Source organism: Vombatus ursinus, unplaced genomic scaffold, assembly GCF_900497805.2.
Source record: "Vombatus ursinus unplaced genomic scaffold, bare-nosed wombat genome assembly UNPS02014909.1, whole genome shotgun sequence".
Classification (NCBI taxonomy): Eukaryota; Metazoa; Chordata; class Mammalia; order Diprotodontia; family Vombatidae; genus Vombatus; species Vombatus ursinus.
In genome coordinates, this window is record NW_020954687.1 from 13466975 (window position 1) to 13539063 (window position 72089).

Genomic DNA, 72089 nt, shown 5'->3' on the forward strand with positions numbered 1-72089 from the left:
TATAGACACCCAGGTCAACTCACTTACATTCTACTATAGTTATTTTCAATTATTTTCTGTCATATTCAGGAAAATCCTTTAACTGATGTGAAATACAAAAGACATTTATTAAAACATTTAGGTAAAAAGATAATTCAAATTCCTCACCCTTTATCCATAAGGATCCTCTTTTCCTGAAGCTAATAATGTAAGGTCACCAGGCCCCAGAACATTTCTATTCACATTTTTGGTTAGGATTTATTTGAAGCCCTAGTGTATAGAGTTCAGAGGGGAGAGAAGATGCCCATTCTAAAAACCCCATATGGACCAAAGAAGCAGAATCATCTTTGAAGACTCCTCTTTTCCTCTATTATCTTTATATAATATGAGGAATTGGTATACCACAGTCTACTTTTCTACTACTAAGTGAGAGAATCTGGTACAAGTATATGAGATATGGATTAGATTTAAAAACAAAAAGAAAAATTATTGGAACAGTTTTTTCCTAGATTCTTCTATGAATTCAGTTCGCTAATTTAAAACAATAAGCATTTATGATACACCTCCTTCTTCCAAGCACTCTGCTAGGTCCTGAGAAATGGACAAAAATTATGAAAATCTCTGCCCTCAAGAAGCTTACTTTTTACTGGGAGACACAACATGTACACAGATAAATACAGAAGACTGTCTTGGGCTTTGGAGTGCAACAGTAACTGGGAAGAACAGGAAAGGCTACCTATAGGAGATGGCACCTGAGATGAATATTGAAGGGAGATAGAGCTACTAAGAGGCAGTGGAGAATATTTGAGTCATGAGGAACAGCCTACACCAAAGCACAAAAATGGAATTTGTCCTTACAGAATATCAGTGATTGAAGATCTAGGAATCTAAAACATGTTGTGATCTTAAATTAGGTCATAAATATGCATAATTTTCATTTTTTATCTATTACTTACAGAAATAAAATGAATATGATTCTTTGATTCTATTGACACAGTTTTAGGGAATTATGCACAGCTCTATGGATACTGTGATTGAGTTCTCCAGTACATTCTAGTTGAGTCACAATGAATGTGTGTTTGTGTGGAGTAGTGGAAGTAAATAAGGTGAGGTCAGTAAAAGATCATCAAGAAGGCAGAGAGTGTATTAAGAGATTTGGTGTTCCCAATAATTTTTAAAATATATCTTTATCTCCATAAAATACATATTTAAACATCCTTCCCTTCAATCCAGTACAAAAAATGTCAAGTGCTATGTACTAAATAGAAACAATGTGCATTTTAAAATTAAAATCAATCTTCATTTTAAACCACTTTCCTAATTAAGAAGTGCAGAGCCACTCAAGATCTATCACATGTACAGACTTACAAACCCTTCCAGACAGGCATAATACTTCATTTCATACATTGATGACCTCCTTAGATGTAAATGCTGATGTACAGTGACTTGCAGGGACAAGGGTATCTGATGTGATATAAATTTAAAGAAAAAATATTTGGAACACAGGTAGAATGCACAAGCATATTTGAAAATAATGGTAACTAATCAAAGAGGAATAAAATAGGAATATTTCAATGGTATTTAAAGTGGTTAACTCAAAAACACCTATGTTTTCATTTTATATGATTCTTTACCATAAATTGTTTGTTTCACAATTCAGAAACAAATGGCTTTATATTAAAAATAAATAGACAAAGAAACAGAACAAACAAATACAGAAGAGCAGCCAGATCTTCCTCTAGCCATTCTGCCTATCCCTGAAAGAAGATTGTATTGGACCAGACCAAGCCTCACCAGGTGTCTTCCATCTGCCCCAAATCCTTATCTTCCTCTCCACATTCCCGTTTCCCCCCACCCCCGCCCTCTGCCAGGAGTCTTCAATTTCCTGTCATATCTACAGTCTAAGGTGGGAGGAGGAGCAAGATCTTCTGACTCTTCATCTTCCATCTCCTATAACAAATATACCTTGATGAAAGGAGATATGGGGCCAGACTGGGGCCAGCTTCCATCTGGGCCAGCACAAAGTAGTTCTTATCTCCTGCTTCCAGTCTACTCACCCAGTAGAAAAGTAGAAAACCTGGCATAAAGAGAAGGAATCTACCATTTGGTAACCTTTCCCTTAACCTCAGATCTTCCATTTCCCACTGCACTTGTCTTTTTTTTTTCTTTTGCACTTGTCCTTTGAAGGGAGAAAAAAGTAGCAGGGAATCCTATTTCCTTTTCCTAGTGTGCAGCTTTTCTTCCATCTTCTGCAATGTCATTTCCTGACTAATCTCAAGCCTTCAGAGGAAAGAGAAATAGTGAAAGAGGCTTTCCACATGACCAGCTGACTCTGAGCCTTCCACCTCATACTATACTTGTCTGTAGCCTGAGTTCCAGTCTCCTTTGGGAAGAGGAGTGGTACCTCCCACTAGTTTATCTCCATTCTCAGAAGAGAGGAGGAGGTAGATCTTCCTCTGATTCTGCACTTTCCATCTCCTGCCACAAATCTCACCAAGGAACATCTGTAGCAGAATGAACAGTCGTGCACTTGGTCATACCCTGCACAACCCAGTGATTCTGAACTGTAAGCCATCATCCAAACTCCATTCCTTATCTTATACCATTTGATCCCTTATTTCCATTACCCAATCAAACACTACCCTCCCCTTCACACTGTGACCTCTGGAATACCTGTTCCATAGGCCACAAACCTCCCTTTATTCTAAATTTTTTCCTGTCTTGTTCCTTTCATCTTTTAGCTATGAGAGAAAACTGGCTTCCCCTCCCCCAATGACACAGATTTCACCGTTTCCAGTATTGGCTGTATCTTCATTCATTCCCCTGGGCTCGCTGATTGAAGTGGAGGAGTTAGAATACTCTTTGCTCCCCATTTCCACAGCCAGGTTCTCTCCTTACCTTCTTCACTCAAAAACTTCTCCTTTCATGCTATTCATCTCTATCACCCAATTAAAATCATAAGAACTGTTGTCTATAGACTTCCAGGTTACTCCCATTCCTTTCTTGATGAGTTTAGTATGTAGCTCACAGTTTTTATCTCCTACCCAAGTCTTACCTCCTCCCTCAAATACCCTCACCATTCAGTCCTCAAATTACTCACTTCCCATGAACTACTCCTCTACCTCACCGCAGCCACACACAAAGATGGTCATATTCTTGATCTTACAATCACCATTATCCATAAATGTACCACTTTCATGTTTAAAAAATGTGAAATGCCCTTGTCTGACCATAATTTATTGATTTTTCCTTCTCTATCTCTGCCTTCCTTTATCTCACCCTCCTCTTTATCAATGTCACAACCTCTAATCTCTCAGGCCCTCAATTATCTCCCATGCCAGCTACCTTGTACCATTCCCTCCTCTTTTCTTTGTCTTGACCTCTTGGTGAACCAATTAAACTCAATACTCTCCTCTTCTCTCGAGTCCCCAGCCTCCTTATCATTTCATTGAATGCATTCTGCCAAGATTCATCCTTGATTAATCACAGTATCTGCACCTTCACTTGTAGACATGTACTGATGACCAAAAATTGAGAAAATTATGCAAGCATTCTGACTGGGTCCACTAAAATTTTGTTATACAACCTCAGCTGGGCCCTCATTGATACTAGAAAATCCTACAATACTTCTTTAATCAACTTACAATCCCATTCTCCATAGTGTCTGTTCTAAACCTTTTCATACCTTCTTAAACCTATGATTCCCTCTCCCTCAACCTTCTCACCTAAGGACCTTACCTTAAAAATGAGGCCATTTCCAGTGATCTCCCTCTTCCTTATCTCATATTACCCATATGACTTCAACCACTCTCTCCTCCTTCACCCTTGTCTCACATGATGAGTTGGATCCCTCCCTACCAAGGCTAACCTCTACCTGCTCATGCAATCCCACTGCATCCCATACCCTCTAATAGATTGCTCCCATCTATCATCCCTACTCTTATCACTTATTTTCAAATCCTTCATGTCTATTGGCTGTTTCCTCACTGCCTTCAAACATGTTCGTGTCTCCTCCATCTTCAAAAAACTCCTCACTAGATCCTTCAATCCTCATTATTGTCCTATACCTGTTTTACATTTTGTGTATAAGTTCTTTGAAACAGTCATCTACAATAATTATTTATATATGCTTTCTCTCCTCTTACTCTCTGCTTAACCCATTAAAATCCAGTTTCCGATCTCATTATCCCACCAAAACTGCTTACTCCAAAATCATAAATGATCTCTTCATTAGTAAATCCAATACCTTTGTCCATCCTTATTCTTTTCCACCTCTCCTTCTCAGTAGCTTTTGATACTGTTGATCACTTTCTCCTCTTTGATGCTCTAGGTTTTTAGAACATCATTCTTTCCTGATTCTCCTCCTACCAATGTGACTACAATCTGACTACTATTTCTCAGTCTCTTTTGTTAGCTCTTCATCTAGATCATGCCCTCTAACCATAGGTTTCCCATATGGTTCTGTCCTGGGTCTTCTTCTCTTCTCGTTCTATACTACTTCACTCTATGATCTTATTAACTCACATGATATTAATTTCTAAACTAAGAATTCTTAAATCTATCTATCCTGTCTTATCATCTCAGCTGATCCCTAATCTTACATCTCTGTTTTTCAAACATCTCAAACTGGATGTCCAATAAACATCTCAAATACAACATGTCTAAAATCAAATTCATTATTTTCCCCCAACCCTGCCTCTTGTTTTCTCTGCAATTAAATTGTATCTCCTTATGCACAAGAACTACCACTTAACTCTTTCCACATGCTTAACATATAGCAGGCATTTAATAAATGTTTATTAATTGACTGAAATAAATGAGTAAGTAAATAAATAAATAATATCAAGCCTTAAAAAACACAATAGCAAAAATAAGTATCTACATTCATATAACTATGGCTAAGTTGGAAAAGATCTAAGGATGTCAGTTAGCTGGTTATTTCACCAGGTTTTATTAAGATGTTTAAGAGTTAAAATAATCTTATTTAAGGAAAAGAAATCTGGAATGATTAATGCATAATTAGATTTTATAAAAGTCAAGGGAGAGAACTTGTCATGAATATCAGTGACAATATCAAGGTCTCAAACTTAAAATCTAGTGAGATGACCAGTGATAATGATGATTGTACGTTAGAACAAAAGAAGCTAATATAAAACTTTCCCCATAAATTTTGGATGGGAGCATTTTGGAGAAAAGGAAATAAGCAAAAGCTTAAGTGATCAGTCATATTTTACAAGAGGTCCGAAATGTCAATTTACATATTGCTTTTTTTTAATTAAATATTTGTCTTCAAGATCTGCTCAGCTTCCTGAGCAAAGAATTCAAAGGACTATGCTATTTATAGGAATGAATGTCTTTAGTAGCTAAAAATGAAGGCTCAACAAGTGAAATCAAATCAAGAAAAAGATCCGTTGTTTGGAATGACCCTACCTCATTTGTAGGCTTTGGCACATTCAGTGAATCTATTTAATTTCCTCAGGAGAAAATGGATGCAATTGCAACAGGCTATCAAACCTGTTTTGATTCCGAGGTTGACAAAAAAATGACCTTGCAATCTCAAATCTTTACTCTGAAGTGGATTCCATGTAATAGCAATTTGAACAGACATTACTGCTGACAAATGTTAGAGCTACATGACAAACTTAAAAATATAAATAAAAAATAACCCTAATTTTTGGCAGCACTTCATCATATATTATATTATTTATTTCAATATCACATTTACTCCTCCTTTTATATTTTTACCAAATTCATACTTAATTATTAGTGATAGAAAAAAAAGTCTGAATGATTATAATTAATTAGTAGTGGTTCCACATAATCTATTCCTATCCCTCTTCATGTTTTCTAATGTTTTCTGAGAACACATTCAGAGGTTTGGTTTATATTGTTCACAATGATAATTTAAATCTACTCTTTTACAATAACTTTTTCCCCTTTCTTTACTGTAGGCCAATGGTTATTGCTAGGTAGACAACTTCTGAGTTTGCTAGTGTCCAGACTTCTGCCACTGATACAATGTAGGGAATTGTTTAAAACATATGTCTTAGACCCCTCCCTATTGTCCAGATAAGTTAAATGATGTTCCTTTGATCTCCTAAGGTAGTATTTGTCAGGAGAAGAGCTTAGACTTAGATCTTACTGACCCTAGGGTCAATGCTCTATCAGCTATACCACACCAACTCTTTAATTAACATGCCTTTCCTTTAGAATTGTCCTTTGGTTGTTGCATGTCTATCTCTCAATTAGGTCACAAACTATTTCAGAGCAGGAACCTGATCTTTTCTTCCCGACTCACTCATTGACTTGTGCGTTCAGGACTTCTTTACTGTGAGATGGTTGAATAAGCAAATTGAATAAATGACACATAATGTATTTTGGAGCAGTTGAGGTAGGTATGAATAATGTTGGACTTCAATATTAGGAAGACTTGTATTCAACTCCTGCTACTGACAGTTACTAGCTATACAGCCATGGAAAGTTGTTTATCATTTCTGTATTTTTTTTGTAATAGGACCCGTAATCCCTAGTTCACAAGGGTTGGTGGGAGACTCAAAGGACATATGCAAAAGTATGCAAAACACTTTGGAAAACTTAAACCTTTAAATATCCTGAACTATAATTTAGTTGGTATAGAGAACTCTTAGTGAGAAAGTTCTCTCTATCAATCTAGATTTGATATTAATCTGCAGCTAGAATGATGGAGATAATCTGTGGGCACTGGAATTTAAATGACTTGGCTAGGATCACTTAAGTAGTTATCCAAGGTAGAACTCAAACCCACAACTTTCCCTGATGGCAATGTCTGCACTCAATCCTTCTATCTACTAGGTTGCCTCTCCTGTTAGAAGTATTTCTCCAAACTTCTTAGCTTTAAATATCTTGGAGATTAGGTAGAAATGGATTCTTGGGATGAGTTGCTATCCTATTTTTCTTTTATATTTAATGTTTAGTGGTGCAAGTGGGCAAAATGATTGTTTTTGTTTAGTAATTAATTTTTTTTTAGGCAATTGGGGTTAAGTGACTTGCCCAGGGTCACACAGCTAGTAAGTGTCAAGTGTTTGGTCTGAGGCCAGATTTGAACTCAGGTCCTCCTGACTTCAGGGCCAGTGCTCTATCCACTGTGCCACCTAGTTGCCCTAGTAATTAAATTTTGATGATAGGTTTATCAACTGAAGACTCATCTTTGAGAAAACTCCAGTAGTAGAAAGGGATGGCATGTATTTCTCCCATATTGTTGTGATTTTTTTCTGTTAGGTCTTTATATTTTGAAACCTTTTCATTCCATGTAGTTTTAAAGGTTCGAAGTATGGTGATCTCTTTAAAAATATTATTCTTTAATTGTCATGAGTCAATATTGTTGCTGATGCATTTATTTGCTTAATTCCACTTAAATTTTATAAAACCCACAATCAGTCACCCCCTACTCAATAAATTTCAGTGACTCCCTATAAACTATTGGATGAATAAAAAAAAAGTACTTGGTTTGGACCTCAAAGTCATTCATAACCTACCTTCGTAGCCCCACCTCTCCATTCTTCTTATACCTTTCTGCTCACCATAAACTGACCTCTTTGCTGATTCACAAAAAAGCCACACCATCTCTTGGCTATGGGCATTTTCTCTGGCCATCCTCCATGACTGGAATGCTCTCCTTCCTCATCTCCACTTACTGTCTTCTCTGATTTCTCTGGTATCCTTCAAGTGTCAACTAAATTCTGACATTCTTCAGGAAGCCTTTCCTAACCCCTCTTAAATCTATTGCTTTCCTTCCGTTAATTATTTCTTGTTTATACCATATTTAGCTTGTTTTTATACATTTTGCTTGCTTGTTTTCTCTCCTAATAGATTGAGTTCCTTAAAGGCAGGAACTGTCTTTTGCCCCTTTTTATATCCTCAGAACTTAGCACACTGCCTGGTATATAGCAGGGATGTAATAAAATCTTATTGACTAAGTAATAAATTGCAAAATCAGCCATGTATATGACATAGAAAAGGAATATCTATTTGTGAAATCATATATTGTTGGAATATATTCATACCATTTATTTCAACCAATGCCTTAAAACAAAGGTACTTAACATGGGGTAAGTGATTTGTAAAATTGTATGGCAAAAATTATATGATTAAGTTCACTTACCTTTAGGTCAAATTTAGCATTTCTTCCAATTATTTAATTATTTATTTTCCTCATTAGCCATGTTCTAAAAAAAGCAAGAAAAAATATTTTGATCTACACTTTATGTCCATCATTTCTCTGTGTAAAGATGGATAGTATTTTTTTTATCATGACTCATTTAGAATTTTAGTGGGCCATTGTGTTGATTAGAGTTATTAAGATTTTCATGGTTACTTATCTTTACATCTAACCACCATATAAAGTTCTAGATTCCTAGAAGATATGTTCCTCTTAATAGTGATCCATTAACTTTTTCAAACTGCTGTTTTATTAATGGTGTATATTAAGTTTGAAGGTCAAATAAACTACCAATTTTTTTTAGCACTGTTTTCATAATACTTCACTTATCTCATACTTGTGAAGGTAAATTATTTATGTTCAATTACAAAACTTTTCTTTTATCCTTATTGAATGTTATTCTCTTATATCTAAATCAATTTTTTTTCCTTTTAGATCCTGATTTTGTCATCCAGTGTTTTACCTATCCCTTAGAAGCTTTTGTCAACTGCACATCTGATGAACATGCCATCTATGACTTTTCCAAGTTGTTGATTAAATGATAAAGAACATAAAGGCAAGCACACATCCATGCAGTACTCCATTAGAGACCTCCTTCCTCATTAGCATTGAACCATTAGCAGTTAGATTCAAAGAGTAATTGTTATTATTACATTCATATTTCTCCATATTCTCCACAAGAATAGTATGAGGCACTTATCAGTGGAGAAGAATAATGTGCAATAAGGCTAGAAATGTAGGTTGGGGCCAGAATGTGAAGGAATTTAAATGCTAAACAGACAAATGCAAACTTGTTTCTATATATAGGCAGTGATACAATCAGACCTGAGCTTTGCAAAAATTACTTTGGTAAATGAATGGGAGATAGAATGCAATGGGAAAACAATTGAAGCCCTAAAACCCAATGGAGGACCATTTCAGTATTTCAGAAGAGAAGATGGTGATATGACTTGCCATACTAAAGTAGTTAGTATGTGAGTGGAGAGAAGAGGTAATATGTGAAAGATGTTTTGCAGGTAGAAACAACAAGATTAGGTAGTTGATTAGATTTGTGGGATGAGGGAGAGTGAGTAGTCCAAGATGATATCAAGGTTGTGAATCTAGGTTTTTGAAGAATGATAGTACCCTAGACAGAAATAGGGAGTATAGAACTTGAGTAAGTTTGGAGTTAATGATAAGTTATATTATGGGCATGTTGCATCTCTAGTTCAAAATGTCCAATAAGCAGTTGGTTTTAGGTGACTGGAGCTTAGGAGAAAGATTAGAGCTAGATAGCTAGATAGATAGGAGTGATTAGCATCAAGAGGATAATTAACCCTATGGATTTGACAAGGTGTCAGTATAGACAATAGGAGAAAAAGAGGGCCACAACAGGGACTTTGAGTACATCTATGGCAAGGGGGAAAGATATGAATGCTGATGTAGCAAAAGGGATTGAGAGGTGGTGAGACAGATAGGATGTCATGAAATCCCAGAAAAGAGAAAAGATTTTCAACTTTGCCAATTAAGAGATCAATGGTAATACTGAAAAAGTGCCATTTTAGTTGACTGCTAAGATCAGAAGCCAGATTCCAAAGGGATGACAAGATAGTGAGAGGAAAGTAAATTGAAATAACTGTTACAGGCACACTTGAAAAGGCTACAAGCCAAGACTAAAGCAGAGGGAGAGTTAATGCATGTTTTTTGTTCACAGATGATTGTGCATTCAATGAAGCCTCTGAGTCATAGATGCAACCAGGAATGGGTTGATTCTCTGCTGCTTGTGCTAATTTTGGCCTACACCACCCAAAAAAGCAGAAATTCTCCACCAGCCAGAACCACACCATTCATATGTGGAACTATAGATACAGCAAATGGTGATATTTTAATGCTGTGGATAAGTTACTTACTTTGGTGGTATACTTTCCAAAAATGTACACATACATGTGGAAATTCACACATGCATTATCAGATCTAGTTTCAAGTTTGGGAGGCTCTAAAGGAAGGTGTGAAAAAGAAGACTTATTAGGCTGCTTACCAAACTGAAGGTCTACAGTCATTGTGCTGACTTCATTGTTGTATGCCTGGGAAACCTGGACAGTATAGCAGCACCTTGCCAGGAAACTAAATTATTTCCATTTGAATTGTTTGAGGAAGATTATGAAGATAACCTGGCAAGATAAGGTACTGGACAGTGAGGATCTTTCTTGAGCTGAACCGTCAAGCATTCAAACTCTAATGCAGAGAACACAACTGATGAACTGGCCATATTACTTTAATGCCAAATATATATTTACCTAAAAGACTATTTTACAAAGAACTCACACAAGACAAGCAGTCACATGGAAGGCAGAAGAGGAGATGCAAGGACATGCTCAAGGTCTCCCTGAAGAACTTTGGAATCAATAGTGAGACATGGGAAACACTGGCACAGGACCTCCTAGAATGGCATGCCAACATCATAAAAGGCACTATGCTATATGAACAAAACAGAATTGCTATAGCTCGAAAGAAATGTGAGACACTCAAATTTAGAGGCATCTCTAATGTTTGTATGGACTATTTGCCCAATCAAATACCATGTACCTCGACCCTTTCATCCTTAGGTCATTTTGGTCCTCTTCAAGCATAAATAACAATGACCAGACACAGTTAGGATAGTCACTAGCTCCAGCTCCTCTGGACAGTATCATGTCAGTAGAAAGCAAATGTTAGAATTGACATAGTAGTGGAATTTGGGAAGATCTGAATATGACAAGATAGGGGAACAAGAAATTCAAGAACAGCAAAAACTAAAGAGTTCAGAAGGGAGGAAAGTGAAACCAGAGCAGGCGTGATGCCCAGTAAATGCACTACATTGATGGAGTAGACATCTCTTAGAATAAATTGCTAAAGAACTGCTTAGAAAAACTCTCCTCCAATAACAAAAAACAGCAAAAATCATGTAATTATATCAATAGATACAGAAAAAGCCTTTGACAAAATACCAACCCATCCCTATTAAAAACACTAGAAAGCATAGGAAGCAATGGACCCTTTCTTTAAATGATTATTAGAATCTATCTAAAACCAAGAGCAAGTATTATTTGTAACAGGGATAAACTTGAAGTCTTACCAATAAGATCATGAGGGAAACAAGTATAGTAATTATTACCACTGTTTGCAATACTGCACTAGAAATGCTAGGTACAGCATTGAAGAAATTAAATTAGGCAATGAGAAAACAAAACTACTACTCCTTGCAGATGTTATGACAGAATACTTAGAGAACCAAGAAAATCAACTGGAAAAAAAAAAACTAGTTGAAGCATTAACAATCTCAACAAAGTCAAAAGATATAAAATAAAGCCACATGAATCACCAGTATTTCCACATACTAGCAACAAAATTCAGCAGGAAGAGATACAAAGAGAAATTATGTTTAAATGAATAACAGACAATATAAAATACCTGGAAATCTACCTGCCAAGACAAACAAAACAACTACACAGTTTTTCCATAGAAATAAAAACAGATCTAAACTGAAGAAGTATTAATTGGCATGGATAGGCTGAGCCAATATAATAAAAAATAAAAATTCCACCCAAGTTAATTTATTTACTCAGTGCCATACCAATTAAACTACCAAAGTATTATTTTATAGAGCTAGAAAAAGAGCACAAAATTCATCTGGAAATGCAAAAGGTAAAGAGTATCAAAAGTAATCAATGAAAACAAAAAGTGAAGGAATGTGGCTTAGCAGTACCAGATTTCAAATTGAAATGCAAAGTTGTAATCATGGAAACAATCTAGTACTGACTAAGAAATAGAGTGGTGGATCAGTGCCAAAGATTAGGTGCACAGGACACAGTAGGTAATGCCAGAGGCTATGATTATTTAGGGCCTTCCTTTTTGCTTCTTTCTCTGAAATTGCACTGATGTCCCATGGAATGAATGGTTTTATTTATTTATTTATCTATCTATTTATTTATTTATTTTACTTTTAATTTATGGAATAAACATGCATTTCCCTAAGATGGCTACCATTAGACACAAAGATATATATGTATACATATATATGTGTGTATATATGTACACATATGTATGTGTACATATATACATAGAGAATACATATAGAAATACAGTAAAATTATTCTTTACATACTTCCACTTACCAATTCTTTCTCTCAATGCAGATAGCTTCTTCCTTCATATGTCCTTTAGAGTTAATTTGGATACTTAGAATAGACAAAACAACTTATTTGTTCAAAGTTGTTTTTAAAATGATATTGCTATTACTATATGTTTTCTTGGTTCTGTTAATTTTGTTCATTATTTCATACAAGTTTTTCCATTTTTAATAAAATCATTGAGCTCATAATTTCTTTATAGCACAGTAATATACTCTCACAATCATATACCACTACTTAGTCAGTCATTCCCCTATTGATGATTCCTGCAATTTCCAGTTCTTTGCCATCACAAAAAGACCTGCTATAAACATTATAGAACATACAGTTTTTTTTTCTCTAATCATCTTGAGAAATAAAATTTGATGATATAGCCTGTATCTAAGTCCCCCAACAACCCCTGGGCAGGAAAAACATTCTTTCAGTCCAGACTAGGGAGAAGAGGGAAAAGAAAAGGTGATGATGGAATAGGGAGGAGTGTATTTGGCTGCTGCCCCCCCCCTTGCTGCCCATTTACTCTACCTGCCTGTTTCACAACCACTCACTTGGAGTTACTAAATAGAAAATAAAATAAGGAACTGCATGGCTCTATCTCTCCCTCATTTGCTATCCAAAAGGTATATAATATTGCCACCTCTTTTTGTAAATCTCCATCTCATCTCTTCCTCAAATGGCAACTGACATCCTAGACCTTGCAAAAATGAACATGGCTTCCAAGCAACAAAAGTTACTAGCCAGGGTAGAGAGAAACTTAAAAAAAATAATAATCTAGTGTTCAATAAGTCCAAAGATCCAAGCTATCTTGGCAAGAACCATTATCTGGTAAAAATTGCTAAAAAGAAAACTGTAAAGAAGTTTGGCAGAAACTAGGGATAGACCAAGAGCTCACACTGTATATGAAGATCAGGTCAAAATGAATAAATGATTTAGACATAAAGGGTGACATAAGCAAATGATGGGAACATGGCAAAATATACATGTCTGATCTATAGATAAGAGAAGATTTAATGACCAAACAAGAGATAGAAGAAATTGAGGGAAGCAAAATAGATAATTTTGATTACATGAAATTTTTTTTAAAAAAGTTTGCACAAACAAAACTAATGCAGCCAAAATTAGAAGGAAAACAGGAAACTGGGGAAGAATTACATCAAGTTTCTGTGATAAAGACTTTATTTCTCAAATATATAATGAACTGATCCAAGTTTATAAAAATAAGAGCCAATTTCAAGTTGATATGAACATAGTTTTCAGAGGAAATTATATGAACATAAAGGATATTTCCAGACACATGAAAACTCCTTTAAATCACTAATGATTAAAGAAATGCAAATAAAAAATTCCGAGATACCACCTCACACATATCAAATTGGCTAACATGGCAGCAAAGGAAAATGAGAAGTGCTGGAGGGATGTGGAAAAAAAATGGAACACTAATATACTGAGTTGTGAACTAGTTCAACCATTCTGGAGAGCAATCTCCTATAAAACTGTATACCCTTTGGCCCAGCAATACCACTACTAGGTCTGCATCCCAAAGAGTTTATATAAAAGGGAAAAGGACTTACATGTACAAAAATAGTTATATCAGTTCTTTTTGTGGTGGCAAAGAATTGGAAATTGAGGGGAAGCCTATCAATTGGGGAATAGCTGAACAAGTTGTCGTATATGAATGTAGTGGAATGTTATTGTTCTATAAGAAATGATGAGCAGGCAGATTTCAGAAAAACCTGGACTTACATGAACTGAAGCTCAGTGAAGTGAGCAGAAGCAGGAGAACATTGTACACAGCAACAGCAACATTATGGGATGATTAACTATGATAGATTTAGCTCTTCTTAGCAATACAATGATCCAAGACAATTTCAAATGACTAATGATGGAAAATACTAGCCACGTACAAAGAAGGAACTACGGAGTCAGAATGCAAATCAAAACATACTATTTTCACTTTGTTTTTTGCTTTTTTATTTTTTGTTTCTCATGATGTTTTGCCTTTCATTCTGATTCTTCTTTTACAGCATTACTAATGTGGAAATGCATTTGGTATGATTGTATATATCAGATTGCTTGCTATCTTGGGGAGTGGGAGGGAGGGAGAAGGGTTTGGAGCTCAAAATCTTAAAAAAATGAATATTGAAAACTGCATGTAATTGGAAAAAATAAAATGCTATGAAGTGTAAAAAAAGATGATTGTATATGAAACTGTAAACAAAAATATCCATTTTCTTTCCATTTTCCTTTTTTTTGGGGGGGTGGGGAGGGAGAGAGAATATCTAGCCCTTGAATAGCATTAGTCTACAGATCTCCTATGACAATTAATATAACTAATCACTAGAGAACTGAGATTAAATCATTTGCTTATAGTTAGCTAGTTATCTATTATAAGCAGGACATGAATTTAAAACTTTCTAACTCATTCACTGCCCCACCAACTTTGCTTCTGATTCTCTGGATTTACTATTATGACTCAGCTACTTTTCAATGATGCAATTGGCCTTATCATCTATGACTTTCTTACCCTGGAACAGCCCTATAGCCCTGTTCTCTCATTGCTAAGTTCCTGGGGCTCACATTTTGATGAGGAGGCCAAGACAGCTATCCAGGCTACTGTATTTCATTGTATTTCATCATCTCCACCACATAATCGTCACATCCTGGTTTTTTTTTTTTCAGTCCAAAAATTGGTTTATGACCTTTTATCTCATAATCATTGCATGGTATAATTCTGCTCATCATGTCACTTAAAAGGTAAACAGTGCAGCAATGTATTCACTAGTGGCATATGGATACACATTTATCTCTCCTGCATTGTGAGCCCTGAGCCTAGAATTCTCAGAGTACATGCATTGTCAATGTATCTTCAAAAGCCAACTTGTGTGGTTTCTTTAGAGTGCTGCAGTATTAACAGTATTGTCACGTAACCCAATGAAGAGCCGTAGGTGCAAGGCGAACTGGTAGGTAGATGAGGAAGCTGCTAGGAGTATGGTAAGATTTGCATCTTCCCAATTTTAATATATATTCACAAGTATTCCATGCATCCTAATCTTGCACCAATGACAGTCTAGTAATGTTTTTTTTAAGTAATAACAGCACTTTTTTTTTATAAAGCTTCACATAATGGTCACACCCCACTTTTTTTGCAAAAATAATTTGGCATAAAATCTGTGGCAATTATGCAGTGAAATATGGTATGCTTCAGACCTGCCAGACTTCATCACCATGGTCCATGCGGGTACCTCCTCACCACTGTGACTCAGTCTTTTCAAATCCTTTTTGCTTGTTTTCTCTCAAACAAAACATATTCCTTTGGGGCAGGGATTCTCTCTGTCTCTCTTTCTGTCTCTCTCTGTCTCTCTGTCTCTGTCTCTCTCTGTCTCTCTCCTATTGGTAGCCCCAAAGTTCAGCAAAGTAGGATTTTAGCACATAATAAGCATTTAATAAATGCCTGTTGCCATACTATAAAGTGGATTTTGATACAGATTAGAAAATTGTTAAAAGTAGGGGTATGAAGATATGAAATATTGGAAGTAATCATTAAAACAGAAGTGAAAACTGTAATTGAGAGGAGAATATCAATTTGGAATTACAACAACATCCTCATGACACAATTTATCCCCCAAATATAAATGAATATGCCACATAATGATGGGGGTTGGGTAGGATTTGTTAACTGTCTTTGTGTATTAAAAGAGGAATTAAATCATTCTGCTTGGCCTGAGAGCATGGAACTAGAAGGAAATATGGAAATCCTCAGGGCAGATTTAGGATTGATCTAGAGAAGATATATCTAATACATCTTAGACCTATCCAAAAGCAGAATGTATTGCCTCAGGAAGAAGTAGGTTTACCCTCTTCAGAGACCTTCAAACAATGCCTGGATGGCCACTACCTAGATGTGTCATTGTGAGGATAATTTTTCTGGTGTGATTTGGAGTAGACGATTTACAGTCCCTTCTAACTGAGATTCTATGATTCCATATTTCTGTTTTGTTCTATATTGTTTTTTCTTTACTTTTTCCTCAAGCATTTTGTTAGATGATTCTAAAATCTTGGGGGTTTATTTATTAGAGAAATGGGCTTCTCCACCGATGACAAGATAGTAACTGTAGAAACAAATACTGTGTTAGAATGAAGTACTTATTACACTGAATGTGTCACTGATTTGACACTAAGTAAAATAGAGAGTAAATGTCTAAAATTGTATACACCAAAAGCAAAAGTTATTTATTATTTCTTTTATTTTGTTTATTTATATTAGTGTGGTAGAAGAGGGGATAGAGAAGGAAAAGAGGATGCAGGAAAAGTTACAGAGGTGAAATTGAGTCAACCTTATAATTAATCGCCTATAAGAAATGAAATGTCAGCTAAGAAATTGAACAATATAGCTAATACTCCCACAGTAGTTTAAGGTTGACAAATCACTTCATGGTTGTGATTTCATTCATCCTCCCATCAGCCCTGGAAAGTAGGTGCTAGTATATCCCCATTTTAAAAATGTAGAAACTAAGGCAGAAGTTACATGACTAAGGGAAGTCCATACAGCTAGTAATCAATGAAATAATCTAGTAATTCAGGAAACTGTTACTCAAATACTAGATGTCTATTTATATAGATTCCTGAGATTTTTCTATAGCTCAACAACATTTGCCCAAAGCTGACAGTTCTTTAGAAGAGCAAACTCTGTTAGCTCTGTGTAAATACTTATGAAATCCTATTCACACCAGTGTCATTCCAGACAATTCTACAGGGTCCTTTGAACTTCCTGTTCAAGCGAATGTCATGTTTTTAGATCTATAAGTTGTCATGATTCCTTCCATCTCAGCAGCCCCTTGATAGGGCTTTCAATGTTACCTCTCAATCTGTGATGATTTTCCTGATCTTCCTCTAAATTTTAGAGCACCCAGTTGAGTGGCATAATGGACAGATCTATGGTCTTGGAGTCAGGAAGACCTACTTAAAACCCGCTTCACATATTTACTTGCTGTGTGACTCTGACCAAGTCACTTAACCTCTATCAATCTCAGCTTCTGCCTTGGCTCAAATGGGGGCAATGAAAGTACTTATCTCACTGGATTACTGAGGCTAAAATTCAATATTGCTATATGTAAAGCACTTTACCTATAAAGTACCTATACAAATTATACCTGAAGTGTGTTCTCCCCTCCTTTTCAATACAAATCCATTGACTTCTTAAAAAGCTGACTTAAAATAGGAACAACCACAGAAATGTCTAACAAATGCCTAGTGTGGGGTATAAACTGAAAGACATGTAAAATTTAGGCAACATTACATTTCTTTGCCCCAAGGAGCTTGCAATCTAGTTGGGAAATAAGATACCAACACAGAAATTCCTCGAGTGCTGTGGCTGCCTAACTTTTATCTTTATGTTGTTAGTAACTAGCACAGTATCTGGTACATTATATTGTTTGTTGACTGATCTATTGAAGTGTGTACTCCCTCAAATTGTAAAGAGAGCAACCCATACATGTCTATGGATACCAATGCCATATGCATCCTGCAGCAATCACATCCATTTTCTCTCACACATCCTCCATTTGGTGTTCACTCCAGATGATGGGGAACTTCTCTTAGACTTAAAATTTTCTGTGCTTCCTAATGAAGTACATGAGTTTGCACTTGCTAACCTTTCCTATTGATGCCACCAATTGAGAACAAAACCAGATGATCACTTTCCTAGAGTTATGCCTTTTCATAGAACCAAGCAAACAGAGTTGAATGGGGTCTCAGTAGCCACTAAATCTAGCCCATATCTGAAAAAGGAATCAGTTTCTCAAATTTCCTGAAAATGATAAACTTTTGGTCAAAGAAATCAAACAAATAGGAACATATTACCGTCTCCCTCTCTTCAGGGAGTCATTTCACTTTTAGATATCTCTATTTACTAAAAGAATTTCCTGACATCAAGCCAAACTTGACTCTTTATAATTCCCATCCATTTCTGCTATTTCGACTTCTGAGGATAAACAGAAAAATGTTAGTACTTCTTCCACATGACAGTCCTTCAAATAGCTGAAGACAGATGTCACACACCTTTCTAAGTCTTTTTATCTCTCAGATAAACACCTCCATTTTCTTCAACTGACTCTCATATGGCAGGATCTTGAAATCGTTCACTCTCCTGGTTGCTTTTCTCTACACACTCACCAACCTATCAATGTTCAATCAAAATGTGATCTGTTCAGTATGAAGTACAGTAGAACCACCTTCCTTATTCCAAGAAATTGTGAACCTCTTGATGTAGCCCCAAATCATGTGAGTTTTTTTGATTGCCTTATCACAATTTTGACTCATGTTGAGGTTGTGGCACTACTTCTACTGCTGCTGCTGCTGCTGCTGCTACAACAACAATTACTACTACTATTACACTTTCTCCAACCTGCATTTTTTGAAATAGACTTTTTGAGCAAAAATAAAAGACTTCACATTAATCCCTATTGAATTTTACATTATTATGTTTGGCCCAATGTTCTACTCTGCTAAATCTTGAAAACTGAAAGCTTTACCATTCTTCAAACCTAAGAATTTCTACCGTTTTCCCAGAATTTTTAAATATCACAAACTGTAAATACATCAACAATCACATCTACCAGTTCTTTTAATACTCAAAGATATATGTAGTTCATGTAGACCAAATAACTTGAACCCCTTCAAGGGCATCTAAGTATTATGTCCCCATGTCTTGATTTCTCTTGAGGAACATTTTTCTTTTTTATTTTTCTTTCTTTCTTTTTTTTTTTTTTGGCTAGGCAGTTGATGTTAAGTGACTTGCCTAGGGTCACACAGCTAGTGTCAAGTGTCTGAGGCCAGATTTGAACTCAGGTCCTCCTGATTCCAGGGCTGGTGCTTTAACCACTGTGCCACCTAGTTGCCCCAAGGATCATTTTTCTATGAGCCATTTTATTTTGTCTTCAGTACAATGGTTATTCATTTTGGCAGAGAAAAGAAGCAAATGAGAACTGAAATTTTGATCCCTCTTTCTCCCTGAGCCTCTTTAGTGATGTTACTTTTGTTCTATTGCCCTCTGCTTTACCACCAATTCATCTAGAGTTTTGTTTTGTTGTACCACTAAAGGGAATTCCAAAATATAAACCTGAAGAATACACACACACACACACACGCACACACACGTGTGTGTGTGTGTGTGTGTGTCCGTGTATACTTTCACGTTATTGAATATTCATAGCACATTTATTTTGTCCCAGAGTTGTTAGAGAATGGCTGTAGTGAAGTGAAAAGAACACACTGAGTTTAGAGTCAGAAGATTTGGTTCCATGTACTGTTTCTATTGATTACAACCTGTGTGCTACCTTGGAAAAGTTATTTAACCTCCCTCTACCTCAGTAGCCTCACGTGTAAAATGAGGAGGGTTGACTAAGTGATCTTTAAGGTCCTTTCCTATTCTAAATTGATGATCCTATGATATTTCACATCTAAGACACCAAGCAGCCTTTCCACTGCCACTCCAATTCATTTTTTTTAATTCTAGAGAGTCTTTCCAATCTTTGAGAAAATTATTATTCTTGACACAGGTTATTCCTTATTCTCCATCATACTGAAAGAGTATATTGACAGTGCAGCCACTGCATTCAGTATAATTTTTGTTTCTAAAATCATATGTTTAGAAGGACTTTGGAACTTATTTGGTCTATATCTCTTATTTTTATATGTGTGGTACCTAAGGCATTGAGGTTAAGTGAACTGTCTAAAATCACACCATAAATAGAAAACATAACTAAAATCCAGATTCTCAAATTCTGAATTCAGGGTTCTTTCTACTATAGCAAAGGTCATTTAAACATGGGTGGCATGTTTTAAGATGATTGTTAGATTCTGAGTAGACCTAGAAAACCTATGGCTTCTGTTTAAATTCAATTATTTTGTGATTCTATGAATAAAACTATTACTCAAGCCATGGTAATCAGGAATTATTGGAGGGTTAAGAATTGAAATGGGGGTATCTATGTGAAGGCTATTTTAATAGTCCAAATATGTGGTAATAATGACCTATATTAATGTGGTGGAAGAGGGAATAGAGAAGGAAGATAGGATGTAGGAAAAGTTGCAGAGGTGAAATTGTCAACCTTATAATTGATAGACTATAAGAAATGGAATGTCAGCTAAGAAACTAACTCTACAGCTAAAACTTCCACAGCATTTCAAGGTTGGAAAATCATTTCATAAGTGTGATTTCATCTATTTTTACATTAGCCCTGGAAAGTAGGTGCTATTGTATCATCATTTTACTGATGAAGAAATTTAGGCAGAAGTTACATGACTAATGGAAGTTCACACAGCTAGTAAATGTATAAGGCAGGACTTGACCTCAGGCCTTTTGACTCCAGGTTCAACACTTTATCCGCTGTACCTACTATCTGGCTATATCAAAGATAACCCCTAGGTTACAAACATTGGAACTTTCAAATACTGTTGCCACAGACCAAAATATTGAAGTGAGTCTTGAAGTCTCCCTATAGGAAGAGAAAAAAAAGTTTAGGTAAATAGGTGACAAGTTTTCCGTGGAAAAAGCAATATCCCAACCTATATCCCCATGCTAGTTGGGATAGTTTTTTTTTTCCCTTTAAAATTGTTGAAGCCATCCTCAATACTTGATTGATTAAGGGGGTTTTGAAAGTCTTAGGTTGTTGATATTGTTTACTGATTGACTATTTAACAGCTCTACAAAGCTCTAGGAGTGCTCAAGTGCTTGACTGGAGGGACCACTATGAGCAAATCAGGCAAGAGAGCTTTGTTTGGCTGAATTTTACTCAGTATGTTTGAAACATATTTTTGTTTAATATCCTTCCCTTGCTCCAACTGAGCAAATCTTTTAACTAACTGTTGAATGATGGATGAGTGTCACATTTCCCCTCATTATCATACCTAAACTACCAGGCCACTAGCCTGAGTCAGAAGTACTCCTGACACCTGATTTCTAATGTTTTGAAATTGAGGTTCTGATGGGAGAGCCAGGAGATGTCCTATAAATAATTGAAACATTGATCCTGAGCTCAAAAGAAGTCAGGAGGAAAAATAAAGATTTAAGACATGTTATCATAGAGGTATTAGTTGAACTTGAATGAGTAAATTATCAATGGAGAGGAATGAAATTTAGAATGATTAAGGAAAAAAAATAGAAAATGAGATCATGTTTTACCTTAATTTGAACAGTTATTTTTAGATAAATGTAACCCAAAAATTTGAAATTTGTGGTTATAGGTAAACAAAAATAGTATGCCAATAAATCTATGATGCATAAGTTTGTATGAAAATTGAACAAAACCCACAGAATGGGTACCTATGCTCTACTGAGCTAGAGGTCAGGGGAGAAGAAGGTCTGTCTTACCCTCTCCTTTCATCCCTGTGGCTCTTAGAATAGGGTTGAGCTTTTGGCATGTTTCGTTTACCCTTTTCAGTTCTAGGCCCAGGAGGTGAAGTCTCCAAACCATTGAGCTCAAGCCATAACAACCTTGGAGCCAGGATCTAAGGACTCACATTGCTGTCAGCCTAGGAGGGGAGCCCTGAGAAGCTAGGGTACTTGGATGCAAGCACAGAGTTTGCAAGCCTAGCCAGTTATTTTGGGAATTGGAACTTTGTGAAACTATGCTATATAGAAACTGAGTTCAGCTGTGAACCTAATCCAACTCCACCTTGCCACTAACCCTCGCCCCCCTTCCACCCCTCCCCCCCCAGAGATTGAGAGCAGTATAGGGAGAACTATGCCTCTAGATGTGTGTGGGAATATTTGTATATTTGTATGTGGGGGTAATTATGCCCTCTGGCATTAGGAGGATGCTTAATTCTCTCTGAAGTTAATATACTTTTGTAAAAGCTATTCTGATACTTAGATGGTCAAATGAAAATGGAGTACTAGAGAGCAGAGCCCCTTAAATTGAGAAAAAACATAATCAATGAGGGCTTGAGCCAATGGCAGATACTAGACACCCCAAGCCCTCTTAAGCATAGCGTAAGGCCCTTAGGGACAGGTGAAATGTAACGTACCTGACTCATAGGAAATGGGATTCAATAACCCACTGTTGCAATAAAATGATGAAAATTGAATTTCATCATATTGGAGCCAAGCATTACAATTTTATTGTAACACACTGAAATGTAGCTTCTGTGTTATAAAAATCTTTAGAAACAGAAACAAATATAACTTGTAAAATTTTTTTCTCTGAGCATAAGCTACATTTTAGGGGTTAATGAAAGAACAAGACGGTTATTTTGATTCAATAAAAGAAATGTAAAAGAAATTTCATGATCATGTTTGCCTACAGTGATATTTTGTGGAAGTTTATGTGTATAAGAGGAGATGGGTGGCAAAAGTTAAAGGCCAGTGTGAAGCTCAAAACACCTTGAGTCAACAATTCTTTGCAAGTCCTCAGCACATGCTGTGTTCCTCACCTTGATCTCCATGAGATTCCCTGGTTATTGGACCTTGGTTGAATTTATTGACATTGAACTGGCATAGCCACTCATTAATGACCACCTTTGGACTTTGTTTATGCCTCAGGATATGATGCTCCTGTCTCCTAGCTAGTTACCATAGAGCACTAAGACCTTGATTCCACCTTAATCCCTCCTGGATTTTAAGTACTTATCTTTTAACCAAAGAAGCATAAATTTATCTCTAGTATAAACTTAAGAAATAAACAACTTTCAGATCTCTGATGATTTTTTGTAATATAAGTTTGTTACATCTCTATTTTAATAGAGAAAAAATGGAAGGTATTAAAATAAATTATTTCCTGTATTTAAAGTACTTCATGACCAAAGCCAAAAAAGGTCAAATAATTAAATACAGAATTAATTGCATCCCTCTCCATCAAAATTCTAGGAACTCTGGAATTTGGCTATACTATTCCTAGTTTTCCTTTGGGGATCTCTTTCAGGAGGTGGTTGGTGGATTCCTTCAATTTCTATTTTGCCCTCTGGTTCTAAAATATCAGGGCAGTTTTCCTTGATAATTTCTCGAAAGATGATGTCTAGGTTCTTTTTTTTTTATCATGGCTTTCAGATACTCCAATAATTTTTAAATTCTCTCTCCTGGATCTATTTTCCAGGTCAGTTGTTTTCCCAATGAGATATTTCACATTGTTTGCTATTTTTTCATTCTTTTGAATTTGTTTTACAGTGTCTTGATTTCTCATAAAATCACTAGCTCCCAATTGCTCCATTATAAATTTTAAGAAAATATTTTCTTCAGTAAGCTTTTGGACTTCCTTTTCCATTTGGACAATTTTGCTTTTTAGGGTATTCTTCTCCTCATTGACTCTTTAGACCTCTTTTGCCATTTGGTTTAGGCTTTTTTTTTTTTGCTTAGGCAGTTGGGGTTAAGTGACTTGCTAGGCTATTTTTTAAGATGTTATTTTCTTAAGTATTTTTTGGGGGGTCTCCTTTTGCAAGCTGTTGACTTGTTTTTCATGATTTTCTTGCATCACTCTCAGTTTTTCCTCTGCTTCTCTTACTTGTTACTCAAAATCCTTTTTGAGCTCTTCTATGGCCTGGGAGCAATTCATATTTTTCTTGGAGGCTTTGGATTTAGGAGCTTTGACTTTGTTGTCTTCTTCTGGTTGTATGTTTTGATCTTCTTTGCCATCAAAGTAAGATTCTATGGTCTGACCCTTTTTGAGCTGCTTGCTCATGATCCCAGTCAATTACCTGAGTTATAAATTCTTTGTAAAGGTAGGAGTCTGCTTTCAGTGTGGAGAATGTACTGTCCCAAGCTTCAGGGGTTTTGTGCAGCTACTTTCAGAGATATTTCTAGGGACCTGTAAATTTTCAGCTCTTCCAAGGTGCTATGATCAAGGATGAGGTGTTTACTTGTTTCCTGGCCTGTGCTCTGGTCTATGAGTGACCAAAAGCACTCTTTTCTGTCTTGGAACTATAAGGAGGATTTCCTCTCTACCACCACTTACAACTAGCACCACACCAGCACTCCTCCTCACCCCAAGACCGCCATCCAGAACTGTAACCCAGATCCAAGCATGGGTGAAGCAAGGGATCAGCCAATGGATTTCCCCTCAGTGAGTGGCCCTGGAGCTCTGGAGTCAGCCACTGCCCTAGGGGCCAAGCTTGGGGATTGGGGCTGGAACCGCAGACACAGACTTTTCCCACTGGCCTTCTAAGTTATCTTTGGTGTTTGTGGGTTGAGAAGCCTGGAAACAGCCATAGCTGCCCATGATTCACTCCTCTGAGGGCTGCTCCTGGTTCACTGAGGCCTGCGTGCCCACACCGAACTACGATCCTCTCCCAGCCTGGGGTGATATACCTTTCTGATCAACCATCCAGGCTGTCTTGGGTTGGAGATTTGTTTTACTCTGTCTTTTTGTGGGTTTGGCTGCTTTAGAATTAGTTTAGAGCCATTTTTTATAGCTATTTGGAGGAGTTTGGGGGATAGCTCAAGCAAGTCATTGCTTTTACTCCACCATCTTGGCTCTGCCTCTAATTGTCATTAAAATTAAACTGCCCTCTTGTTGCCAAATATATTTTCCCCTGTTATTCATATTGGATTTTTAAACAAAGCAAGCTATGTTTTCACTCTACTTAATAACAAAGAAAACATTTACCAATGGTAGATATTTGTATGAACACACACACACACACACACACACACACACACACCAAAAGATTGGACCAGATCTGGATGTCATGGTTCTAAGGAATATATATTCATTATACCAATGCAGATTGGCACTTTCTATAAAATGATAGGGGTAGACAGTTGCCTGGAATGATAAAAGATTAAGTAATTTTTCCAAGGTAAAACAATCATATGTCAGAGGCAAAATTTAGATCTAAGGTCTTTCTGACTCTGAAATAGATAGATAGATAGATAGATAGATAGATAGATAGTCATATCTAATCTATTATCTCTATAGATGATCTATCAGATTATCTGATTATCCATCTACCTTTTCTCCTTGGTGGAAAATGAATATCCTTATGTAGGCATAAGATTTACATAAGCCATCATGAAGGATAAACAGAAACATTAAATTTACCTGAAATATTCAAAGGTACATGACTAGATTAAAAACAAAAAAGCAATGCAGTCTTTTTCTCTGATTCAAAGATTCCTCATATTTATCAATTCATCTTGTTTTATATTTTATATTGCTGTGACTGATGCAAATAAAATAAACTAATTCATTTGAGTTATCTGATTTGAGACATGCATGAACTTCCTCAACAGAGAATTTCGTATACTTCTCCAACTATTCTGATTTTTTCCTTCAAAAACCTTGAAATGATACCTTTCTCTCTTTTCTTTCTAAAGTTGGAAATAAATTAACAGTTTTCAGTAAAGGCCATTTTCACATTGCATTTTGGATGATGTGTCAGGACATAGACTTTTTGGAGCAACATTTGGGAAGGAAAGAAAGTCCAAGAGACAGTGGGATATGATAGCCCCAAAGAAAAGAATAAGTTCACCCTATTAAGAATGAAATGAAATATTCATGAAAGAATGGAACTGAATTATATGAAAAAGGACATATGTCAAGCTCTTCCCCTACTGCTTGATAGAGAAGAGGAGGTTAGTAAAGAAGTTATCTAATCAAAAGGAAAACTCCAGGCTGGATTCCAAGTTTTCATGGTTGACTGGTATAGCTGTAACCTGGACAAAACATTTCTTTATAAAAAGTTTCATCTCTGGTTTTCAGAGACCAAGTTAATTTTGTCTATAGTACATTAAAAATTCTCCTGAAAATTGATAGGAGGAAGAGTAAAGTAGGTGTCTTTTTCAACATTATAGCATCTTGCATTTTCAGACCAAGATAACTTGAAATGAGAAAAAAAAAAAAAAGACCGGGCTAACTTTCTCACCTGGTAATTTTGAAACAATGTTAGCTTATACTTAAGAAATATTATTTTCTTTCTTTTTTTGCTAAAAAATCACAGATGGTAAAAATGATACGAAGTAATTTAGTTAAGCATTTTAATTTATTTTCTAAGTACTTTTGTTAAGTAACACCCAAAACAATTTTATTAAAATTATTTGTTAAAATGTACTAAATTAAATTAAAGCTTATTTTTAAATGTGGACATATTGAAACAATCAGAATTGTATTTAAATTTCATCTTGACTTTTTTTTTCCTGTGGGATCTGGGCCTTTGATCCACTGCTTCTGAACCCATTTCTCTTGTCCTGCCTCATTTATTAAAGTATTAAAGTTATTTTGGAAATATGGTGTGGATAGGAAGAGCATTAAGCCTGTCTGTTCAGGAAAGGGAAATTATGAAAGTGAGGAAAACCACAATGAGTAGATTTGTACTGATTCTACGGGATATTAAAAAATAAATAAAACTATTAAAGCAGTTTTTCATTGTTGTAGCAATTAACTTGAATCTACTATACATTTGATTATTTTGTTCAGAAATATGTTACATTGAAAAAAAATGGCAGACTCAGTAGCTAGAGATGCTATCAATCTGAATGGTTTTTCAAACAAAGACAATGCTATATTTATGAGATCGTGTGTTTTGTCTTTGTTTTATCTCATGCTAGCTATGTGACCCAGGGTTAATCATTTCTCTGGCTCTCAGTTGCCCCATCTGGAAAAAAAAAACATGGCTTTTTTAAAAAAATATGTATATTAACTAACTCATATGTTGGTTGTAAGGCTCAAATAAAACAATGTATATGAAAATGCTACTAAAATATGATATGTAAACTATAATTGTTTTGTTATTTTCTTAAGGATGTTGTTACTTGGTACAATGTGTATGCATTTTGTAGTCTATAGGATGATAATCCAATCATATGTAGTTATTTGTTTGCCTGAATAACTACCTTAGATTCAGAGATGTTAAGTGACTACTTGTCCATCACCACACAATTAGTCAGAAGCAGGATTTGAACATGTGTTTCCCTGTCTCCAAGTCCAGCAATCTATCCAGCACAGCATTTCTATCCTCTTCAAATATTATTTCTAATATATTTCTTCATGTGATAGTTGAATGATTTCTTGAATATGGTACAAGATAAATATGTATCTGGTAAGTTATGAAAACAAAATAAATCTACCACCTGCTGCTTTTAATATACAGCATAGCAATACCCAGTATTTCAAAAATGAGTTTGAATTCCATACATCAATGAACTGATGAAAAGCTCCATAAATTAAAGGTAGATAATATTTACTAACATGTACTGTGTATTATATTGGCATACAGCAGTCTCCGGAGCCTTTTTAGGTAGGAGAGATATAATAATAAATCTAGACAACTCACCAGATTATAAAAGAGATTAAAGTTTATTTACAGAGGTAATTCAACAGGCCCATACTGCTATGAAATCTCATTCAGAAAACCTGTGTTCATGGAAAACACTAAGATATATGATTTTGCATTCAAATCTGTTACCTGTAGTCATGTCTACATTCTATACCAAAATTTTATTGTTATTGAATTAATCCTTAAAAAAATACAACCAAAAATGCAACAAAAACAAAAAGTCTTAAATTACATGACTTGATTTCAATCATTGTACATTTACTGACTACTATTTATATATACACATATGTCCATGTTTCAAATACTTACAGTAAATGAGAGTCAATAAGCATTTATGAAGTGCTTACTATGTGCCAGGCATTGGTAAGTACAGAGGATATAAATACAAATAAAAACAAAGACAGTTCCTACTCACTAGAAGCTTACAATCTAATGAGAAAACAATACACATGATTAAGTTGTAAAGGAGAGAGGAGGGAAGAATGAGGCATGATGAAGAAATCTAAAGAAATCTAAAAGCCGTGTAGCTGGTGGGAAATAGGGAGAAAGCTCTACTGAGCTCCCTCCTTCAATAGAGGCCCTGGAGCCAATGGCCCCCTGCCCTCTAATCAGAAGGTGAGGTATGAGTATTAGGTAGATTCAATCTTGCAGGATAATTATGAGTTTCCTGGATATATAGGATATATATAGTATATATATATATTATATGTGTGTGTTCACACACATATAATATATATATACATACACATATATACATATGAATGTGTTCATGTAGATATGTACGTGTATGAGAATACACATATAAACATGTGTGTAATGTGTATACATATATATAAAGGTATATATATGTCTGTGTGTACATATATGCACACACAAATACACAAGTGTTGGCTCCAAGTGTGTATTGATGGCAGAACTTGAATCCAACTATTCTTTCCTCAAGAACTTCCTATCAACTATGGCATGCTGACTCTGAATAACCCATAGTTTGATTAATTTTTTATCTCAATAATGGGAAGTGGAGAAAGTGGTATGTATTTGAGAGTTGTTTCAGTGAAGGCATCTAGCATAAATCTCTTCTGGTTTCCTCCTGAGCATTGGAGTTACTATCCTTAACTTCTGGAAAAAAAAGTTATTCACTACATGCTCTGCAGGTATTTCTGCCAATGTAAGTAGCCATGGTGCAGCTTCTGGTACAAGTTGATTTTGCCCTTCTTTGAAAACAGAAAGCTAGCATGTGGTACGTTGTAAAGTCCCCAATACTGAGAGTCTGAAGTTTTGCACCTGCTGCTTACTAGTCTTTGGATCTTTGCAAAATCTCTATCTCTTAGAGTTTCAGGTCCTTTTCCTATAAAATAAGACTTCTGGAGTGGCTCAGCCTAGAGAATTTGTGATCTTTAGTCTGGAGCAAATCAAAATCTAGATATGATTCATCTATACAACTTTGCCTGATAGAGATTCCTTGGAGTCATTTTGGCTTGCCAATGAAAAAAAGAATGTCAATCTTCAATGTTAGATGAGCTTAAATCAGTTTCCTTTTTAGTTTCAGATTCATTCTAGAAGGGAAGAATGGAGGGAGAAACAAAAAGACCTTTCTTCCAGGGACAGTGTGGCATAGCGGAAAGAGAACTGTATTTGGAATCAGAGGACTTGGGTTCAAATCCTACTGGTTGCTCTGTTGGTTGTTGTCCTTCATTCTTGAAGAAGATCAAGTTCTAAATCTTTGATCTCACAATCCCTTCCCCATTTTCCTGCTGATTCCTCTATTGTGAGCCAAAGACATTTTTCTGGAATAGATGGATAGAGTAGATACAGAATTTAAAAAGTCAGAACAAGCTTTGTGAAGATAACATTAAAGAGGATATTTTTAAATGGCTATGAGAATTAAGTGATGAGTTAAAGTAACTTCTGGATAACAGGGCAAAAGCAAGTGTAGGTCTTAATGGAAGCTAATGGCTGACTGTTGTAACTTTAGTTTAAAGTTTTCAGATCTTCATGGTAGAAATGGATTATTTTGTTGTGTATTTTATAATCTCAGGCTATTATACATTCAGGGAAGTCATAGCTAATGGATTTTTTATTTGTGGTCTGCCTGATATCCAAATAGGGTATTTACTTATCTCTTGCAAGGGTAAAGGGATTGAATGAAAATCATGCATCACAGAACTTCAGAGCTGGAAGTCAAATCAATTAGAGACCATTTTTAAAGATGAGGAAACAAAGGTCCAGAGAGATGAAGTGCCTTCCTCCAAATCACACACCTAATTAGCAATGGAGCCTGAACTTGGAGTCTGATGCCCAGACTCCTAGCTCAGTGCTCTTTTTATGAGAAAAGTAGCATGGCTTTAGAGATCGCAGAATTTCAGGGTGGGAAAATACCTCAGACAAGTGGTCACCCAGCTCTACTTGACAACCTCCACTGAAGAGGGATCTTCTTCCTCCCAAGACATTTGATTGCTATAATGGTTAAAAAATTTGCCTTGGTTTTATGCCTAAAACTAACTTTCTCTAATTACCACTTACTATTCATAGTCCTGTACCCACAGATCAAACAGAATAGTTCTAACCTCTCATATATTTCGGCTCTTTGAATATACGAAACAAAGCTGATGTGACTCTCCTAAATCCTTTCTCTCCCAGGCTAAACAACCTCAATTATTCCCACCAATAGTTGTATTTTGTGTTTTTTGTTCCTCTTGCCATCTGGTCCATCCTCCCCTGAATAGCTTAATTTACCATCATTCTTACTAAAATGTAATGCCCAGAAATGATGATGATGATGATGATTACTATTACTAACATTTATATAGTGCTTACTGTGTTCCAGGCCCTGGGCTAAGTACTTTATAATAATTGTCTCATTTGATCATCATAACTATTTTAGGTGAATGCTATAATTACTCCCATTTTACAGATCAGGAAACTGAGGAAAACAGGTGTTAAGTGACTTGCCCAGAGTCACATAGCTAATAAGTATCTGAGGTTGGATTTGAACTTAGGCCTTCCTGACTCAAGCCCAGCACTCGGTGCATTGCATGACTTTGCTGTCCAATACTCAATACTAGCAGACATGGTCTGACCATGTCAGTGAACAGAAGGAATGCCATCTTTCTCATTTTGGACATGTGGTCAATACTTGTTATTTCATCAATATGGGAAACTCCCAGGCTGGAAACTCCCTACCATTTGTAACTTAGTGACCTAAAGAGATATGGGGGGGGGCACTGAATAAGTGATTTGCCAATGATGATATCACTGCTTTGTATCAGAGACAGGACTTGAACCCAGACTTTATTTTTGTAGACTAGGATGTCATGCTTCTGTTAATATTTCATTAATTCTTTTGGCTGCCAGGTCACACTATTTATTCAGCTTAAGCAAGCTCTCAGCATTTTCCCCCTAATAGTAACTGTGGTCTTGCATCTCTATTAAATATCTGTAAAGCTTATTTTTTGAGGACAGAATTTCCATCTTATTGGATTTGACACAACATTTTAGCTTTTTGAGAACTTTTTAGATCTTCTGTCTTCCAACATGTTAGCTATTTTTTTTATCTTCTTATTTGCAGACTTGATGAACACGTTATCTCTGCCTTCAAGGGCCAGGTATCTGGTACTCTTCCCTAGAAACATCTCTCTATATGGACAGTGGTATATTCATGACTCAAGGTCAAGTGGGCCTACATTTGAATCTTGCCTCTGATGATTACTAGTTGTGTGACCCATGGGTAAATTATTGAATTTCTTTGAGCTTTGGTTTCATATTTGTGTGTGCGTGTGTGTGTGTGTGTGTTTGAGAGAGAGACAGAGAAAAAGAGACAGAGAGAAAGAAAGAAGAGAGAAAGTGAGAGAGAAAATAATAATCCCTGTCTTAATTATCATACAGAAAGGTTATAAGGCTCAAATGAGACTATATGAAACACTTTCCAAATGACAAAGTGATATAAAAATTCTATCTATTATTACCATCTTAATTTTATTGAGTTGAATAAATTGGCATCAAAAATTTGAATGATTTGTGTGATCCATTAGATTGTGAGCTCCTTGAGGACAGGGACAGTCTTTGCCTCCTTTTTGTATAAAACAGAGCAAAGTGCCTGGCCCATAACAGGAACTTAATAAATGTTTATTGATTAGTGGATTTGCTCAAAGCCATAGAGCTAGGGGGCAGCTTGATGGCAGCTAGATAGCATAGTGGATAGACCACCAGCCCTGGTGTCAGGAGGACCTGAGTTCAAATCCGGACTCAGATACTCACTAGTTGTGTTACCCTGGGCAAGTCACTCAACCACAATTGCCTCAAAAAAAAAAGCCATAGAGCTAGAGAGTCAGAGTAATTATGTCTTCCCGCTTCTTCATGTTCTCTATTTTTTCCTGTATGTATCTCATTTGTACATAATTATTTGCATGTATCTTTTTTCATTAGACTGTAAGCACTTTGAGAACAGGTACTGTCTTTTGCCATCTTTATATCCTCAGTGTACCTAGTAGGCACTTAATATATAATAATACCAGCTAGTAGTTATATAGATTTACAAAGCACTTTATAAATATTTTATCTGCACAGCATTGCTGGGAGATGGGTGCTATTATTATTGCCATTTTACAAATGAAAAAAAAACATTATGGCCCAGTGTTACACAGCTAGCAACTGTCTGAGGAGGGATTGAATTCAAATCTTTCCATTCCAACTACCTTATGTTTGTTGAATGACTGACAGGTCTAGAACATGAGTTAGTTAACTCCTAGTCCAATACTCTAGTCATTATGCTATACTGGAATATCATTGATTTATCATGACCAACCTGTCAAGATGCTGATCTAATCTAAAGGACAAGCTATTAACAATGAGAAACCAGAATCATCACCTATTGCTATATCCTATCATAAAATGAAAACAATAGGGTACATTGAAGTAATAGGGGGATGGTTCATGGAAAAAAGTACTTATTTTGATGTCAAGGCAGAGGTGATTTTCAAGGTCTACCTAATAAATGCAGATAGACAGCTGGTCATTTATGCATCCCCTTTGTAATGTAAAATAACTCAATACATCTGATGTTACAGCAAGATTTTAGCCCCAGAGGGCACTGCTGGGCTACTTTTAACAAGCTTCAAAATGACTACTACTACAGTCACTGATTGGGGTGCATTACCTAAAAATAAATCACAGCTAAACCCTTTCTAAAGATGTTGGATGTGGGGCATTAAAGTGATTTCTTACTGTACCTTTCTAAAAAGAAAATAATTTAGTGAGTTCAAGTTTTTATGGGTTGGGTTTATTCCTGTAATACTTATAACAGGCTTGGAAGTATATTTTGTAAATAATAATAATAGTGCTATAAAGGAAAGCTATCGAAACAGCAAAGACAAAAGAAATATTTCTTATTTCATTGAGCCTGGGCCTGACATCTCTACTGATAATTACATTGTTAATTTGAATGATTTACAGAAAAGACCAAAGTATATAGAGCTTGTCACTCATCAAGATTACAGTGAATTAGTGCCTCCAGAATTAGGACCAAAAAAAAGGAGAGAAGTGGTTGTACAGATAATTTAAGCCACATAAATTCTAGGAAGAGAGAAGAGAAAAAGCATTGAGTTTTATTTATTTGATCAATTCACCAGAAAACAGTTCAGCTTTACACTTTTCCTCTCAGAAATGGGAACATTATTATAGTTTCAACTCTTGTAGTTATTAGAGTGCACAAAGACAGTCATGAAGCTATTATTTCCTTTTAAATACTCCCTATAATGTGAGTAACTGCTGCTTTGTTAATGATGGTTCCTGGTTATCTTTTCATGAACCAAGACCATTTAAGAAAGAGGGAATCTACAAGGTCAATATTTCCAGTAAAGTTTTTTTTTTTAAAATACTCTCAAGTTCTCAAATGGATTTGTCATCTCCTTGATTCATGAATTCCCTCCAATGATGCAGACTGAAACTCATTGGACATGCATGTCTATATTATCTGACTATCCAAGTCTTCCCAATATTTACAATAGGGGATCCATCCAATGTGTCAGAGGGTTTCCTTGCTTTCTCTAGACAATGCAAAGATGCCAGTGGAACATTCTGGAATCCACCATGCCTCACTCTGGTCATGTGATCAGTTTATTTTCTCTTTCTGTCACACAATTCTTTGATTTTCTCTTTCTGTCACACAATTCTTCTTCCTGAGAGTTCCTCGTTGGAATTTACAGCAAGATTTAAAAACAGGAAAATATTAGATTCCTTAGAGTTAGCTAATTCCTCAAAATATTTATTATTAATAACTTGTCAATCAATTTTTTTTTACTAAATAGAAAATATGTTTAAAGTATTTTCTTAAAGTTAGGCATTTTTTATGGAATGTAATGTGATTCATTCTCTGTTTCTGGTACTTTTGAACTGAAGCACTTTGTTAGAAAATTGACCATATTATTTTATTCCAGACATTCAGGAGAAATGATGGGGGGGGCAGTGAGAGGTGGAGTCTGGTTGTAAACAGAGATATATATAGATATAGATATAGATATAGATATAGATATACACATATTTTAACATTGTTTTAAAAAATGAGTTCCAAATTCTCTCCCTCCCTCAAACCTTTCCCTTACCAATGAAAAGACAAGCAATATGATATCAATTATACATGTGAAATCATGAAAAACATATTTCCATACTATCCATGTCACAAAAGCAAGAAAAATACAGAAAGCAAGAGAAATTATACTTTAATTTGAACTTAGAGTTCATCATTTCTCTCTTGGGAGGTGGATAGCATTTTTTATCATGAGCCCATTAGAATTGCCTTGGACCATTATACTGTACAGAATACAATATGTACAGAGTAGCTAAGTGATTCACAGTTGATCATTATTACAATATTGTTGTTACTGTGTACGATGTTCTTCTGGTTCTGCTCACTTTACTTTATATCAATTCATATAGGTCTTCCCAGGTTTTTCTGAAACCACTCCCCATCTCATTTCTTAGAGCATAATAATATTCCATCAAAATCATATACAACTTGTTCAGCCATTCCCCAACTGATGAGTATCTCCTCAATTTCCAATTATTGGCCACCACAAAAATGGCTACTATAAATATTTTTTGAATATATAAATCCTTTTCCTTTTTCTTTGGTCTCTTTGGGATACAGACTTAGTAGTGGTATTACTAGGTAATAGGCATGTATAGTTTTATAGCCCTATGGGCCTAGTTCCAAATTGTTCTACAGAATACAGTACCAGTTCACAACTCCACCAGTGGTTTATTAATGGACCTCTTTTTCCTGCATCCCCTCCAGGATTTGTCATTTTTGATAGGTGTGAGGTGGTGCTTCAGAGTCATTTTTATTTGCATTTCTCTAATAAATGGTGATTTAGAGCATTTTATCTGACTATAGGTAGCTTTAATTTCTTCTGAAAAAATTACTTATCATTTCAGGAGAAACTTTTAATTAATTCCTGTATTAGATAGTTAAATTGAGTTTGTGATATAGTTTATGTTTATTAAATTCATTCTCTTCCTCCCATTGTACAAATTCAAATATTCATTGTGGCAAAATGGGTAATCTCAATCAGGCATTCTATGTCCTTTCTCCACTTCATTTATTCAGGAATTCACTCAGCTTACTGAGATTCAGTGGCACTGATCTCCTAGTTGTTTCTTACATACAATGCTCCAGTTCTTGTCAAAAGATTTCACTAGCTATACCCCCAAAACCCTAATTTCCCTTGGTTCTATGTATAGAACATTGTCCCTCCTTATCTCTGCATCAAGCTTCCTTGGTTTTCTTTGAGTTTCAGCTACACTTCCACTTTCTGCAAGAAGCCTTGCCCAATGTCTAATCCTAATGTCTTTATTCTGAGATTACTAGCAATTTCTCCTGCATATATTTTGTTTGTACTTAGTCATTTACATGTTGTTTCCCATAAGACTGTGAATTCCTTGACAGCAGGAAATATTTTTTTTCTTTGTATCTATAGAACTTTCTCTGTATCTACAGAACTTACTACAATGCCTGGAATATATATAGTATGAAGTGCTTAATAAAGCCTAGTTGAATTACTGATTGACTCACTGACATCATCCTCATAAAGATATTCTGCAAAAAAAAATAAAATAAAACAAAACAAATAAATAAATAAACATGTAAAATGAATAATGACCTATTTTTGAAAGGACAAATTAGGTATTTTATTGATAGCCAGGAGAACTATAAGAACTCATCTCCAGAGTGGCGCAATAAATTGTTTCAGCTAGTGGTCACTAGTCTATGTGACTCCTAATCTCATAATTTGATTGATTCAAAGCTGACCATGTCTTCAGATACAGATTAATTAAGGTCTCTGAAGGCTCTATAAGAAAACTCAGCTGAGGGGTAGAGCCAAGATGGCAGAGCAAAAGCAGTGACTTGCTTGAGCTCTCCCCCAAATCCCTCCAAATACTGTAAAAATGGCTCTAAACAAATTGCAGAGCAGCAGAACCCACAAAAAGACAGAATGAAACAAATTTCTAGCCCAAGACAACCTGGACAGTTGATCAGAAAGGTATGTTGTGCCAGGCTGGGAGAATAATGCAGTTCAGCTTGTGCATGAAGGCCTCAGAGAACCTGGAGCAGGTTTCAGAGGACTGAATCACAGGCAGCTATGGTGGTTTCCAGACTTCTCAACCCATGAACACCAAAGACAACTTAGAAGATCAGTAGGAAAAGTCTGTGTCTGCTGTGAGAGAAAAGGGCGGTGTAGTCCCAGCCCAAGTCCCTGAGCGTGGCCTCTGGGTGGCAGCTGCCTCCCAGCTTTGGCCCACAGAATAAGGGGGAATCAAGTGGCTGATCAGAGGAGCATTGCAGGGATCTCTCTCCTGGTGCAGGATTCTCTTGCTTCACCTATGCTTGGATCTGGGTCACAGTTCTGGGTGGCAGTCCTGCAGCGAAGAGCAGCACTGGCATGGTGGAGCTTGTGGTGGCTGAGGAGAGGAAATCCTCCTCACAGTTCCAAGACAGAAAAGAGTGCTTGTGGTCACTCATAGACCACAGCACAGGCCAGGAAAGGAGTAAGCACCAAACACCTCACCTTTGATCATAGCACCTTGGAAGAACTGAAAATTTTCAGGTCTCTAGAAGTATCTCTGAAATCAGTTGCACAAAACCCCTGAAGCTTGGGACAGTACATTCTCCACACTGGAAACAAACCCCTACATTAACAAAGAATTTATAACTCAAGTAACTGGCTGGGATCATGAGCAAGCAGCACAAAAAGAGTCAGACCATAGAATCTTACTTTGGTGACAAAGAATATCAAAACATATAACCAGAAGAAGACAACAAAGTCAAAGCTCCGACATCCAAAGCCTCCAAGAAAAATATGAATTGATCCCCAGTCATGGAAGAGCTCAAAAAAGAGTTTAAGAAGGAAGTAAGAGAAGTAGAGGAAAAACTGAGAGTGGTGCAAGAAAATCAAGTCAACAGCTTGCTAAAGGAGACACACACACACAAAAAAAAAATACTGAAGAAAATAACACCTTAAAAAGTAGCCTAACTCAAATGGCAAAAGAGGTCCAAAAAGTCAATGAGGAGAAGAATGCCTTAAAAAGCAAAATTGTCCAAATGGCAAAGGAAGTCCAAAAGCTTACTGAAGAAAATATTTCCTTAAAAATTAGAATGGAGCAATTGGAAGCTAGTGACTTTATGAGAAATCAAGACACTGTAAAACAAATTCAAAATAATGAAAAAATAGGGGGGCAGCTAGGTGGCACAGTGGATAGAGCATTGGCCCTGGATTCAGAAGGACCTGAGGTCAAATCCAGCCTCAGACACATAACACTTACTAGTTTTGTGACCCTGGGCAAGTTACTTAACCCCATTGCCTAGCTAAAAAAAAAAAAAAAAAAGAAAAAGACAAGAAAAAAAAAAGAAAAAATAGCAAACAATGTGAAATATCTCACTGGAAAAACAACTGACCTGAAAAATAGATCCAGGAGAGAGAATTTAAAAATTATTGGACTATCTGAAAGCCATGATCAAAAAAAGAGCCTAGACATCATCTTTCAAGAAATTATCAAGGAAAGCTGCCCTGATATTTTAGAACCAGAGGGCAAAATAGAAACAGAAAGAATCCACCAATCACCTCCTGAAAGAGATCCCCAAAGGAAAACTTCTAGGAAGAGTGTAGCCAAATTCCAGAGTTCCCAGGTCAAGGATAAAATAATTTGAGCAGTCAGAAAAAAACAATTCAAGTATTGTGAAAACACAATCAGGATATCACAAGATTTAGTAGATTCTACATTAAGGGACCGCAGAGCTTGAAATATAATATTCTGGAGGGCAAAGGAGATAGCATTACAACCAAGAATCACCTACCCAGCAAAACTGAGCATAATCCTTCAGGTGAATAAATGGACACTCAATAAAATAGAAGACTTTCAAGCATTCTTGATGAAAAGACCAGAACTGAATAGAAAATTTGACTTTCAAATACAAGACTCAAGAGAAACATGAAGAGGTAAACAGAAAAGAGAAATCATAAAAGACTTATTAAGGTTGAACTGTTTACATTCTGCTTGGAAAGATGATATTTGTAAGTCATGAGTCCTTTGTCAGTATTAGAGTGGTTAGAGGGGAAAAAATTATATGTATGGGGGGAGAGAGAGAGAGAGAGAGAGAGAGAGAGAGAGAGAGAGAGCACAACCTGAGTTGAAGATGAAAGGGTGATATCTGAAGAATAAAATTAAGGGGTGAGAGAGGATTATACAGAGAGAAGGAGAAAGGGAGAGGTAGAATGGGTAAATTATCTCACATAAAACAGACAAAAAAAGGCTTTTACAGTGAAGGGGAAATGAGGGAAGGCGAGAGCGAATGAGTGAATCTTATACTCATCAGATCTGGCTTAAGGAGAGAATAATATATACACTCAACTGAATATGGAAATCTATCTTACTCTACCGGAAAATAGGGAGGAAAGAGGACATGAGAGCAGGAGGATGATAGAGGGGGGAGGCAGACTCAGGGAGCTGGTAATCAGAAGCCAACACTTCTAAAGAAGTACAGGGTCAAAAGAGAGAATAGAATAAGTGGGGGGCAGGATAGGATGAAGGGGAATATACTTAGTTTTTCACAACATGACTACTATTGAAGTGTTTTGCATGACTACACATGTGTAACCTGTATCGGGTTGCTTGCCTTCTCAATGAGGGTGGGTGGGGAGGGAGGAAGACAGAAAATTTGGAACCCAAAGTTTTAAAAACAGAAGTTAAAAAAACAATTGTTTTCAAATGCAACTGGGAAATAAGATATACAGGAAATGGGTTACAGTAATCTATCCTGTCCTACAGGAAAATTGAAGGGAAAGGGGATAAGAGAAGGGGGAGAGAGATAGAAGGGAGGGCAGATTAGGAGAAGGGGTATTCAGAATGCATGTCATCTTTGGATTGGCAAAGAGATGAGGTGGGGAGAAAATTTGGAACTCAAAATCTTGTGGAAGTGAATGTTGAAAACTAAAAATAAATTAAAAAACATAATAACCTCAAAAAAAAAGAAAACTCAGCTGAAGATCATTGAATAGAGTGATATCATCAGTCCAAACAAGGCAAAAACACCTATCTTATGCACAAGTATATGTATCAGTATCAACACATGAGTGTCAATTCTTCTGTTAGAGTCTATAATAAATGTTTCTGAGATTTCATGATCTGTTTGTTAGCATTATTTTATATTAGAGACCGAAACAATAATTAATAGTCTGAGACAGTTTTTTTACAACATATCAGAGAGAAGGCATAAAATTGTTCTTTGATTCTTCATTCCATTCAAAAATATTGATTGAGTGAATGTTATATGAAAAGCATACTAACTTGCTTGCAGAGCTGGCTATCATTCTCATTCTCTCTGTCTCTCTCTCTCTGTCTCTGTATCTCTGTTTCTCTCTGTTTCTCTTTTTCTCTCTCCTTAAATTCAAAATAAAAATAGATTGATAGTCTGCATGAACATATGATGATATCTGATAACTTTTTAAACATTTTTCTAATTAATTTGAAACCTCTACTCTCCTTACATCTGCCTAACATTGTTTATTTGTTTGTTTTTTGTTGTTGCTGTCATCTAAACTATATAGGTATGTGTTCAGATTTACAATCTGATCTCTTTTAGAGACTTTTGATATGGATCTACATTTAATTATCAAATTAACTAGACCTATTTCAAAGAAAATTAATTTTAAACAATATATTTCATCTATTTCATATTTTGTATCCTACAAAATACCAGACACTATGCTGGACATTGAGGGAAGACAATTATGTTTATATTGTGCTGTAGATTTTACAGAATGCTTTTCTCTCTAAATAGTAGTAGCAGCAGCAGCAGCAGCAGCAGCAGCAGTAAGTAGTAGTAGGAGTAATAGTAGTACTAGTACTAATACTAATACTAGCAGTAATTATACATTATCATTAATATCCTGCTTCACAGATAATGAAATTAGGACTCAGAGAGATTAAAAGATATTTCCAGGGTCTTAGAAGTAATAAACAACAGACACAGGATTTTAAAATACAAATCTAATTCTCTGAAAATTTTCTCCATTAGAGAGTAAGCTCTAAAATGTCTTTATTTTAAGGTGTTAAGTGAACAAGGCAAGGCAATTAATACAATGAATTTATACACACAGCAGGGATAGAATGTAGAGAACAATGTAATAAGTTAATACAATATTCATGAACTAAGAGCCATGAGAACTCAAAGGAAAAATAATATTTATGTTTGGGTGATTCAGCAAAGACTGTAGAAGTGGTAGCATTCTAACTAGTGCTCAAAGGTTTATTTCATTTTTTTTGTGTTTACCATGGCAAGGTTCTAAATAAGTTTTAGGAAGGATAGAGAAGATTAAAAATGGTGGTAATGTGTAGAGAGGTTATTCCAGGTATAAGAACCGAGCAAACAAAAATAGGTAGTCAGGAAATGGGACATCTTCAGGAGACAATCTGGTTTGCCTGCCAAGCTCATGTAGGGGCATATTGTAAGATAAAGTTGTGGAGGTTACTTGGGCCTGATCACAGAGAGTCATCAATTCCAGGATAAGGATCTTAACATTTGTAGGTGTCATCAGTGAATGCTGTTGAGCTCTGAAATTACATGATCAGAATTAAGCATTGTGAAAAGTAATCTTTTACCGGATCATTTACTGAAATGGTGCATAGGAGGTAGGCTGACATTGATTAGAAAGATGATCCTTTTCATCTTTCATATTCTATGATTCTATATGAAAGATTTCATCTTTCATAGCTATGGGTAGAAGATAGCTTCTTGACCAAAAAGGTACACAATCAATTACAAAATGTAAAATATAAATTTTTAATTAAATAAAAATAAAAATATTTTGCACAATCAAAATAAATTCAACTGGGATAAAAAGGAAAGCAGTTGTTTTGGGGGTGGAATCTTTCCATTGTATATCTCTTATAATTTTACATCCAAGATATGTTGGTAATTAACAGAAATCAATAAGACCAAAAATCATCTACCAATAGACAAGTGGCCAAATTATATGCATAAACAGTCTTTTAAATGCAGAATTGCAAACTATTAAAACCTACAAGAAGGATTTCTCCAAATTAGTAATTAGAGAAATGTCAATCAAAATAGCCTAGATATTTCACTTCTCACCCAGAAAACTAGTAAAGATGTTAGAAGATGGAACTTGTCAATATTGGTGTTGTGGAAAGATAGGGACCCTAATACAATGTTGGTGGACTTGTGAATTAAAAAACTTTCTGGAAAACAATTTAAAATTATGTAAATAAAGTGGCTAAAGAGGTTACACATTTTGATCCTGAGATTCAAGTAATTTACAAAAAGAAAGCCTCCATATATACCAAAATTTTCATTCAATAGACATTGATTAAGTGCCTACTATATACCAGGCACTGTGCTAGATACTGAGGATACAAATAAGAAAAACAAAGGCAGTCCCTGTCCTTAAGGAGCTTACAATCTAATTTGTTATTCGGTCATTTTCAGTCCTATCTGACTCTTCATGATTCCATTCAAGGTTTTCTTGGATATTGGGGTGGTTTGACATTTCCTTATCCAGCTCATTTTGTAGATAAGGAAACTGAGGCAAATAGTTAAGTGACTGCCCAGGGTCACACAGCTAGTAAATGTCTGAGACCAGATTTGAACTCAGGAAGATAGGTTTTCCTGTTTTCAAACCTGGCAGTCTATCCACTATACCACCTAATTTGCCCTACAATCTAATAGGGAAGATGAAGCACAGAAAGAAGCTAAAAATGGAGATGGGAACAACAAGATGTGGGAAGTTAAAGTTCATATTCCTTGGAGTTCAAACTGAGAAGGGCTGCAGACAGAAAGTGGAGTTAGCTAGAAAGTCCTGGTCTGGGATGGACCTGAAAACAAATGGGGAAAGGAAAAGCTTTGGGAGCAATTATGTGCTATGCCCCCGGTCAGAGGAGTGATGAGGCTGAGAATATTTAGAAAACATTGATTATCCAAAGGTAAGTTAAGATCATAATGGCAAGATTTCAAGTGATCAGCTTATCTTGGTGGGGGGGGGAAGGGGCGCAAAATCTTTAAATGAAGCAGAGCTGCAGATGGTGAGTAGAAAGTTCACAAAATATTAACAGCACCATTTTTTGTGGTTGTGAAGAATGAAAAAACAAAGTACATGTCCATAATTTGGACAATGGCTAAACGAACTGTGGTACACGAATGTAATGGATTATTATAGTGTTGTAAGAAACACTGAGTATGATAATTATATAGAAGCATGTTAGGACTCACATGAGCCAAGAAAACAATATGTATTACAAATATGAAAATGCAGTCTGGAAGAATAACAACTAAAACAATAAGAAATGAGCATTGTGAAATTATAAAGATAAGCTTGACTCCTAAAAAAGAGAAATGAGAGGAAAACTTCACTGCTTCCTTTGCAGAACTTGGGGATTCATTTTTATGGAACATTTGCAAAGAATGTCTTCTTTTTTTCAATGTATTGACCAAGTGTGCTGATTTTTTTCATTTCCTTTTCTTTTTTTTTTTTTTCTATTTTAAGGGACAGCAATCTTGGAAGGTAAGTGGAGGGATACGAGGGGAAATCTAGATGATGCTGAAACAAAAGATACAAAAAGCATTTATTTTAAAGTTTTCACATTGCTAAGTAAAATAGTACTAGTGACAATTATGGAAACAAAGAATTGCAGGTTGAAATGGACAAGAAGAGATCATCTAGTCTCAGATCTATTTAGAGAAGAAAATTGATCTTTAATATTGCAAATGTCATATAGGCTCTAGTTGAAGACATCCTCCCCACTTCCTGTAGTGATGGCAACCTCACTATTTGTAAGATAGTCCATTGTATCTTTTGGTAGTTCTAATTGTTATCAAGGTTTCCTTTATGTTGAGTCAAAACCAGTCTTCCTGTAACTTCCACCCATCAGTCTTGTTCTGTCCTCTGAGGCCAAACAAAACAACAACTTTTCAGATATCTGAGGATACTTAACATGCCCTCCCCTTCCCATAAAAAAATAATAGACTAATTATTTCAGGTTCCTTAACCAATCTGCATGTGTGATAGCTGACTACCTATACCAAACATGTTTTAGATCATCAATATCACTATTAAAATATGGCACCCAAAACATCATCCAATATTCCAGATATGGCTTGAAGAGATATGTGATCCTAAGCTGGGGGGAGGAGAAAGAAAGGAGAATAAGGTATATCCTCCAAATTACTTGTGTTAGATTGGTTTTATTTTAACTTTTAGTAGTAATAATAATAAACAATAATAATAATGGTGATAAGTAGCATTTATATAGTACTTCAAATGTACCAATAACTATGCTAAGCACTTTACAAATATAATCTTATTTTATTCTCACAAGTCTGAGGCAGATACTATTATAATTCACATTTTACAGATGAGGAAACTGAGGCAAATAGTGATTTTTTTTTTGTGTGTAACTTGCTCAGGATCACATAGCTATTAAGTGTTTGTGGCCAGATTTGAACTTGGGTTTTCTGACTCATGCCCTCATACTCTATCCATGGCTATACCTACCTTCCTCACTAAAAATACATTAATTAATTTTAAAAAAATAAAGCATACTATTAAAGGGTTAGCTTGTGAGCATTTAGAAAAGGAAGCAGTAATTAACATGGGTTAATTAAGGAAAAGTCATGATAAACTACTTATTGTCTTTTTTGACATAACAATTAATAGATTAGAAGAATGGTATAGGTACAGTATATCATACCTGGATTTCAGGAAGACATTTAGTAAATTCTCTCATAATAGCTTTTCCTGTTGCTCCTAGCTACTAGTACTCACCTCATCTCCCCCCAGTTTTCCTTGCATTTATTTGTATCTATTTTGTCTGTATTTTTTCCATATATACTTTTATACATGAGCTTGTCTGCCTCCTTGACATGAAGTTTTGCATTATATTTTTGCCTTTATGTTCCTAAATCCTAGGACAGAGCCTGGCACATAAAAATACAGGTAGAAAATAGATCTCTATTTTTTGTGATATAGATAATTCTCTGGTGCACAAACTCATTTTGCACATTAGCACCTTCTTTGCAACTTAGATTAAAGTACTGAGATGTTAATTGACTTGCCCAAGGAAACACAGGCAGGATCTATTGGAAGTAAGACCTGAACCCAGGTGTTCCTAGTTTTGAAGCTAGCTTTCTATGAACTGTACTGCAGAAATGCTTATTAATTAATTTATTGATTTGGTACCATGAAGTTGAAAAGTACAGCCATCATGATTGGATGATAGTATAGGAATGGAAAGAAAATATCTTGTGGCTAAAATGATTGACCAAATATAATAAAATGAAAATTTAATTTTTCCTAAATTTGGGCTTAAAATCCTAAAATGCAAAATAGGAAGATATGCCTAGAAAATAGTTGGGGAAAGGGGGCTAGTAGCTGAAAGTTAAAAATAAGTCCTTATAATGTAGCAGGCAACAATTGTGTTGGGATTTAAAGCAAGTTTAATAGAAGAATCAACTAGCAAGAAAAGTAGGTAGAAAATAGGTAGATAGAGTGATGATCTTGATGTCAGAAGATAAATTTGAATTCTGCCTTAGACACTTAACTGGCTATGTGACCTTGGATAAATCTCTCAACCCTATTTGCCCCTGTTTCCTCATCTGTAAAATGGATAATAATAGCATCTACCTCTACAGGTTGTTGTGAGGATAACATGAGATTGTATATGACTCTGTAAACCTAAAAGGCTATATCAATACTATCTTTTATTGTTGTAATGATGATAATAATGACCAAAATGAGGAATTTGCTGTATGTATGTTTTGTCTTTTGCTACGATTATTTCTCACATGGGATATTTTGTACAGTTCTTAATACCTCATTTTAGAAAGGACCTTGACATGTTGAAGTGTATCTGCAAGAGAGTATTCAAGATAGTGGGAGAGCCTGAAACCATGCCAGTTGGAATGGGGGTTCCAGAGTTACAAAATATAATATTTTTATAATCTTATGCAATAAATTTATATCATGTTATTGTTCAGTCTTCATGACCCCATTTGGGGTTTCTTTTCAAAGATTCTGGAGTAGTTTGCCCTTTCCTTCTCCAACTCATATTATAGATGAGGAACTGAGACAAACAAGGTTAGATGATTTGCCCAGGCTTTGGATTTGAACTCAGGTCTTCCTAAGTTCAGACCTGGCAGTCTATCCATTGTACCACTCAACTGCCCAATTTTTACAATACTCTGCAATAATTCAGAACTTAAGTCAATGTAAGTTTTTTTTTCCTATGGTGTCTATCTGAAACTAGAAGCTTAACAGGACAGAACTGTTTGTGTATGTTAATAGAGGTAATCTTCTGTCCATGCAACAGAGAAGCCTTTCCAAGACTACTGGGCTAGTGAGAGATCACCACTTGGAAGTAAAGTTATAAAATACATTCCCTTGTTGGATAATGGTAAAGTGATACTTTCTCCTCCTGTATCCTATGAAAAAGAGGATGAAGCACATGTAAGCTACTTATACTAGTTTAGTTTCTTGTGTTACTTGGAATTTACAACAAAATTCAGGCATCCCACATTACCCTCACACAGTAATACATGAATTGAAGTCACCTAATAAGAATGAGGGGAACCAGTGTAAGGCTGGATATATGTGTGTGCTTAAGGGAAACAAAGCAAATGGCAACAGTGTGGAGGAAAGAGAAATGATAGGTAAAGGAAAAAGATTTTAGACAGCTACAAAAAAAAAAATTCCCTATCCATTGAATTATATTCAAGAAGAAACTGTTCAATTCCCTTCCCTGAGACCTTCTGGCCTTGTGACTCTGGGCCAGTCACTTATTCCAACAGTGTCCCCAGGCAGCTCTCTTGATTAAATTGTAGATACAAGGTTGATCTGTATTGGTAGAGAAAGTTTCCTCATTTAGAGTTCCTATAAAATAAAATCTAAAGTCAACATCCCACAAAAAGGAAAGGGGAGGGAAATTTAGAAACTAAGTTCTACTTATGGCCTAATGATGAGGGAATTCTAAAAGAAAGACTGTAAGGCATAGTGGATTAAATCCTGAACTAGATTTAATGGTAGGAAAACTCAGGCTCAAATCTTAGCTGTGATACTTCTAAGCTTTGTTACCACTGGCTATTCATATCTAACCTCTCTAAGCCTCAGTTTCTTCCTCTGTAAAATAGCTATAATACCTATTTTGCAGCATTGTTATGAGGATAAGAAAAAATATTTAAAGCACTACATACACACAAACACAATACATACATATATTTAAAAAAAAAAAACTTGCTCTAAGCCAGTAGTAACTCCCCTCCCCAAAAAAGCATTTAATGGTTTAATGGTTTTCATAGAATATCAGCTGAACTATTTCAAACCTTATGATGAAGTCAGAAGTCTAACAATATTTTTTAGTCCTATTCTATAACCTTTTACCCTCCTTTTAAAAATATTCAAATAAATTTTAATTTGTTGTCTGGGGTTGCGATTTATTAGTAAGAAGAAAACTTATATTCCCACAAAATTCTGAGGTTTCAATATTTAGGCCAGAATGACTTAGGTTTTACAATTTAATTTGGAACTTTCAAGGTATGAGTTACTTTACCACACATCACTGGAAAATTCTCTTCAAATCAACAAAACATCTCAGACCCTTGCAGGTTACAGTTAGAATATGCATTTATTTCATGCTTCTCAGTCTTTATTTTCTAGTCCCCAGGCTTCCAACATTTTTTGCCAGAAACTTCTAACTAGGATATGTTGATTTCAGTCTCCCTTGTAATCTTCCTTGTTGCTAGAGAATCTAGAGCAGAGGTTCCCAAACTTATTTGGCCTACCACCCACTTTTCAAAAAAATTTACACAGTACCCCCTTGGAAATCTCTTTTCTTTAACTCTTTAACAGTCTTTTTAAAATTTTCATCATTCTAAAAACATGCGTATATTTTTAAAATGATATATCTTAAATTTAATAATTTGTTGAAAATTTGTGGGGTTTTTCTTGAATTGAATTTTTAATGATTCAATATTGCATCATGTAACTGTATAGTATCATATAATAAACAAGTCATTACACACACATATTCATGCCAATGTAAGCTGGGCTTCCCTACAATGTGCAGCACACTTGCCTGACAACACTTGCTTGTTAAGATCTGTCAGCAGACTTGACCACTGATCAGTTATAATTTGTATTTTGTGTGTTTATTTGGAAAATAAAGTAATCACTATGGCTTTAATTCTGATACACAACAGATGAAACGTGAACAAATGGTTTTTCAAAATTTTCTTACCTTCTCTTCTTTCCATATGCTTCTACTGCCCCCTTATTTTTATTCAATGACTTATTTTTAGTATTTTAAAATTTTCAATGCCTTCCAATTATACCTGAAGCTACTACTAACCCCCTGGATCATTCCAGCACACCACACCAAGGAGTGATATCATCCACTTTGGGAACCTCAGAGAGAAATAGAAAATACCTAACCTGGAGGTGGGGATTTAGGAGGCTTTTTGTTAACCAATGCAGGTCGCTACCTGCTCAACATTTTTCTGAAAAGGGAAGTCTGATTTATAAGATTCTGCTTAAATGGTGTTTTTTTATTTACTAAATTCTCCTTCTTTAGAGTGTGGATATTACTAATTACATGTGTAATCATTCTTTTCATAGAAATATTTCATATTAAAAAGCTATGATAGTGTTTCTTGTAGTGTACAACTGACTCCTCTGGGTAAATTAGCTAATTGAGAAAGGTGAATTAGTTCTTTAAGACCACCAGGTACCACTTAATGTTCTGCAGCTATTAGTTTGTCAATGGTACCCAAGTGGTGTGAAGGAGTTAATGTGTCTCCTCAAAGAAACTTGCTTACTTCAAGTACTTACCCAAAGAAAGGAAGAAGTCTTCCCTTTTACTTCCATGCTTTCCTACTATGAATATATTCAATTCAACAATTCTAAAGACAAAAATAGCAAGTAATTATCTTAAATAGCTCTAAGACATCTAAGTATCTTTGCTTCAGTGAGAAATTCCATTTCCTCTATATCCAGCAAAGGACAAGATGTAGTTTAGATAAAGCCATAGACTGATTAAATAAGTAAATTCTAGGAATATACTTTATTGTACAAAGTCCTTAATCTCAGCAGAATACTTATAAAAACATTTTGAAATGCTATAATTTCTAAATGTCCAAAAGAACTATAATCCATCTTTTTAAAACTACTTTCAAAATACAAAGCGCTCTTAGCAAAGCATTCTCCAAAAATTGGCTTGTGAATAAAGGATAAAAAGACATAGATTGTCATCTATGCAAAACAATTAAAATATCTCATTGAGCTTCCCTCCATGTCAACCTACAAATTCCCCAAGATTCTCTCCCTCAATCTTAAGCTTATGCCTCAAGAATTCTTTAGAATATTGGCTGTTGTTTGTTTTTGTTTCGGGACAAATATTTGTTCAGGGACAAATACTAATAACTGACATTGATATAACACCTTAAGTTTTACACAGAACCATACTTTCCTTCATCTCTTATATCATCACAAACACCCTATGAAACAAGTATAATTGTTCTTATTTTATAGATAAAACTGAAGTTCTGACTGTTTAAGTGACATACTCACAATACTACAATTTAATTTGGCACTAGTGATTGTAAATCTTAGAATTCTAATCTGGGATAACTGCTGATCCCAAGTCCAGAGTGTTTTCCATCATATCACACTGCATCTCTATCATCCTACTCTTCATAGAACTGGATAGGACATTGCGGAGGAAATAACAAGTTCAGTACCCTTCAGCAGCACAAAACCTTCTTAAGTAGAGATGGCATGCAATAGGAGTAGCATCTGGAAGTCCCACCACATGTGGATCCTCAGAAAGCTACAGAGAATCTAAATTAGATTTTGTAGGTCAAAATCACATGTCTCAAACCCCTGCCTTCTAAATTTACAAAGCAAGATGGCACAGTAATTTAAAATAAATGGCATTTAATCATGGCATAACATGTTCCTCATAAAGATAGGCTGGTTTTATAAATGTTCATAAACTTGCTCTTTAATAATTTTATGAAAAACCTAAGTCAAGTCCACTGTCTTATCCTCTTTGGATGCCACCTTCTTTACTTTGTGAGGGAAAATGGAATCACTTGTCCTTTTCTAGTCCTGTAGGACCTCTTTCATTCCAAAAATTGTCAGTTTTGTCAAGATCATCAACAGTGGCACAGCAATCATTTTCCAGAAGTCAGTCAGTCAGTCAACATGCATTTATTAAGTGATTGTTATATGCTGGCAATGTGTGAGTGAAGGTACTTGGCAGAGGGGAATGGAGATGAGTCAGGAATGCAACCTGGTAAGGAATGAGGACAATAGAAATGAGCAGAGTAAAATGTTCTTATGCTAAGTAATTCTTCATGGCATTTTGCACATGGATACAAAATATGATGAGGCTTGTCAACATAATTGCCCACTTCAACATTTTCCTGTAGGCTCACTCACTCTTAAAAATGCCATTTCTCCTACATTCAAGATAGTATCTTCTTTTTTCATCTTTGTGTCACTTGATTAACATAACTTGCATATCAAAATATGTGCCTATAACAATACTAGATTATTACCTCTATTGTCCATACCACTAGAAAGATAACTGATTTTATGTTAGAATCTCTTAATGGTATTTCAGTCTACTGGGTTCTCTAAGACAGAAGAACATTGGGTGAAGGGGTGAAGAACAACCTCAAAATTAAACAAAAAATTCTACTAGGCTATAAGTTTTGAAAATACATTTTTAACCATTAAAGAAGAAAACCCAGAGGAATTTTTGTTTGTTTGTTTTAATGGAATCAGTACTTTCCCCTCATTTAATAGAATGAAAGAGATTTAGAGTTAGAAGGGACTTTAATGGAAATCTAGTCCAATTTCTACCCAAAGCAAGATGATGCCTATAAGATTTATTGAATTTAGCCTCTACTTCAAGATCTTCAAATATGGGTAACTCATTAATTTCTAAGGTAGCCCATTTCCATTCCAGAGGAGAATATAAAGAATGGCTTCTTAATACTGAGCTGAAATCCACCTACCTGTTACTCTAACCAGTTATTCTGACAAGTCCAAACACAATAAGTGTAATCCCTTTCAGAGAAATCAAGATATCAAGGTCACATACTAGAAGGCATCAATCATTTCTCCCTTAAATTTCCTGCATTCCAAGATATTAATTTTTAATTCATCCAAACCAATCCATATATAGCATAGTCTTCAGTCTTCTTACCATCCTAATCAGTTTCTTCATAATGCACCACAAGAGATGTGGTCTTTAATTTGGTCCAGTCCAAATTCTTAAAAGTCTGGGGATATGGTTATATGGTAATTCTGATAGTCACATATTAATTCATAATGTCTTGTCATCTTAAAACATTAAATATCTAAAAGAATTGTCCAGTTACTTAATAGATAATGAATTATCAGCTAGAATCAAATTTATTATACTCCTAAGTATATTATTGGTTTATTGGATAATTCTCAAAATGTCAATGCACCAGAAAGATGGGTAGGTAGGCTATTACACATTTTAGAATACTTATAAGAAAAATTAAAGTAAATTTTAATATCTAAAGAAAAAGTGAATGTGTAAATTTACTTGAAAATATCCATGGTAAACAGTATCCTGATCTAAAAACTAGACAAGGTTTGAAAACATCTGCTATTCCAAACTCAAAGGAAATTGCATCATTTTAACTGTAAAATACATTGATGTTTTCTACTTCTTTTTTCTGCTCTTTTATTCAAAACCTCACAATATACTATAATTGGATTTTAGACCCTGAAGCAGGATAGAGGTTGCTACGTTGTTTTTCTGTTATTTATAATGTGTTTTTATTGCAGTTAAGAAAGTAGAACCTGCAGGAGAACATAAGAGGAAAAAGATAAATATTTGTCCCAAGAGGGAGAGTTAAGTAATGGATTGGGAAGAAATATTTAAAATTCAAGTGATGTGAAGAGGCATTTATTAACTTAACGCTGAACAGACAAACCACTTGAAATCAAATGGGGGCCAACTGAGCCGTTAATTAACTTAAGACTGGACTTTGTTTGGAAAGAGGAAGTTTCTTCAGAAAGAAAGGGAGTTATATTGAGAATAAATTATTTCTTATCTAGGTGTACTATAAAAAGTAAATTAAAATTTGAATTCAATAAAAATCTTGAATAATTAATACACTACACAGAACTATTATACATATTTGTTACTTAATTCATGTTTCAATACTCCAAACAGCCATGATTTTAATGGCTAAGCTGAAGGATGAAATCATAATAGTGATTGACTGCTATCACATTAGTTTATGTTTATGAACAAAATGAATTTTAAAGAGACATTGTTGTCATAATAGTTACTTTTGGGGAGATGCATTTACTGAAGGATCTAAAGGAGCCCAGGAAAAACAGTAACATTAAGCTGATCCAGTACAATGTGATAGGATGATACAAGGTATGCCAATAACTGGAACAAGAGAGAGCTTTGTTTCACAATCCTCTGCTGGGGGGAAAAAAAGGACATACTAATACTTGTCAAATTCATGGAGAATTTTCTTCATACAGTAGAAATAGAAGAGCATCTTCTTACAGCTATTAAAGTCATCCAGATGTTGCTGTTTGTAGATAACATTGTCCTGATTTCAGTAAGCCCCAGACTCCTATTGGACTTCTACCCATTAGATATATGGGTCAGTCCAAAGAAATTGGCTAAACTATTGATATAGCAGGGATAAAGTGATAGAAATTTAAAAATTCTAAAATTTGTTAATATAGGTAATGCAGACTTTGTAAGTAACTCTCAAATTGTCAGAGCAAAATTTCTTCTCAGATATCTCATAGGACATTTCTTTTTTTTTTCTTTTTTTCTATTTTTGGTGGATATTACCTCCTTAGCTTACCTTTTGTTTTGGCTTAATTTCATGTGCATGCAAACCAGAAAGAATTATAGAATGTCTAGCCCTAAATTAAATAGTTATGAAGAACCAGTGTCTTTATCCTGGACATAAGGGTTGTAAAGATATAACTTAAGCTGAGCCTTGGAGCACTCTGCCTGGCTTTTTGTTTTGTTTTTGCTAGTCAGTGGGGTTAAGCAACTTGCCCAGGATCACACAGCTAGTAAGTGTTATGTGTCTGAGGCTGGATTTGAACTCAGGTCCTCCTGACTCTAGGGCCCGGTGCTCTATCCACTGCACCATTTAGCTGCCCCTCTGTCTGGCTCTTGTTAGCTGGACATGGTGACTTTTACTAAAGAGGTGGCAGTTTTTTCCAGCACAGTTCTCCACAGAATTCTCTTGCTCTTCTGTTCTCATAAGCCATCAAGAGATGGCTTAGCTATCAGTCTCAGGCCTAGAGAGAGTAGTCTGATGACACTGGATGCATCCTGGCTACATATATTTCCTACATACGAATATGTTGTTGTTTGTACGTCATTCTCTCTTTTTTTTTACTTTCTTTTTTATTAATTTATTTTAATTTATCAACAATCACTTCCATAAGTTTTTAGGTTTTAAATTTTTCTCCCCTTCCCTTCCTACCTCCCTCCCCAAGATGGCATGCAATCTAATATAGGCTATACATATACATTACTATTAAACATATTTTCATATTAGTGATGTTGTAAGTAAGAACTAGAACTACTAGGAGGAACCACCAGAAAGAGGAAACAAAATACAACAGAAGAAAAAAAATGCAAACAGTATGCTTCAATCTGCATTCACACTCCATAGTTCTTTCTTTGGATGTGGATAGCATTTTCCAACATGAGACTTTTGGAGATGTCTTAGATCCTTGTATTGCTGAGAAGGGTTAAGTCTATCAGAGTCAGTCATCACTCAACGTGGCTGTTACTGTGTACAACATTCTCCTGGTTCTGCTCACTTCACTCAGCATCAAACCATACAAGTCTTTCCAGGTTTATCTGAAGTCTGCCCATTCATCATTTCTTGTAGCACAATATTATTCCATTACATTCATATATCACATTCACAGTTATGATTACTATCTGTGTCTTTCTCTCCATCCTTCCCTCCCATTTATTCTTTTATTTCTCCTTTCTCCTTTTCCCTCTTCACTAATGTTTTGTTTTTGACTACCACCTCCCTCAGTCCCACCTCCCTTCTATTAGCCCTCTCCCTTTTCTTTCACCTTTTCCCTCCTACTGCCTGTAGGTCACGTTAGATTTCTATACCTAACTGAATATGTTATTCCTTTCTTGAGCCAAATCTGATGACAGTAAGGTTCAAACAATGCTCATCTCCCTCTCTTCTTTCCCTCTGCTGTATTAGGTTTTTGTGCCTCTTCCTGTGATGTAATTTATCCTTGTCTGCCTCCTCCTTTCCTTTTCTCTCAGTACATTTTCTTAGTCAGATCAGATTAATTCACTTACTTGGATCCATTTAACCCACTTGATTAGATTTTTTTTCATCATTACATTAAAGTCAATTTATACCCACCCCCTTTATGTATACCCTTTTAACAAGGTATAATAACAATACAGTTTTCAAGAGTTATAAGTGTTACCTTCCCTTGTAGGGGTGTAAACATTTGCCCTTATTAATAACATGTTGTTTTTTTCTGTCCTGTTTACCTTTTTATGTCTCTCTTGAGTCTTATATTTGAAGATCAAATTTTCTGTTGAGCTCTGGTCTTTTTATCAGGAAGGTATGGAAGTCCCCTATTTCATAGAATATCCATCTCCTCCCCTGAAAGATCATGCTTATTTTCACTGGGTAGTTGATCCTTGGTTGTAATCCAAGCTCCTTTGCCTTACATAATTTCATATTCCATGCCCTATGGTCTTTTAATGTAGAAGCTGCAAGGTCCTGTGTAATACTGACTGTGTTCCATGATATTTAAATTGTTTTTTTATGGCTGCTTGCAGTATTTTCTCTTTGACCTGGTAATTTTGGAATTTGGCTATTTTATTCCTTGGTGTTTTCAATTTGGTATCTCTTTCAGGAGGTGATTGGTGGATTCTTTCTATGGATATTTTACCCTCTGGTTCTAGGACCTCAGGGCAGTTTTCCTTTATGATTTCCTGAAAGATACTGTCCAGGCTCTTTTTTTTCATTGTGATTTTCAGGTAGACCAATAATTTTTAAATTGTCTCTCCTAGATCTATTTTCCAGGTCAGTTGTTTTACCAATGAGGTATTTTACATTTTCATCTATTTTTTCATTCTTTTGTTTTTGTTTGACTGATCCTTACTCTCTCATAGAGTCATTAGCTTCCATTTGTTCAATTCTAATTTTTAACAAATTGTTTTCTTCTATTAGATTTTGTACCTCCTTCCCCATTTGGCCAATTTTATTTTTTAGGAACTTGCTTTCTTCAGTGTACTTTTTTCCAGTTGGTCAATTGTATTTTTAAGGACTTGTTTTCTACAGTTCATTTTTGTCCTTCCTTTTCCAAGCTATATGTTTCTGGCAGCTTACCTGGTGTTGGGCTGGAATCAGCAACACTGGAACTCCAGGGGTAGGATTGGGTAGTGAACAATTCATTAAAAATTAGAATTGGGCAATTGGAAGCTAAGACTCTATGAGACATCAAGAACCAGTCAAATAAAATCAAAAGAATAAAAAAAATAGAAAAAAATTTAAATTCTTCATTGGAAAAACAACTGACCTGGAAAATAGATCCAGGAGAGATAATTCAAGAATTATTGGTCTACCTGAAAGCCATGATGAAAAAAAAAAGAGCCTAGACATCTTTCAGGAGATCATCAAGGAAAACTGCCCCGAGGCCTTAGAACTAGTGGGTAAAATAGTCATTGAAAGAATCCCCCAATCACCTCCTGAAAAAGATTCCAAATTAAAAATGCCAAGGCATATTGGAGTCAAATTCCAGAATTATAAGGAGAAAATCCTGTAAGCAGCCAGTAAGAAAGAATTCAAGTATCATGGAACCACAGTCAGGATTAGGCAGGACCTTGCAGCTTCCACATTAGAAGATTAGGGCTTGGAATATGATATTCCATAAGCAAAGGAGCTTGGATTACAACCAAGAATCAACTATCCAGCAAAATTGAGCATAATCTTTCAGGGGAGGAGTTAGACATTCAATGAAATAGGGAACTTCCATACTTTTCTGATGAAAAGACCAGGGCTCAAGGGAAAGTTTGATCTTCAAATACAAGACTGAAGAGAGGCATAAAAAGGAAAAGGAAAACAAAAACAAAAACATATTATTCAGGAAGAGCAAACTGTTTACATCACTACATGAGAAGATGATACTTATAACTCTTGAAAACTATCTTTATTATGACATTTAGAAGGGATATACATGAACAAGAAGGGGTAGGATTAAGTTGACTTTGATGTGATGATAAAAAAGGGGGAAGAAGAAAAGAGTAAATTGCATCACAGTAAGAGGCACAAAGACATATTACAGTAGAAGGAAAGAAGAGAGGGAGGTGAGTACCTCATCAGATGTGGCTTAAGGAGGGAATAAAATACTCAGTTAGGTACAGACATTTAACTTGCCATATAGGCAGTAGGAGGGGAAAGGGGGAAGGAAAAGGAAGGTGTCATAGAAGGGAGGGAAGTAGTAAGGGAAAAGGGAAAAAAGGGAGTGTGCTGATAGAAGGGAGGGCAGATTGAGGGAGGTGGTGGCCAAAAGCAAAACTCTAGTGAGGAGGGAAAAGGAGAAAAGGAGAAAGAAAAGCATAAAAGGAGGAGGGGGGAATAGGATGGAGAGAAATACACATATAGTAATCATAACTGTGAATGTGAATAGAATGATCTTGCCCATAAAACAGAAATGGATAGCAAAATGGATTAAAAATCATAATCCTACAATATGTTATTTACAAGAAACACATTTCAAACAGAGGAATATACACAGGATAAAGGTAAAAGGCTGGAGTAGAATATCTTATGCTTCAGCTGAAGTAAAAAAAAAATTGGGGGTAGCAATCCTGATCTCAGACAAAGACAAAACAAAAATAGATTTTATTAAAAGATAAGGAAGGAAATGACATCCTGCTAAAAGTCAACATAGACAATGAAGTAAAATCATTACTAAACATATATGCACCATGTGTCATAGCATCCAAATTCTTAGAAGAGGAGTTCATGAAGTTACAGAAAGAAACTATACTAGTGGGGGAACCTCAACCTCCCCCTCTCTGAACTAGATAAATCTAACTACAAAATTAACAAGAAAGAAGTTAAGGAGGTGAATAGAATTTTAAGAAAGTTAAATATGGTAAACCTCTGGAGAAAATTGAATGGGGATAGTTAGGAATATGTTTTTTTTTCTCAGCAGTACATGGCACTTACACAAAATTAACCATGTACTAGGGCATTAAAAGCTCACAATCTAATGCAGAAAGGCAGAAATATTAAAGACATCCTCTTCAGATCATGACGCAATAAAAATATATGCAAAGGGTCATGGAAAGATAGACTGAAAATTAATTGGAAGCTAAATGATCTAATCCTAAAGAATGAATGGGTCAAACAACAAATCATAGAAACAATCCATAACTTCATTCAAGAGAATGACAATAATGAGACAACATACCAAAATTTATGGGATGCAGCTAAAGCAGTTCTTAGGGGAAGTTTTATATCACTAAATGCTTACATGAATAAAATAGAGAAAGAGGAGATCAATGAATTGGGCATGCAACTAAAAAAAAACACTAGAAAAAAACAAATTAAAAATCCCCAATTAAATACCAAATTAGAAATACTGAAAACCAAAGGAGAGATTGATATAATTGAAATTAGGGAAACTATTGAACTAGCAAATAAAACTAAGAGCTGGTTTTATGAAAAAAAAACCAATAAAATAGATAAACCTTTGGTTAATTTAATAAAAAAAAGAAAGAAGAAAACCAAATTACCAGTACCAAAAATGAAAAGGGTAAAATGACCACCAGTGAAGAGGAAATCAAAACAATAATTAGGAACTGTTTTGCCCAAATGTATGCTAATAAATTTGTCAATCTTAGTGAAATGGAAGAGTATTTACAAAAATATAAATTTCCCAGATTAGCAGAAGAGGAAGTAAAATACTTAAATAACCCCATCTCAGAAAAAAGAAATTGAACAAGTCATCAATGAACTCCCTAGGAAAAAAAATCTACAGGGCCGGATGGATTTACAAGCAAATTTTATCAAACATTTAAAGAAAAATTAATTCTAATACTATATAAACTATTTGGTAAAATAGGTGAAGGAGTCTTAACCAAATTCTTTTTGTGATACAAATATGGTGCTGATACCTAAACTGGGAAGAGTCAAAACAGAGAAAGAAAATTACAGACCAATTTCCCTAATCAATATAGATACAAAAATTTTAAATAAAATATTAGCAAATAGATTACAGCAAATTATCATGAGAATAATGCACTACAACCAGGTAGGATTTATACCAGGAATGAAAGGCTGGTTCAATATTGAGAAAACTCTTGGTGTAATTGATCATATCAACAACAAAAATAACAGAATTCACATGACTTTCTCAAGAGATGCAGAAGAAGCTTTTGATAAAATACAACACACCTTCCTATTAAAAACACTACAGAGCATAGGAATAAATGGAGTATTCTTTAAAAAGGTAAGTAGCATCTATCTGAAACCTTCAGCAAGCATTATATGTAATGGGGATAAGCTTGAAGCACTTCCAATAAGATCAAGGGTGAAACAAGGATGTCCATTATCACCATTGTTATTCATTATAGTACTAGAAACATTAGCTTTAGCAATAAGAGAAGGCAGAGAGGGAGGGGGAGAAAATCTAAAACCAAAAATCTTATGGAAGTGATTGTTGAAAACTAAATATAAATAAATAAATTTAAAAAAGAAAAATATGAATTGGTCTGAGGTCACGAAAGAGCTCAGAAAGGATTTTGAAAATCAAATAAAAGAGGTGGAGGAAAAATCAGAAGGAGAAATTAAAGTGATAAAAGAAAATCATGAAAAACAAGTCAATGACTTGCTAAAGGAGACACAAATAAAAGTACAGGAGATAACACCTTGAAAAACAGCCTAGGTCAAATATTAAAAGAGGTCCAAAAACCCAATGAGGAGAAGAATGCCTTAAAAAGTAGAATTAGCCAATTGGAAAAGCAGGTCCAAAAGCTCACTGAAGAAAATAATTCCTTAAAAATTAGAATTGAGTAAATGGAAGCTAATCACTTTATAAGAAATCAAGAAACAATAAAACAAAACCAAAAGAATGAAAAAATAGAAGATAATATGAAATATCTCATTGGAAACACAACTAACTTGGAAAATAGATCCAGGAGAGATAATTAAAAATTGTTGTACTACCTGAAAACCACAATAAAAAAGTTCCTATATATCATCTTTCAAGAAATTATCAAGGAAAACTGCCCTGATATTCTAACACCAGAGATAAAATAGAAATTGAAAGAATCCACCAATCACCTCCTGAAAGAGATCCCAAAATAAAAACTCCCAGGAATATTATATCCAAATTCCAGAGCTCCCAGGTTAAGGAAAAATATGGGCAGTAGCCAGAAAGAAACAATTCAAGTATCATGGGGTCACAGTCAGGAAAACACAAGATTTAGCAGCTTGTACATTAAATGATTGGATTGCTTGGAATATGATATTCCAGAAGGCAAGGAAGATAGGATTACAATGAAGAATCACCTGCCCAGCAAAACTGAGTATAATCCTTCAGGGGAGAAAATGGAAATTCAATGAAATAGAGGACTTTCAAGTATTCTTGATGAAAAGAACAGAACTGAATACAAAAATTTGACTTTTAGGTGCAAGACTCAAGAGAAGCATAAAAAAGTAAAGCAGAAAGGGAAATCATAAGATTAAAATCTTAAAATTAATAAGGTTAAACTGTTTACATTTCTACATGGGAATACGATACTTGTAACTCATAAGAACTTTCTCATTATTAGGACAGATATGAGTATATATAGAAGGCACAATGTGAGTTGATTATGAAGAGATAATATCTAAAAAATAAAATTAAGGGGTGAGAAATGTACAAGGAGAAAGGGAAAGGGAGAGGTAGAATTGGATAAATTATCTCACACAGAAGAGGCAAGAAATTTTTTTTTAGGAGAGAGGAAGAGCAGAGAGATAAGGGGGAGTTTAACAAATTGGCTCAAAGAGGGAATAGCATAGACACTTGATTGGGTATAGAAATATATCTTACCCTACAGGAAAGTAGGAGGGGAAAGTGATAAGAAAAGGGGAGGGAGCTGATAGAAAGGAAGGCAGGTTGGGGGAGGGGTAGTCAGAAGCAAAATACTTTTCGAGGAGAGAGAAAATAAGATAAATGGGGGATAGGATGGAGAGAAATATAATTAGAAATAGTAACTGAAAAAATGTTGAAGCAAGTTTCTCTGATCAAGGTCTCATTTCTCAAACATAAAGAGAATTGAGTCAAATTTTTAAAAGTAAGAGCCAAAGAGGGCAGCTAGGTGGTGCAGTGAATAGAGCACCACCCTGGATTCAGGAGGACCTGAGTTCAAATCCGGCCTCAGACATGTGGCACTTAATAGCTGTGTGACCCTGGGTAAGTCACTTAACCCTCATTGCCCAACCAAAAAACAAAACAAAACAAAACAAAAGTAAGAGCCATTTCCCAATTTATAAATTATTAAAAGATAGGAATAGTTTTCAGATAAAGTTAACAAAGCTATCTATTGACATATGAAAAATATGTTCCAAACTCACTACTGACTGAAGAAATGCAAATTAAAACAATTCTGAGGTGTTACCTTATACCTATTAGATTGGTTAATAGGACAGAAAAAGAAAATGGAAAGTGTTGGAAGGGATGTATGAAAAATGAGACATTAATACATCATTGATGGAGTTGTGAAGTGAGGCAAGCATTGGGTAGAGCAGTTTGGAACTAAGCACAAAGGGCTATAAAAACTGGGCATACCGTATCCTTGACCTACTAATGCCACTACTAGGTCAGTATTCCAAAAGAGATTAAAGAACTAAAAAGGAAACAGACCTATATGTACTAAAACATTTATAGCAGCTCTTTTCTGGGGGCAAAGAATTAGAAATTGAGGGAATGTCCATTAATTGGGGAATGGATGAAAACATTGTGATTTGTGATTATAATGGAATACTATTGTACCACAAGAAATGATGAGCAGGATGTTCTTAGAAAAACCTGTAAAGACTTACATGAACTGATGCGAAGTGAAATGTACTGTGTACAAAGTAATAGCAATATTGTAAGATGATAGATCAGCTGTGAATGACTTAGCTATTCTGAGCAATAAAATGATCCAAGACCACCCTGAAGGACTTATAATGACAAATGCTATCCATCCCCAAAGAAAGAACCAATGGTGTCTGAATACAGATTGAAACATACTTATTTTTAATTTTATTTTTTCTTGAGGAATTTTTTTTGGTCTATATTTTCTTTCACAACATGACTAACATGCAAATGTTTTGCCTGACTACACATGTATAATCTATGTTGAATTGCTTGCATTCTCAATGGAGCTGAATGGGGGAGATAATTTGAAACTCAAAGTTTTAAAAATAAATGTTAAAAGTTATTTTTACATGTAACTGGGGAAAATAAAATACCAAATATTTTTTAAAGAGGACTGTGATGAGGTGTCTGTTCTTTCTAAGTGTTAGCCAATAAACTCTAGTTCATCAACTCAAATGGCAGAAAAGATTTCTTGTCATGCAGGGGCTCAGGAGTTAGTTTTCCAAGGAATATTCCCAAGAGATTCCAAATACATTCAAAAATATTATAATAATAACTCTAAAGCATTAGGCACCATTAAGTAGCTGCTGCCTACACTGTCATAATGTTCTTGCCTTGTAGTCCTTATGGGTAATATTATGTATAACTGTGAATTAATTGCAAATTGTGATTGAATACTATCATTCAGCTGCTTACAAAAATGTGTATAATTGCATGAGAGGAGAAATAAAGAAGTTGAAAAAGGCCTTTAATCACTTTGTATAAAAGCAAAATGCATCACCTAATTGAGATCCTTTTAGACAGCAGCCAGCCTGCTTAAATTCCCTTTTGCCCTTCCTGTCTTTTATAATTATATTGGCTACTCACATTCATAAAGTATTTTAACTTTTATAACACACTTCCCTCATTATAATCAAATAAAGAATACACTTCATGTAATATAAGAATAATAGTTAATTATTTCTGATTTCCAGATGAGAAAACTAAGGCTCAGGGAAGCCATATGACTTGTCCACAGTCACACAACAAGTAAGGAGAGAAGTGAGAATGACTAAATCATAGTGTTTGTTAGTTTGAAATGAAATCCCAAGTTTCACTGGTCAAGTTTTACCTCCTTTTATAGTGCTGCAAAAGGGAGATATGTAACCTACAGTGTGAAAAAATGTTTTTTTCACACCCCACAGAAACAGTCTGAAAGTAGTTTGTGATTATTTACAAAGACATAACAAGATAGCTCCATACCTTATTGAGAAGCTTGAGCATTTGAATGTGTGCAGCCAAGCCTATGTGTTTTTTATGCACATAGATTCTCTAAAGAAAATCACTCTCACCAAATATTAATGTTTTGTAGCTATAATATAATTGGACTATTATAATATAATGATTTAAATGAAATACCTGTCTTGTGGCATGAGATTTCCCTTATTAGTTTATATTGTAGACCAAAGATGTGTGTGTAGGAGGTGGTATATATACATGTTGTTGTTGTTGTTATTTTTTAATTGAGGCATATCATTTGAGAGGCAAGGTACAGGAGCTGGACAGACTTGAAGTCAGGAAGATTAGTTCAAATTCTGTCTCCCATACTATCAGTGTCCCTGAGCAAGTCATTTAACCTTTCTTGGTCTTAGTTTCCTTATCTGTAAACTAAAGATAATAATAGTACCTATCTCAGGGCTGTTGTGAGGATTAAACATGAACAAACACACACATACACACATACACACACACACACACATATATATATATACACACATAAATACACACGTGTGTTAAACATATAAAACGCACATGTTTGTATATATTTTAACTAATTAGCTGTGTCACCTTGAACAAAATGTTAGCTTTGAGTGTTAGCTTCCTTCTTTGAAAAACAAAAGTGTTGAACTATTTAATCTATAAAGTCTGTTCCAACTGTAAATCTTGTGACCCTATGACTTCTTCCTTCAATTGCTATTCAAAATTTAATAATAAAAATTCACATCACCTCTAAAGTGCTTTCTTCCTGACAAACAAATGAAGCAAGTACTGCAACCAACAAAGGAAAAAAAGAACAGAGTGGTCAAATGACTTAACGAAGGTCACTTAGCTAGCAAATAACAGAGCTGGTAAGGAATCTAGGAGAGCAATGAATTAGAGATCATGAAGATGGGGCAGAGTATGGAAACTTTGCTACTACTGACAAAGCCACCACTATCATTCTTTCAGTCACCCAAGTCCAAAACTTTGATTTCATCCTTAGCTCCTCACTTTCAACAATACATACCTAGCTAGCTGTCAATGTTTCAACCTTTGCAATATCCCTTGCATATCCCATTTGTGTAGCTACCTGACAAGGGTATGATGATTCAGGTCTAGATTGCTTGTCTAGATTACTTCAATAGCTTCCTTTTGGTCTCCTTGCCTTGAGACTCTTTCCATTTTAATTTATCCTCCACATAACTACTAAAGTGAATGTCTCCCTCTAATAAATCAAATCCAATGGCTCCTTTTACTTACTTACTCTTAAAATGACAGTACTAACTAAATTAAGGTATTTATTCAGTGCCATAAATTAAAATATTAGATAGTTATTTTATAAAGTTAGAAAAAAAAAGAAAGAGGAAATTCATGTGGTCAAACATCTCATGGAAGCTAATGAAAAAAGTGAAATGAGGAGGCCTAGAAGGATCAGGTTGCAGATTATATTACAAAGCAGTAATCATCAAAACAATTTGGTACTAGTTAAACAAGAGAAAGGTTGATCCGTGGGAAATATTATTATAAAACATAGTGAAATAAACAAATCCAGGAGGCTAATGTTTGATAAACACACAGATTTCAGATCCTGAAGTGATGTCTACTAAACACACACACACACACAAAGAAAACCTCTTTGATTTATACAATTTATATTTCAGTGTTTAATAGAGGATTTTAATTTGTTTTTTTTTAATTTACATACCTAATTCATTGATCCACTCTTTTTTTGATCAATAAAAGTATTTAATTATTTTTATTTTCCTAAATATTTCCCCATTAAATGTAAAAAAAATTAACAATTATTTTCTTAAAACTGTGAGTTCCAAATTCTCACTCTCCCTCCTCCCTCTTCCGTCTCTTTGAGGAAGCAAACAATTTGATATTGATTATACAAGTGAAGTCATGCAAAATATTTCCCTATTAGCCATGTTGCAAAAGAAGATACAAACAAAATTTAAACATAAAGAAAATTTTTTAAAAGTACGTTTCAATCTGTATAGAGCTCATCAGTTGTCTCTCTGGAGGTAAATCCTTTCTGGAAGGTCCTTTGGAATTGTTTTGATCAGAAGAACTGTATTTCACAGTTAATTATCCTTACAATATTGTTATAACTTAGTACAAAGTTTTCCTGGTTCTGCTCACTTCATTTTGCATGATTTAATATGTCTTCTCAGTTTTTTTCTGAAATGAAACTACCCCTTATTTCTTACACCACAATAGTATTCAGTTAGAATCACATACCACAACTTGTTCATCCATTTCCGAATTGATAGGTATCTCCTCAATTTCTAATTCTTTGCCACCACAAAAATAGCTGCTACAAATGTTTTTGTACATTTTTCCCCTTTTCTTTGAGCTCTTTGGGATTCAGACCTGGTAATGATATGGGAGGCATCAGGTATGTATATTTTTATAGCCTTTTGGGTGTAGTTCCAAATTATTCTCCAAAATGGTTGGACTAATTCAAAACTCCACCAATAGTGTCCCAATTTTTCCACATCTCCTCCAGTATTTGTCATTTTCTTCTTTTCTGTCATGTTAACCAATCTGAAAGGTGTGAAGTGGTATTTCAGAATTTTTTTTATCTGCATTTCTCCAATCATTAGTAATTTAGAGCATTTATTCATGTGACTATTGATACCTTCACTTTCTTCTCACATATCCTTATACCATTTATGAGCTTGGGAATGGCTCTTATTTTCATAAATTAGGTTAAGTTCCCTATATATTTGAGAAATGAGGCCTTTATAAGAGAAATTTACTGCAAACTTTCCCCCAGTTTCCTGCTTTCCTTCTAATTTTGACTGCATTATTTTTGTTGTGCAAAAGCTTTATTAATTTTACATAATCAAAATTATCTATTTTACTTCCTGTAATGGTCTCTAATTCTTGTTATAGTTTTGCTGTCTTTTTTGGCTTGTAAATTATTTAGCTTTTTTTAGGTCTTTAAATATCATACCATTTCACACATATATGATTAGTATCAATATTTATTAATTTTCTACAGTGCTTTTCAGTAAAATGTAGTATCCCTATTTATTTTTAATTAATTCCATTTTTGCTATTTTCTTCTTTGAGATCATGATTGCTATTCTTGATGTTCTTATTTCAGCTAAAGTATAATACAATTTCTTTCAACTTGTTATTTTAACTGTGAAAATTTTGGGTTGCAATTGTGTGTCTTTTAATAAACAGGATATTGTTGAATTCTGCTTTCTAATCCATTCTGATAATCTCTTTCATTTTAGGGATGAATTTTTTCCCTTTCACAATCACAGTTATTTTTGTTAATTATTTCCCTGAATCAGTTCTATTTATTTATACATTTTCCTCTCTTTCTTTCCTATATTCTATTTAAGAATGTGTTTTTGTGAAGACTAATTCCTACCTTAATCTATCCTTTCTACTGATCTCCCCTTCTCCTTTCTCTGTTATTTTCCTCTTGTTTCTCTTTTGAATGTAATGTATTGCTGTACCCAAATGTATGTATGTCACATTTCTTATTCTGAGCAGTTCAGATGAGGATGATATTCAAATGTTGCCCCTATCTTCCAACCCTTCCTCCTTGCTTGTTCTGATTTCTATTTAAACAACTCAAATGTGTGACATGATTTTCCTTACTCTTTTTCTCCCTTCCTGCCATAATATATTCTACTACTCCTCACTTTTCATTCTTCTTTTATGTTCATGAAAGCATAACACAATGAGTTGTCACTAATTAAACCTCCTCTGTAACCTCTGATCATGAGAAGGTTCTGAGACTGTAACTCTATCACCTCTCCACATCAAGAAGGAAAAAAAGTTTATCCTTTGTAGGTTTCTCATGATGGCTTATTCATGTTTACCTTCTTATGCTTCTCATGACTTGTATTTCTTATTTTTTCCTCATCTCTGGTCTTTCCATCAGGTGTTCTTGGGATCCTGTATTTCATAAAAGTTCATTTTTCCCCTCTGGTATTATACTTAGTATTATTGTGAATTATTCTTGCTTGTAAGCCTGGATATTTTCTTTCTGTAATATTATATTCCAAATTCTTTGTCCATTTACAGTTGTAGATTTTAAATCTTGTGTGATTCTAGCTGTATTTACTCAGTATTTGTTTTTTTTTTTTTTTAACTTGATGATTTGGATTTTGGCTTTAATATTCCTAGGAATTTTTATTTGGAATGTCTTTTTGGAGAAGACTGATGAATTATTTCTACTTCTTTTTTTTTTGTTTTTTTGTTCTTTTTTTAGGCTATTGGGGTCAAGTGACTTGCCCAGGGTCACACAGCTAGTAAGTGTCAAGTGTTTGGTCTGAGGCCAGATTTGAACTCAGGTCCTCCTGACTTCAGGACCAGTGCTCTATCCACTGCGCCACCTAGCTGCCCCCTCTACTTCTGTTTTGCGCTCTGGTTCTAACATATCTGGGAAGTTTTATTTTATGATTTCTTGAAACAAGCTATTTAGAACTTTTTGACCTTGGGTGCCAAGTGCCCAGTGACTCCTAAATGTCTCCTTTATTTATTTTCCTTGTGATTTGTTTTTGCAATAAGATGCTTACATCTTTAAATTTCCTATTACGGACCTGTTGTGATACATTTTCTAGATCTTTGTGGAGGAATTATTGTGGGAAGCTTGGTTGCACTTTCTCCTGCTATTCCACCATTTTGGCTCTGCCTCTTTACCCCTTACATTAAGTCTCAATTTTCTCAACTTTAAAATGAAGAAGTTGTAGTAGACAATCTTTAAGATGTCATCCTATTCTCCTCCTATAACAAATAACCATAAAAATGGCATGCATATTCCAATCTTAAAAGAAAAACAAGTGGATTGAATATATGGGTCATAACATTCTATATTCTCAAGTAATAAAAAATAAACTTTTCATTTTCATGAATCCACATTTGAATGAGTAAAACATTTTCAGTATCTTCTGGAGAGAGACTATGTCTTATATATCATTTGTAGGCTCATAAACTCTAGTTCATGAAGACACTTATTGCTCAGTAAAAGTGATTGATTGATGGATTGATTCATTGATAAAATATTATAATTTATAAACCAGCAATTTTGCAGAGAAAGCTGCAATGATAGGAATGAGACCAAGATTCAGGTCCTGGTTCTGTCACTTTTCAGCCATTCAGAAACCAGCATTTCATCTTCTTGGGCCTCATTTTTCACACGTAAAAAATAAAGAGGTTGGACTTTGTGATGTTCTGATCACAATAATATATAATTTTGATTAAATGTGTCCATTGGTAACATACTGGTAGGAGGAAATATTATAAATGTGATTATAAATTAAACATTTTTATCCAGGGCAAGGGTCAAAGGCCACAGACAGAATGTCTGTCACAAAAATGCATAAGGTAAGTACAAGGTGAAGTTAAAATAAACTGGTGATAAACTACAGTCATCCACAGGAAATTTATCATTTTTTAGCAGTCTCCTTGCCCAGGCTGATAAATGGCATTGTTTTTACATTGAAGGCCCTTTTCACCATGATAAACTCTTTGAAAGAAACCCAATTCCATGATAAAGAGATTTGGGCAGAAATGAGGAGCAGTTGCCTAGTTAGAGTGGTGAGCTACAGGGTTTGATGAATGAAAAGCAGTTCAGTTGTGGCAGGGTGCCAGAGAGTGGAGGCATAAATGCACTTGGCTGAAACAGAGTGTAGCTAATCTGACATCCTGAAAACATTGTGTATTCTAATGTAGTATGCAGACCTCAGGAAACCTTTACAAAGCTGTGGATTTGTTTGTTTATTTGTTTGTTTGTTTTTTTTGTTTTTTTGTTTTTCCTTGTAAGGGCATTTACTCTTACACCAATGTCATCTTGGACAGTCACCTTAAAGAACTCATCAACAGAGGATAGAGTTAATAAAAGGGTGGGGGGGGAAGAGAATCACAACCTCAATATTCTCTCCCATTTAAAAGCCAGAACTAGCCCATATATTTGGTGAATCAAGGCAATCACCCCAGCCACTGTGATTTGTCATCTGATTTAGGACAAATGAACCTTTTTTTTTTGTTTGTTTGTTTCTCAGTAGAAGCAGCCCATTACGAAGTTAGCAGACTCAACTATATCCATGGAATCAACTCAGAATGGCATCCTGGTTGTCCTTTGTAAGGCAAAATGGGTGATATTGCTTTGTCTTTTTTCCCACCCATCAAGATCTCTGTTGCCTTTGTGTGGCTATTTTCTCTTTCAAAACTGCCCTGACATTTTTTCTCTTGCATAAAAATGTTTGATTTGCAATGGACCTATATGAGAAAGTGTTCACAGACTTTCTAAGGTTGGTTGTTAGTGTAAAATGGGAGCATTTCCATTTCTTTTACAGTTAAGATAGGCTGGGGGGGATGGGAGTGTTTTTCATCATTTTATGCCAGTGAGACAATCACACCAAAGAGGAAGATAACTTGGAACTAGAAAACTTTTCGAAACATAAAGCTAATATTTCACCATATTCTATACCACCCTTTGAGCTACAGGACTATCTTCAATATATGTAAGGCAGGTAATCCAACCGTGAAGTAATAGCTTTCAAAAGTACCACACTCAAACCCCTTTTTTCCAAACTGACAAATTATCTGTGTTCATTAGCATACCACTTCCCTGGAATGTTGAAATTGTTTGTTTCACAATAAAATGTACATTAATGAAAGCTATTACTTCAAAGCATGAAATGGTATTTTTAAGATAAATGGTTTGTCAACAAATCATTTATTACACATAGATATGAGTTTCTAAAACTAGAAGATTAGAAATGTGTTTCTTATTAAAGTGTGGTACTATTTTCATTTTTCAAACTTAATAGTTATGCATAATTAGAACAAATGAGTTAATAACTCAGCACAATGGTAATGGAAAGGAAAGAAACAACAAACAGGTATATAAACACCAAATATGTGAGCCTTAATAAAGAAGTAATTTTACCCAAACTGAAATGTTCTCATTTCCCAATTCTATAAAGCCCTGTTTAAGCTGTCATCTTCCCTAAAGCAAATTTTCATGGCTAGCAAAATCATGTAAATTATAATTGTAATATCCCTTTACTATGACTTTTATAAAAATGCTTTAACTAATTTAACTAAGTCATCCAAATGACTGTGAGCTAGCTCAGTATTTAAATTATTGTTGTGCTTATTTTTATCAGCATGGAAATATAACTAGAGCTGTTGAATGACTTGGAAAAAAAAATAATATAACAAAACAAGGAGTCCAATCCAAGATTTCCAGGTTGCATTCACATCAAATGTCTCACAAACAGATTAGAACACATGGGAATGTAATGCATAAACTAGAAGCCTGAGGAATTGATGGGATGATGTAGTGGTCTGGCTATTGGGACAAGCATGGAATTGGCAAGCTCAGTGTCATAAATTGTGTTGTTAGTGATTCTATACACACTACATAATGAAACATTATTTAAAAAGTTGTATATAGAAAAATTCACTTGTTAATATGACAATTCTGATTTGCACTGAAGAGTTATCCTCAGAGCATGACTATTTTTATACATTTAGGGCCCTTGGGTTATCCCTGAAAGTGGGGGGGGGGCTAGAGAGGATCTACTTAATACCATAGCTCAAGAGTCTCCATTGGTATGTTTCTACTTAATGATTATCAGCAACATCAGTTAGTTGATAAGAATTAATCAGCTTTTAGAAATGGGCGTTTACTACACTAGAACACTTGGTCCAAAGTATTTCTTGCAAAAGGGCAGCTAGGTGGCACAGTGAATAGAATGCTGCATCTGGAGTCAGGAAAATTCGTCTTTATGAGTTAAAATCTGGCCTTAGACACTTAGTAGCTAGGAGACCCTGGACAAGTCACTTAACCTTGTTGCCTCAGTTTTGTCATTTGTAAAATAAGCCAGAGAAAGAAATAGCAAACTATTCCAGTATCTTTGCCAAGAAAACCCCAAAATGGGGTCACAGAAAATTGGAAATGGCTGAAATGATTAAACTACAAAGGTCCCCAAGGGGAAAAAAGGACACACTCTAACACAAGTTCATACAGAGGCTTGGGAAATGTGGCTTATGCTTAGAGAGGACCTGTGGCAGGTCCTGGGTGCTGGAATTCTCTTCTTCCCTTTTGTAGGGTATTCATTAATTTCCCCTTAGGAATGGCACAGTCTTTGTTTGTTGTCCTCCTTTGTGAAGCCTTGAATCTGCCTTTCCTTCTTTTGTTTTTATACCAAGTCTATTTTCTTCTCCCAAAGCAGACACTATGCCAGTTACTGATGTCCCAGGAATGCTCCTAGAACACCAATGAAAAAACTCAAATCCTCCAACCAAGTTGGGGGGAAAACTCAGGACAAGGCTGAATCATTCTTCTTCATTCTCTATGTGATTCCTTATCAGAGACTTGGATAAGATATTCTCCCCTGACTCACCATTTACTCCAAGTATTCTGAGTTATATGCCATGATTTATTCAGTAGTTTTTCAGTTCATGGGTACCTCCTTAGTTTCTAATGCTTTGATCATATGAAAGGAATTGCTATGCATATTTTATATCTATATCTATATACAGATATGTGTGTACTTATATCTATATGTATACACAAATATTTTCTTTTTCTTCTTTCTTTGTTCTTGTTGATGTATAGGACTAGTAATAGCATTACTAAGTCAAATGATATTCACAGTTTGTTACCATTTAGGCATAATTCCAAAATACTTTCCAGATCCATCACTGGTTAAAGGAACCAATTCATAGCTACACTAAAAGTGTGCATGTTTTCCAATAGCCCTTCTCAGAGTTGATTTATTTTGCAGTTCTTTTAATTATTAGTGATTTTAGACCATTTTTGTATGGTTATATGAATTTTGATTTCTGCCCTTGAGAACTACCTGTTCATGTATTTTGATTATCAATTGTGAAATGGCTTCTTTATTATAAATTTGAATCAACTCCTTGGAATTTAGAATTTTATCTTAGAAACTTGATGCAAAGACTTTTCTTCTATTTAGATGTTTCTCTCCATTGTGTTTTTCCATTAACATCTTTCCCAGCTCTCCCAGCCATGAGTGACACCCTTGGTAAACAACCAAACAAATCTTTCGATATTGCTCCAATAAATCAAAGATATTCATAGTCTCAGCATGACAAGAATATGAGTATGACAAGTCAGAGATCTATAGCCATCCAACCATTATTTTTAGTCTATTAGACCCATCTAGAAATTAGATGACCACTCTCTAGGTTCTTTCTTCTGCATGAATGTTTCTGATCCAGTGTATTTCTATATATTATTACTCTAAACCTTCAAAATTTACCTCCTCTGCTTGTCCAGAGTTAACAGAGTCAGACTTCATATAACTCCTTAGAGTGAGAGGTTTTTTTTTTAAATCATTAGTCACTTAGAATCAGTATTCTAGTGTCTTCATTTCAAAAGCAAATTAAGTCAAACTTACTTTTTTATTTCAAAACAGTACTGTTAATTGTATAACTCTGACGTGCTCTTCATACATGTCTTTAACGTATTAATGTTCAAAATTTGATTTGATTCTGATTTTATTGCTTCCTCTTTCTGATTTGAGCTTGATTTCTAGTTTGATCTTGAGCTTCTTCACTGATAGTAATGAGCAATGCCCATAAAACCCAAACATCTTCTTCCTACCCATGCTGGCACCTTCCTGGTGAATCCTATCCAGAGTTTTCCATGCTGCATTGACCTGAGGTTTCTTTCTGGATTCTAACATGGAATATGTGCTGACTAAGGCAAAACTAAACTAACCATGAACACCTTCCCTAGTCCAGTATTCCTTTATCCCAATATTTTGATTTAGTATTTTGCAACTTGCTCCATGTTTACCCTCCAATGTTTAATTATGGTACTACCCAAGTAATTTCATGAGTCTCCATAGCCAAGTGATTTCTCACCCAGGGCCAGACTTTATGTAATGAAAGTTTTCATGCTTAGCATGCTGATCTTTGGACATCAAACTTAACTTTTGGAGTTTTGGATGGCTTGCCCAGAGTTCATAAACCTCACATGATCCTTATCATCACTACATCAATTAGTGCAAATTTAGAAAGAACTTGAGTGATAGACACTCATGGGCAAATTGGAGACAGTCTGATATCAGGCAGAATGGAAGGAATTTTCTGAGTTTCCTAACTGGGAACTATTTATGCAATGTAATTCCTTGTATATTATATCTGTCTTTCTTCTTTGGTACCTCATAATATCAGTCCCGTATCTCACTTGTTGAATGCCTCCTTTGTGTAAGTCATTAGAACATTTTATTAATCTCTGAAATAAATGTTACAAATTCCATTAAAACCATTGTCAAACATCTAACTCTTATATACCTACATAGGTGGGAGAGGAGGTAGAACCAGAGGCCTTGAGGATTTTGTTCTCCTCTTTTCAGGTGACATTTTATTGACTTTTGAAGTTAACTCAGAGATTTCCCTTAAAATCAGGTTGGGGGATTTCCCTGTACCAAGGACAGTTATCTCTGGCCAAATTTCAAAGGATTGTACCTGATGATGGCATATTGATCAAGCTTATCCATTTAAGGATCTGTTTACATGTTGTCACTGATCTCAGTT